Source organism: Eleutherodactylus coqui, chromosome 10, assembly GCF_035609145.1.
Source record: "Eleutherodactylus coqui strain aEleCoq1 chromosome 10, aEleCoq1.hap1, whole genome shotgun sequence".
NCBI lineage: Eukaryota > Metazoa > Chordata > Amphibia > Anura > Eleutherodactylidae > Eleutherodactylus > Eleutherodactylus coqui.
In genome coordinates this window covers 83,741,665-83,813,753 of record NC_089846.1, presented here as the reverse complement: position 1 = coordinate 83,813,753, position 72,089 = coordinate 83,741,665, and positions in this window count along the sequence as shown.

Here is a 72,089-nt window from a genome sequence, read left to right as displayed (position 1 = left end):
ACCTTCCCCCTTGGGTGACATACATTATTGCCCCTCCATCGAAGACGGGCTACAATCCTATAAGCTACGTCCTGCCCGGGTGTCGGTAGGGACCATATGGTCTCCCTTTTTGCTCTCGGAAGGCACCTTAGCAGTGTCTCTCTATCCAGAGAGATAGGTCCACCTCTCTTCCTCCAACTGTAATTGAACTTTCCCCCTTCCGCAAAGCCCCAGGAGGCGGCATTGCAAATCGCCATCCCTAGAGCCCCGAGACAAGAAGGACCTTCTCCCTCCAGCGGCGATACTGGCTTAACTCCTACCAGATATTGTTGCCGCTGGAGGGGCAACTAGAACCTGTGACTCCTCTTGCTTTACTACATTAGTATCCCCTGATGATCCACCCATACTTATATCCACTTGTGTGGCATCACTGTTGCTAGATATACCCGAGGCGCCCAAAGGCTCAGCAATCACAGAGGCACAACCAGCAACCCCAGCTTTCTCTCTATCATTTACTCCTTTAGCTGGATCTGGACTTTTGGTCTTGGCCTTTTCAAAAGTAACTAGTAGCACCTCATCAGTTTTGTTTTTCTTCTTATTCTTGTTTTTCCCCTTTTTTTTTCTGGCCTCCGTATCACTAGAAGCCTGGGACCCTACTTGGCCAGCAGCCCCCTCCGCATCACGGGCCCCGCTTGCAACGTTGCTTGTGGCACTGCCACTTTCCTTGCCATCACCTTGGTTATCTCCAGCTGTACTGGCCCCTCCTGCGCCCTTCTTCCTGACCTTTCTGTCTCCATTACCAACTAACACAAGGACAGGGGATGTGACCAGCTCAGCCTTTTTCTTTCCAACGCCACACTCCTGGCCCACATCAGAGCTCGAGTCAGCAGGGTTCTTGGGGTCAGAATCAGCACACTCAGGGACCGATACAAGCACCAGCCTGCACCTTCTCCAGTTTCTTTTTGTGCCTTTTGCCGACCACAGAGTCCTTTTCTGGCAAATCATTGCCAAATAGTAAACCTCCCATATCAGGAGAGGCTTCCAGCTGTGGGGTCTTCTGCACCTGCAGCACTTTTAGTTTCCTTTTCTCTTCTACCTCAGATTTCTCTGATCTAGGTGGCCGCTCTTTCTCCTCAGGCTGGAGACTTCTGAGACTTGTGGTGCTACTCAGGGTCAGTGATTGCTCACCAGAGCACACAGGCTGCTCCTCCAAACTCTCCTGCACATCCTCATACTCCTTGTCTGAGCTCTCACCATCACTTGATGATTCCGTTTACGTGTGGTCACTGCACCCTGCCGATATATTTGCAAACCGATCATCATTGATGAGTTTCTCTTTAAAGGGGCCGCTTTCCTCCAAGATTTTCTCTCTTACTTCCTGCCACATGTTAATGCAGTCTTTGCAGTCTCTTATTGCCCTCCTGGCTACAGCTTTTTCCTCCTTGGACTTTTTTTGGCCTCATCATTCTAGCAAATTGTAGCTTTCCCTTCTACAGGACAATCATCTTCCCTGCAGTCTCATAATCATGCATATGCTTTGCCAACCAGGATGCTAGGTCTATTACAGATTCCTCCTCCCATCTATCACTCTATTTGGACAGTTTTGTCGCTGCCTGTGGCTCACCTTGTATCCTGCTGGCCTGACTGCGGGTCACAACCTCGCCTCCCATGACTTCCATTGTGGCTGGCTGCCAAACCGAGTCGCATCACTGTAGCCATGGCCAGAATGTGGTCTCCTCACCATGTTGCTTGTAGCTCCTGGCCTCCTCTTTGCTGCTGCCGTCACCGCTGACTTGTCTGGCACCTGTAGCAAAGTTGTTGCTGCAGCCATAATCACTGTCCGTCCTCCCTCTCTCTGACCGAGATCAGAGGGAGGAGGTGCGGGACTCCATTACAAACACATACCCAGGAGCTTGCACTCTTCCTGGGATCCCAGCAAGATTTCCACCTGGGACTCGTGACCACACCCTGGATCTTGCAGAGCTCTCCAAGACACAACCTACTCCAGAGCTGCACCACTATTCTGCTGGTGGAGTCACTTTGTACACACATTACTTATCCTGTACTGATCCTGAGTTACATCTTGTATTATCCTCCAGAGCTGCACTCACTATTCTGCTGCTGGAGTCACTGTGTATATACATTACTTATCTCGTACTGCTCCTGAGTTACATCCTGTATTATACTCCAGAGCTGTACTCACTATTCTGCTGGTAGAGTCACTGTGTACATACATTATTCATCCTGTACTGATCCTGAGTGACATCCTGTATTATACTCCAGAGCTGTACTCACTATTTTGCTGCTGCAGTCACTGTGTACATACATGACTGAGGGCGCATTCAGACGACCGAATATCGGCCGCGTATTCACGTCGGCCGATATACGGAGTCACTCTCTGCAGGGGGAGGAGGCTGGAAGAGCCGGGAGCAGTGCTCGGAGCTCCCGCCCCCTCTCTGCCTCCACTCCCTCTGCACTATTTTCAATGAGGGGAGGCAGGACGGGGGTGGAGCTAATTCCCAGAACTTAGCCCGGCTCCACCTTCACTCATTGCAAATAGTGCAGAGGGGCGGAGAGGGGGTGGAGAGGAGGCAGAGAGGGGGCGGAAGCTCAGTGCACTGCTCCCGGCTCTTCCAGCCTCCTCCCTCTGCAGAGAGAGAATCCGTATATCGGCAGGCGTGAATACCCGGCCGATATACGGTCGTCTGAATGCGCCCTTATCCTGTACTTGCCTGAGCTACATCCTGCATGCAGAGATTTCAGCAACAGAATAGTGAGTACAGCTTTGCAGTATAAGACAGCATGCAAGTCAGGGTTGGTACAATATGGCTGCCTGCAGACGGCCGGGTCGGATCCCGCTGTGAGAATTCTTGCAGCGGGATGCGGACCCGTCCCCCTGCAGAGGCCTGCAGCTCACCCGCTCCCGGGGTCCTCTGTTTCTGCTATGTGCTGGCTGACGGCCAGCCGGCGCATGTGAAGAGCGGAGCCGGCCTGGCACTACTGACATTACTGTGGGGGTCTCTGCGAGAACATGCCACGATCTGTTTTCCACGTGTGTTCTCACGCAGACAAATCACGTCTTTGTGCATAGGATTGCGGTTTGCAATGCAATCCTATGCAGGCGGGCACGGGAAGAAATTCTGTGGGAAATCCCGCTGCTGAATTTCCGCCCGTGTGCAAAGGGCCTGTATGGAGGTATTCAGAAAGTGAATTTATGTAAAATACAGTATTTCATTATGTAAACTGCAACTTTGTGCTCAATAGATGGCCTAACTATGCACTTTATATAAAATCTACACTTGTAAGGGAAATAAACTGTAGTTTTTCACATCTGTTACGGTTTCTGCATATCAGTTCACTTTTCTTTGACAATTAAATCTTAGAAACTAGTTGCAAAAAAATTATGTTACAAGATTTTTCTAACATTTGCAACATCACAATCTGGAAAAAAAATCATAATAACATCAGAATAATCTTTCAATAATGTAGAGCATTTAACCATCTGTGATTTAATTTCTTATCACCCCAAAGAACGATGAAAGGAATGGCAGCTTTGGTTAAATTGAATAGATTTGAGCTAATTTAACAGATCTTTCTCTATAAACTGTTATCAATTATTTTTAATGATTCTTATTACATCAGTTTATTATGTGAGTGGATGAAATTGTTGATAGCTATTATCCATTTGCTTCCATTTCACATATTTATTCCCATGAGCTCAGCTGGGTTTTTTTTTTTTTTTTTTTACTGTTTGTCATTTAGAAGGAAATGCTTTAAAAAAAGGTAAAAAAAAAACAGCACAGATCTCAATTCCTCTTATGTAAGATTAGAAAAAAACATTCCGATTAATCTTTGTACCTTGAAAAATTCAATTTGTTTCAGTTTAAGGAATTAACATTTATCCTGGACTGTATTCATGTCTGTCGCTTTTTGATGAATTTTTCTTTGCTGTTTTTCAGCAGATTTTTGTGTTAATAGTGTTTTAGTAAGTTTTTATTCTAAAAACAAAATATAACACAATTTCTAATAAAGTATTTACTTGAACTATTGCCTTTTCGGGAATTTGATCCGAGTCCCTTACTGTGGCGTGCATACTACTGGGTCCTGCCCTATCTGGGAAACTGGTGAGTGCCGCTGGTGCTACTGCATATACAATCTAATAAAGTATCTAGTGCAAAATACAATTCAGTTATAGCAGTCTAAGGCCTCCTTCCCACGAGCGTGACGGGCTCCGCAGCGTAATATTCCGCTGCGAAGCCCGTCACGGCGCCCCCCAGAGCCCCTATACTTACCTGCGGGAGATAGCGTGACATCGCTTCCCCGCCCACCGCCGCGCGTCACCGCCCGTCACCGCCCGTCACCGCCCACCGCCCTCGCGTCACCAGCCGTGTCACGTGCACGGCCGGCCGTGTCACGTGACGCGGCCGGACCGCGTCATTTGGCGTCATATGACGCTCGGCGGTGGGCGGGAAAGCGTTTTTTCACGCTATCTCCCGCTGGTTACAGCGGGAGATAGCGTGAATGGACGGCTTCCATTGACTGCAATGGAAGCCGTCAGTGCGTACAGCCCGTCCTCACCCGCAGAAAATAGAGCATGCTGCGGGTGAGGACGGGAGAAATCGCGGTGCGTAATTCCGCGGTGGAATTACGCATCGTGAGCATTGTGCTATTAGGTTCAATAGAACCTAATAGCTGCGGGCAACGCAGCGGATTTTCGCCGCGAATTACGCGGCGGAAATCCGTTCGTGGGAAGGAGGCCTAAAAGTCATATAACAGATATCTTGCAGTTTCCAATTTGTGTCATGAAATAACAAAATTAAACCATTAGTACAAATGTATGAAAAAGAAAAAAAAACAGGCATAGAATCCTAGAATGGTAGGGTTGGAAAGGACCTCCAGGATCATCGGGTCCAACCCCCTGCTCAGTGCAGGATTCACTAAATCACCCCAGACAGATGTCTGTCTGGCCTTTTTTTTAACCCTTCCATTGAAGGAGATCTCACCACCTCCCATGGCAACCTGTTCCACTTATTGATCACCCTCCCTGTCAGATAGTTGTTTCTAATATCTAATCCGTGTCTCCTACTTTTCAGTTTCATCCCATTGCTTATGGTCTTCCCTTATGCAAATGAGAATAAGGCTGATCCCTCTGCACTGTGACAGGCCTTCAGATATTTGTAGACAGCTAATAAATCTCTCAGTCTTTTTTTTTGCAAGCTAAACATTCCCAGATCCTTTAACCGTTCCTCATGGGACATGGTTTGGAGACTACTCATATTCTTGGTAACTCTTCTCCGAACTTGCTCCAGTTGTTGTTGAAGTTCTCTTTTAAATTGGGGTGCCCAGAACCAGACACAGAATTCAAGATGAAGTCTGACTAAGGAAGAGTAGAGGGGGATAATTACCTCATGTGATCTAGACTCTATGCTTTTCTTAATACTTCCTAGAATTGTGTTTGCCATTTTTGCTATGCATCACACTGTTGCCTCATGTTCAGTCTCTAATCTATTAGTATATCCAACTCTTTTTCACATGTGCCATTGCTTTGCCCAATTCCTCCCATTCTATATGTGCTTCTTTCATTTTTCTTGCCCAGATGTAGGACTTTGCATTTCTCCTTGATAAATACCATTCTGTTAGTCGCCGCCCACTGTTCAAGCTTTTCTAGATCTTTTTGAAAACTCTCTTTCTTCTCTAGTGTTAGCTATCCCTCCTAGCTTTGTGTCGTCGGCAAATTTGATCATTTTTCCATCAATTCCCTCCTCTAGAACATTTATAAAAATGTTGAACAACACTGGGCCTAGGACAGAGCCTTGTGGTACACCACTTGATGCATTCTTCTATTTGGATGTGCAGCCATTCATAACCACTCTTTGAGTACGATCACTCAGCTGGTGGTGAATCCCCCTATCAGTTGCCTTATCAATCCCATATTTGGTCATTTTTTCTTTTTTTTTTTAAATCAATTTTATTCAGGTTTTATCTTTTATCAAGTTACATCTTTGTGTAAAACCCTGCAATAGTGTACCTTCACACTTAAGAAACATCAATCCGAACATTAGTAGAACAATGTCAGAAACAAGGGGGAGGGGGGTCAAATAGGTACAAGGGGGGAGGGGGGTCGAGGGGGTAGGAAAGAGGGGGTTATATGGGTATCCTTTTATATCTGAATGGATGCCATCGAAGAGAGACGAGGAGAGGGACTCGCCGTCCAAGGGGGATGGGAGACCTCCGCTCACTGGGTCCAAACGCCAGAGTCGCTTAAGGCTTTCCATGGGTACCAGGTCTGCAGGAATTTGTCTACGTGTTTTTGGACCAGCTATGAAGTTCCTCTAAATTGTAGAGGAGGTCTGTCCTGTCTTTCCATTGTTTAAGTGTAGGCGGTGTAGTTTGTTGCCAGAGGAGGGGGGATCAAAGCTTTAGCTATGTCTATTAGAGATGCTAATAGTTTGTTCTTCAGCGGGTGGAAGGACTTGGAGGGTCTCCATAAGAAAACTATGTCAGGAGGGAGAATGAAGGCAGGGGAGATTCTTTGTAGGATCTTTTCTACACCTCTCCAGAAGGGAGTCAGGGTCGGACACGTCCACCATATATGAAGGTAGGAGCCTATATCACTCAGACTCAGACTCAGTTGTGGAAAGTGTGATGCCCAACTCTTTCTCCCACGAGGAGAGAAATGCTGGTTTGTAATCAATGAGCGGGGTGATTACGTTTTTGCGAAGAGAAGCGATTTTCCTTAGACAGGGTTTGTTCTCAAGGAAAGTTTGTTCAAAGGGCGATGCGGTCTGGTTGCTTGGTGTGAGGTGAGAAACTCCTCGACAGTGTTTTTAATTTGGGCTTTGTGTAGGAAGGAGAGGTTTTTGGCAAAGCCCAATGTCTGGACGATGGATTCTGGGGGGAGGTGTGCTAGGGATTGTAGGTTTGAGATTGTCATAGATCCGGACCTCCTCCAAATCGAGGTAGAGCATGGATCAAAAGGGTGTCTCAGTAATCTACCTATAGAACGCAGAGGGAGGATAGGAGAGGGGTCTGGCGCCAGGTTGGATCTCAGTTTGTCCCACACTTCACATGGGCCTCTGAGGAGGGGATTGAAATTCTGATTTCTGAGGCGAGTCCTCGATGGAAGCCACAGGTCCTCAATCAAAGACTCTCCGTCACTTCTCTCAGCAAGGATCCGGGGCAATCCGTCTTTGGAAGGCTGGACTAGACGTATCCAGTACCCCAGCTGAGAGGCCTGGTAGAAGTCGTAGAGATTAGGTAGGTCAATCCCACCCTCCGGACCCCTCCTTATCAGCAGGCTGTGGGCAAGTCTTGGTCTCCTCCGTCTCCACACGAATCCCGAGAAGGCAGAGCGGAGACATTTAAAAAAGCTTTTTGGTAAATAAATGGGAAGCATTTGTATCTTATAGATTATGATTGGTAAGATGTATGATTTGATGATGTTTTTTCTGCCAAACCAGGAGGCGAAGGGAACATCATAAGACCTCGGTAGGTTTTTAACTTGACCTATAAGAGGAGCAAAGTTGGCACTGTAAAGGTCTTCCGCCTTCTTTGTAAGCTTTATACCCAAGTAGTCGAGTGAGGTGTTTGACCAGGAAAACGGCGAGTTTGCCCTGAGCGAGTCATAGCGGGCCGAGAGGATGGAGATATTTAGAATTATTGATTGTGAGAAGTTGATCTTAAAATTGGAGACCAATCCAAACTCCTCAAGTTGCTCCGTAAGTCTCGGTAACCCCTCCTCTGGATTTGTGATTAGGAACACAATATCATCTGCATAAGCTGCTGAGGATAGAGAGTTGTTCCCAACGTTTAAACCACTTATGGCTGGGTCTTGTCTGATTTTTAGTAGGAGAGGTTCGGGGGCTAATATAAAGAGGGCTGGTGAAAGAGGACAGCCTTGGCGTGTGCCATTTCTTATGTCGAAGGGAGGGGAGAGAACCTCGTTTATCTTGAGCCGCACGTACGGCTGTGTATAGAGGGAGAAAATAGCTGTAATAAACTCTCTTGGGAAATTAAAATGGCGCAATACTCCCTCCATATAGCTCCAATCTACCCTATCAAAGGCCTTTTCGGCATCTGTGCCTACTTGGGCCAAGGGTATTTTATGTGATTGGGCGTATCGGGCGGCGTGCAAAAGTCTGAGGCAGTTGTCTCTCCCCTCCCTTCCCCTAGAGAAGCCCGCCTGTTCCTCTCCGATCAGGACTGGCATAAAGGTACCCAGCCTCTCTGCGAGAAGCTTGGCCCAGAGCTTCATATCCAAGTTGATCAGGGATATCGGGCGATAGCTGCCACACAGTTCTGGATCCTTGTTCACCTTATGGATAAGGGTAATGTGGGCTTCTAGGGACTGTTTTGGGAGGGGTGCTCCCTTCAACAGATCATTAAAGAGATCAGTGAGTCTGGGTATCAGGGTGGTTTGGAAGGTCTTATAGTAGTGTATGGTTAAACCATCTGGGCCCGGACTTTTATTTGGGGGGCATGATGCTATCAGTTTCTGAATTTCAGGTTGGGTAACCGGAGAGGTCAGAGAGGATGTTTCGGAGGAGCTTAACTTGGGGAGATTTATCTGATGCAGAAACTGGTCTATCAATAGGGTGGAGTCTCTTTGTCCACAAGAGTTGGAGTTAGCTTTTAAGTTATAAAGATTGGAATAAAAGGTCTGAAACTCTTTTGCTATATCAGATGAAGCAGATACCGAGTAGCCTTTTTCAGTTTTTATCGACTTGATAAAATTTTTTGTCTTAGTCTTTTTGATAATAGAAGACATATATTTGCTTCCTCTGTTCCGTTGTGCAAAGATTATATGTTTTAGATGGAGCTGTTTTTTATTAAATCTAGAATCTAGACAGCGTCTCAGGTCTGTCCTGAGGGCCGCTAGGTTTTCAAGATTCAGTTTGGTTTGAGAGAGGTTGGTCATCTGTTCCAATTTGGCTATCTCTATCAACATCTCATCTATCTCTTTTTGGAGACGTTTTTTAATACGTGTCCCAAGAGCAATCAGCTGGCCACGAATGTGGGCTTTGTGAGCCTTCCAGGTTATTGGGATCAAGGTGTTGCCGTTGCTGTTTAAGTGGAAATATTCCTCAAGTGATTTATTTAGGAGATCTCTGTCTTCTAATGATTCAAGTATGGAGGCATTCAATCTCCATCTCCATTCCCTCGAAGCCTGGTGGGGGGAGCGAAGGACTAAATGTATCGGGGCATGGTCCAAGATTGTTGTTGTGTCTATTTCTGCCTTCTCGAGGGTCGCGAGGAGAGCGGAGGAGACAAAGAGGTAGTCCAACCTCTGAAACGAGGAGTGGACCAATGAGTAGTAAGAGAAATCCTTCGTCGAGGGATGAAGAAGACGCCAAGCGTCGACTACTCCCAGGTCGAATAGGCATTTCCCTAGTTTCCTTAGCATGGTCTGACAGGCACCTTCATGAACCCCTCAGACTGGTTATGGGGTATATAGATGACTATATCTTAAGGCAACAGCTATAAGGTATTACTCTAGTTCTTGGAATAAGTTTTGAAGAAACAAGAAACGTGGAACACGGAACATCCCGAGAGTTTAGACTCTCAAGCGCGAAGACCTCCTGGAGTGGGCGAGGGCTTGGAATGGAATGAAGTGCGTCCTGACGAGGATGCGAGACTCACAATAGGGGTCCCTAAAAGTCTCCGCCTCGTGATGCAGAAGGTTTTAGGCGTCAATCACACCTTCTGGCCCGAAACAGCGATGGAAGCCCTCCTCCCATGTCCATAGAGACCTCAACACGGGGGAAGGGGGGGGGGGGTCCAGCATACAAAGGCTCATTCACCATAATTTGTCAAGGAAAGTCCTCTCTTGGCTTTTTCTTTTTCCCTCTGGGGGATTTAGTGCCTCCGGTGGATTGCCATCTCTCCGGTGTCTCCAGCAGTTGGAAGTGGGGGAGGTCTGGGAGTGGTTGCCAGCAGGGGAGATTGATAGGTTCGACCTCTAATAACTGCCAGACTTTTTCCAGGTCTTCCTGCGAGCGGACATTGACTCTCTTGCTCTTATATGAAAAGCCTAGTCCGAACGGGAAAAGCCAGGCATATTTTATTTCTCTCTCTTTGAGAACCTCCAAGAGGGGGCATAAGAGGTGGCGTTTAGCCAGTGTAGAAGGCGCTAAGTCCTGAAATATTAGAAGTGATGTATCCGCATAGGGCAGGGACCTGCGGGCTCGGGCCGCTTTTAGCAGAGCGAGGGTATAGGGGAAGGCGAGGAGCTTGCATATTATGTCCCTCGGAGGCTCCGAATCGCCTGGCAGAGATCTCAGAGCCCTGTGGATTCTCTCAATCGAGATGGAGGCTGCTCTCTCAGCACCTAAGAGAGACTCAAAAATTTCTTTGGCAACTTTGGGTAAAGAGTCTCCTGCAAAGGATTCAGGGAGGCCGCTGATACGCAAGTTATTGCGCCTATTCCGGTTTTCGAGGTCTTCCTGTATCAAAAGAGCTCTGTTTAAATGCACCTGCTGTTCTTTCAGTGCTTGCTCTAATTGTTGGGCATGAGAGGTAACAGCAGAGGAGGAGGATCTCAGATCTTCTAATCTGTGTCCCATCTGCTTAAACTCCTCTTTAATCTCTGCAAGGTCTTTGCTGATGGGGCGCAGGGCTTGAGAAATTAGGTTCCTCATGAATCCTTTTGAGATGGATTCACAATCTTCCCCGTCTGAAGAAGCTCCTTCTTCCTCCCCCTTACTGTGAGATGTGATGAGCTCCCGCGCCATCTTGGAAGGAGGCCGCAGTGAGTGAGCGCTCTTCTCCCTGAAGAAGCGCTGCATATCGGGCTGCACTTTTGCCGGTCTGGGGGTCCCCTGGTGCTCCGCGCTCCTGTCCCTTGTAGTTTTCCCCATATTTGTAGCTGGTAGCTGCTGTAAAGAGGCTTGAGCGGTGCCGCTTAGACGGAGCGCTTCCCTCACACGTCCATCTCGCTCAGCGTCCAGGCCACGCCCCCGTGATTTGGTCATTTTTTCAACAAAGCTGGTATGAGATGCTTTGTCAAATGCTTTATGACTTGTTTGTTACAAACCCATGCTAGCTCTGTCTAATTACTCCATTCTTATCCTAGTACTTACATACATGCTGTTTAATAATTTGTTCAAAGATCTTTCCTGGTATAGAAGTCAGGCTCACAGGCCAATAGTTTCCTGGATCCACCTTCTACCCTTTTTTGAAGATAGGGACAAAATTTGCCCTTCTCCAATCTTCTGGGACTTCTCTTGTTCTCCAGGAATTTTCAAAGAATATGACGAGTGGTTCAGCAATTACCTCCACTGCTTTCTTTAGTATTCTAGGATGTAATTCATCTGGACCTGGAGACTTGAATTCATTTAAGTTAGCTAAGTGTTCCCTCGCCATCTCTCCACTTACAGATAGCCTGCATTCTTGTATTCTATCTATCTATCTATCTCATATCTATCTAATGACATTCAGCTGATAGCTGCCCCTGAGCCAATCAGAGGCAGCACTCACTCACCCATTCATGAATTCATGAATGGGTGTGAGTGAGATCTGCCTCTGATTGGTCAGGCTGTGACCAATCAGAGGCAGCTCATTCAGCAGGTGGGGATTTTAAATCCCCGGCTGCTGAATACTACTCACAGCTGTTCAGAGCAGTTCAGGAGGACTGCCGCCGGCCGCGCTGAACTCCGTCTGCCGGGACCAGGTGAGTATATATATATTTTTTTTTTTTACACATTTCTGGATGAATTGCAGGGAAGGGCTTATATATTTAAGCCCTTCCCGACAATTCATCACGTGATCGCCGGCAGCCCATTGCTTTCAATTGAGCCGGCTGTATTGCCGGCTCCATTGAATTCAATGGGCTAACATCGTTCTGCCGGGACAAGGTGAGTATATATTTTTTTTATTTTTACACATTTCTGGATGAATTGCAGGGAAGTGCTTATATATTTAAGCCCTTCCCGACAATTCATCCCGCGATCGCCGGCAGCCCATTGCTTTCAATGGAGCCGGCTGTATTGCCCGCTCCATTGAATTCAATGGTCAGTGCTCGTTTAATCGAGACGAGTACCTCGTGGTGCTCGTCTCGATTAACGAGCTTCTCGAGCACCCTAATACTCGAACGAGCATCAAGCTCGGACGAGTATGCTCGCTCATCTCTAATAATGACCTATTCTGATAAATGAACCTCGTTTGTACGCGTTATGGGCACTCCATAAGACATGAGGATTTATATTAGAAGAGACATTAAGGGCAAAGTATTCCTTTAACCCTTTTTCCGAATTAATCCTATAACTTTCCTGTGACATTAAAAAAAATTTTAAAAAAAAGTTTTGGTATGGTGTTAGCCAGTAGAGTAAAGTGTGATTGTTCTCAGTGAGAGACACCAAGTAATCTTGTAGATATGATACCTTTTAATAGCTAACAAAAATTCATGATGTTACAGCAAGCTTTCAGGTCTTCTATCAATCCTTCATCAGGCTGGAATGGCCATATAAGACCCGAAAGCTTGCTGTAACGTCATAAATTTTTGTTAGCCATTAAAAGGTATCATATCTACAAGATTACTTGGTTTCTCTTGCTGGGAACAATCACATTAAAAAAATCATTGCTACACCAAATATATGTCGGTATTTGATTATGTTGTTCTGTTAAAATTAAGGAGATCGCAGCATGGTCAGACCAGGTGATTGTCTCAACCTTATTCTCTTGTTCAAGCGGCAATGTATTTCCATCAACTATAAAAATATCAATTTGTGAAAATCACCACAAATAGGCAATTTGCCTTCTTTGCATTTAAATAATATATGTAGAATTTTATAGATGAAGCATCTTTGCTTTTTGTTGGAGACATAAATTGAGGCAAAGTGTATATTGAATTAGTTATAGAGCAGACTATTATAAAGTATCTGCCCTATGGGTCAGTTTTTTCCTGGATAAGTTGAAAGGCTATTTTATTTTTCAATGCAATAAAGCTCCTCTTAATTCGGAGGTGAAGTGAGATTGAAATATTAAGGGGTAGCTAGAATGTTTGACATGGAAAGCATCCTTTAATATTAAATGTGTATCTTGGGTGCAAAAAACATCTGGAGGTGAACTCTTTACATTATTCCACATAAAAAAGCTTATTTGAGGCTTTTGAGCCCTTTAACAATACAATCCTAATGACTATAATAAACAGTGGGTGTAGAAGCACATGTATGAACGCTCTTTACTTTATAGTTGTCCAGAGATAGCCTTCCAAGAGTGCCCTTTTCATGTTGGTCAGACCATTGAGCATACCTCGTATAAAATGAGAAGAGAAAGAGAGAAAAAATAGAGAAACATAGCAATAAACTGTACTTCAGATAACTGTGAAAAAGAAGAAGAATGTAGCTCTTCCATAGCTGATCAATCTGTTCTTAAAAGTTCTTGGCTGAACCCAAATTTCTATGGTCTTTTAATAATACACCTCATTAATGCTGATTTATCAGTTAGTTATGAGATTATTTGTGAGGCTTCACTTCTTGCCTCAGTAGTCAGTTGTTGAGGGAGTCGTTTAGGATATTTTGTAAAAAAAAGGAAACACTCAGGTTCCATTGTCGTAGCTAGCTGATCCCTTCTTCTAGCAATTTTACCACAAAGGTAACGTTGCTGTGGGTGATTAGGAGACGCACCGGAAATCCCCATTTATATATGATCTTGTTCTCTCTGAGTGTTCATGTAGTAAGAAGCAGTTGTTGCCTCTGCTCCAAAGGGATTGCTGATAAATCTGTGAATAGAGATAACATTTCATATGGCACTGGTAATGAGCTCAAATTCCTAGCTGTTGCCAATAATCTTTCCTTTATGCAAAAGAAATGGATACGTGCTAGAACATCTCTTGGCATGTGGTCTGCTAGATGCTTAGGATGAGGAGGTCTCTGTGATCTGTCTATTATAAAGTCCTTCGAAGGACAGTCCAGTAGTAGGGTTTTCATCAAATTCTGTACGTATTGCATCAGTTCTGATGCAAAAAGAAAAAACGTTTGGTACTGTGTTAGTCAGTAGAGCAAGGTGTGATTGTTCTCAGCAGGAGGAATCAATTAATCCTGTAGATATGAAAATCACAGAGGTGAGAGAAAAAATGTACAAAGACATAACTCACAGAAAAAGAAGCCAATAATGCACCATCTGATAGGCTGCAGGGCAGACTCAATCACCATTAGACCCTGGTAGAATGCAGAGAGCCAGATTGCAATACGAGCAAGCTAAATGTTCAATGCTGTACCCTCTTTATTTTCCTCATCACTCTCTCCATATAGTTTAGTTGCTCCGAATTAGGAGAATATATATTTGCTAGAGTCAAGAGAAAACCTTCTATTTTGCAAATCAAAATCAGGTATCTGCCATCTTTATCTACCACTTCCTCCACTAGTTGGAAATTCACCGAATCCTTTACAGCAATCAGTACGCCTGCTTTCGTCTTAGTATCATTGGCCAAGAAGATCTTAGAATATTTAGAGTGAGATAATGTGGGAGCTTTGTTTTGTGCGAAGTGAGTCTCTTGGATGCAAAGAATGTCCACTTTGGAGGAGAGAGCCTCTTCCACAATGCTGATCTCTTAAATGGTGAGTTAATTCCCTTTGCGTTAAGGGATACCAGATTTAGCTCCATCTGGACTTCAAAAACGCTGTTTGTGTTATCGACTTATAGGTCATGATTTTACCTCTCAAGCTAACCTGGTTTCCTGGATCGAGTAGCTCGGTATGCGCAAACATTTTTTGAAAATGGATCCCATTATGTAACAGAAGGGGTGAAAGGGAATAACTTCCCATAGGAGAAAAAAAACTGTCAGTTAACAATTTTTGTGAAACAAACGGGGCTAGATGTAAAGAATAAGGACCTTTCCAGATTGTGGAACGAGTGATGATCCAATGAAGAAAGGTAATGGTCTGAGTTTTAAACAGTTCAGCCTGCGTTGGGTGGAACTCCTTAACTTGGCTCAAGAACTGCACATGAGTATGTGGGCATTCAATTGCAAAGAAGAAAGATAGAAGGCCTCTAATGGTGGGGCAGAGTCTTCCTACTTGATCTTGGTGCCTATTTCTGTGACCAGTCTCTAATTACATAAGAAGGAGCATTTTCAGTAGGCTTGGGAAGGTTCCATTTTTCAAGCAAGGAAATGCTTGAGGTCCTACCCTTTCTCCATGGATACAGAAAGTTGAATTAGTTGATGCCTTTAGATGTTGAAATGTGAATTCTAGAGGGTATACTTTCTATTCATTCTGTCATAAGACCTTCTCTAGAATCGACATGTTTCTGGTGGACTTTCCAATTCTAGGGAGAGTACGAGACGCAAAGATCAGAGTGACAACGTGGTCTGACCACGCCCTGATCACGCTTAAACTGAAGATGGGTCCTCAGATTCCATCATATGGAAGCTGGAGAAGCAACACCTTTCTAATGAAACTACCTATATTTCAAAAAACAGTCCGCAAAGCTATAGAGGAATATTTTCATTTTAACGATTCCCCAGAGACTTGTCGATTCACATTGTGGAACGCCCACAAACTGGTGGTTAGAGGAATAATGATACAGGAGGGTTCCATATACAAAAGGGAAAGAAATAAACTACTGAAAAACACCGTGTCGGAATTAGTGGAACTTAAAAGGGAACTCCAAAATTTACCTACTACTCTTTTACATAACACAATCCTAGAAATTACACTTAAAGTACGCAAAATACTTATAAATAGAGATGAGCGAACGTACTCGTCCGAGCTTGATGCTCGTTCGAGTATTAGCGTGTTCGAGATGCTCGTTACTAGAGGCGGGCACCACGCGATGTTCGAGTTACTTTCACTTTCATCTCTGAGACATTAGCGCGCTTTTCTGGCCAATAGAAAGACATGGAAGGCATTACAACTTCCTCCTGTGATGTTCCAGCCCTGCAGTGAGTGGCTGGGGAGATCAGGTGTCACCCGAGTATTTAAATCTGCCCCGCCCGCGGCTCGCCACAGATGCATTCTGACATAGATCAGGGAAAGTGCTACTGATGCTGCTGCTGCTATAGGGAGAGCGTTAGGAGTTATCTTAGGCTTGAAGAACTCCAACGGTCCTTCTTAGGGCCACATCTGACCGTGTGCAGTACTGTTGAGGCTGCTTTTAGCAGTGTTGCACTTCTTTTTTTTTTTTTGTATATCGGGCGTGCAGAGCATTGCGTCCTGAGTCTGCAGTCATTGTACATAGTATAGGGCCAGTACTGGTGAGGCAGGGAAAGAGGAAAAGGTGAAAGAGATATACTGTCTATATAGGCAGTGGGCTTTTTCAAACAAATTTGGGGAAAAAACTATATTTGGGCTGCCTGTGACCATCCTCAGTGTACTGTGTGTCTGCTGGGGGTAGTAGTCCTAATTAATACGCAGCTAAGTGTTACAGCAGGCTTGCGCAAAACTGTTTCCTGGCTCTGCGTTGCCTGTTACATCACCGCCGTCATCCCATCCAGAGGGAAACAGTCTGCAGTAATTTTACATAGTATAGGGCCAGTACTTGGTGAGGCAGGGACAGTGGGAAAGGTGAAAGAGATATACTGTCTATATAGGCGGTGGGCTTTTTCCAACAAATTTGGGAAAAAAACTGTATTTGGGCTGCCTGTGACCGTCCTCACTGTACTGCGTGTCTGCTGGGGGTAGTAGTCCTAATTAATACACAGCTAAGTGTTACAGCAGGCTTGCGCAAAACTGTTTCCTGGCTCTGCGTTGCCCGTTACATCACCGCCGTCATCCCGTCCACAGGGAAACAGTATACATATATACGCTGCCTACAGTATCTGTCTGCTGTCTCAACTCAGCCTTTCAAAAAATAGAAGCAAAACACTTAAGGCCTACTAGTGGCGTTTGGCCACTTGACTGCTTCAGCGCTGTGAATTCCACTAACTGAGTCATACACACCTACGTCTCACTACAGGCGTGCGCTAAATTGTTTCCTGGCTCTGCGTTGCCCGTGACATCACCGCCGTCATCCCGTCCACAGGGAAACAGTATACATATATACGCTGCCTACAGTATCTGTCTGCTGTCTCAGCTCAGCCTTTCAAAAAATAGAAGCAAAATACTTAAGGCCTACTAGTGGCGTTTGGCCACTTGACTGCTTCAGCGCTGTAAATACCACTAGCTGAGTCATACGCACCTACGTCTCACTACAGGCTTGCGCAAAATTCTTTCCTTGCTGTGCGTTCCGTAAGCGAAGTCAGCCTCCAACCACAGGCCAATAAGCGGCACATTTAATTATAGCGTTCTGTTTCTGCACTACTGGTAATACACCATGCTGAGAGGTAGGGGTAGGCCTAGAGGACGTGGGCGAGGACGCGGAGGCCCAAGTCAGGGTGTGGGCACAGGCCGAGCTCCTGATCCAGGTGTATCGCAGCCGACTGCTGCGGGATTAGAAGAGAGGCACGTTTCTGGCGTCCCCACATTCATTTCACAATTAATGGGTCCACGCGGTAGACCTTTATTAGAAAATGAGCAGTGTGAGCAGGTCCTGTCGTGGATGGCAGAAAGTGCATCCAGCAATCTATCGACCTCTCAGAGTTCTACGCTGTCCACTGCTGCAACTCTGAATCCTCTGGCTGCTGCTCCTCCTTCCTCCCAGCCTCCTCACTCCATTACAATGACACATTCTGAGGAGCAGGCAGACTCTCAGGAACTGTTCTCGGGCCCCTGCCCAGAATGGGCAGCAATGGTTCCTATCCCACCGGAGGAGTTTGTCGTGACTGATGCCCAACCTTTGGAAAGTTCCCGGGGTCCGGGGGATGAGGCTGGGGACTTCCGGCAACTGTCTCAAGAGCTTTCAGTGGGTGAGGAGGACGACGACGATGAGACACAGTTGTCTATCACTCAGGTAGTAGTAATTGCAGTAAGTCCGAGGGAGGAGCGCACAGAGGATTCGGAGGAAGAGCAGCAGGACGATGAGGTGACTGACCCCACCTGGTTTGCTAAGCCTACTGAGGACAGGTCTTCAGAGGGAGAGGCAAGTGCAGCAGCAGGGCAGGTTGGAAGAGGCAGTGCGGTGGCCAGGGGTAGAGGCAGGGCCAGACCGAATAATCCACCAACTGTTTCCCAAAGCGCCCCCTCGCGCCATGCCACCCTGCAGAGGCCGAGGTGCTCAAAGGTCTGGCAGTTTTTCACTGAGAGTGCAGACGACCGACGAACAGTGGTGTGCAACATTTGTCGCGCCAAGATCAGCCGGTGAGCCACCACCACCAGCCTCACCACACCAGCATGCGCAGGCATATGATTGCCAAGCACCCCACAAGGTGGGACGAAGGCCGTTCACCGCCTCCGGTTTGCACCACTGCCTCTCCCCCTGTGCCCCAATCTGCCACTGAGATCCAACCCCCCTCTCAGGACACAGGCACTACCGTCTCCTGGCCTGCACCCATACCCTCACTTCTGCTGTGCTCGGCCCCATCCACCAATGTCTCTAAGCGCACCGTCCAGCCGTCGCTAGTGCAAGTGTTTGAGCGCAAGCGCAAGTACGCTGTCGCGCACCCGCACGCTCAAGCGGTAAACTTGCACATAGCCAAATTGATCAGCCTGGAGGTGCTGGAGAGGCTTTCAAAAACATGATGGCGGCGGCGGCCCCGCGTTATTCGTTTCCCAGTTGCCACTACTTTTCCCGATGTGCTGTCCCAGCCCTGCACGACCACGTCTCCCGCAACATTGTATGCGCCCTCACCAACGCGGTTACTGCCAAGGTCCACTTAACAACGGACACGTGGACAAGCACAGGCGGGCAGGGCCACTATATCTCCCTGACAGCAAATTGGGTGAATTTAGTGGAGGCTGGGACCGAGTCAGAGCCTGGGACCGCTCACGTCCTACCCACCCCCAGAATTGCGGGCCCCAGCTCGGTGCTGGTATCTGCGGCGGTGTATGCTTCCACCACTAAACCACCCTCCCCCTCCTCCTCCTCCTACGCAACCTCTGTCTCACAATCAAGATGTCTCAGTAGCAGCACGTCGCCAGCAGTCGGTGTCGCGCGGCGTGGCAGCACAGCGGTGGGCAAGCGGCAGCAGGCCGTGCTGAAACTACTCAGCTTAGGAGAGAAGAGGCACACGGCCCACAAACTGCTGCAGGGTCTGACAGATTAGACCGACAACTAGCTTTTGCCGCTGAGCCTCCAACCGGGCATGGTCGTGTGTGACAACGGCCGTAACCTGGTGGCGGCTCTGCAGCTCGGCAGCTTCACGCACATGCCATGCCTGGCCCATGTCTTTAATTTGGTGGTTCAGCGCTTTCTGAAAAGCTACCCATGCTTGTCAGACCTGCTCGGAAGGGTGCGCCGGCTCTGCGCACATTTCCGCAAGTCCAACACGGACGCTGCCACTCTGCACACCGTGCAACATCGGTTTAATCTGCCAGTGCACCGACTGCTGTGCGACGTGCCCACACGGTGGAACTCTACGCTCCACATGTTGGCCAGGCTCTATGAGCAGCGTAGAGCTATAGTGGAATACCAACTCCAACATGGGCGGCGTAGTGGGAGTCAGCCTCCTCAATTCTTTACAGAAGAGTGGGCCTGGTTGACAGACATCTGCCAGGTCCTTGGAAACTTTGAGGAGTCTACCCAGATGGTGAGCGGGGATGCTGCAATCATTAGCGTCACCATTCCTCTGCTATGCCTCTTGAGAAGTTCCCTGCAAAGCATAAAGGCAGACGCTTTGCGCTCGGAAACGGTGACGGGGGAAGACAGTATGTCGCTGGATAGTCAGAGCACCCTCCTGTCTATATCTCAGTGCATTGAGGAGGAGGAGGAGGGGGAGGAGCATGAGGAGGAGGAGGGGGAAGAGACAGCTTGGCCCACTGCTGAGGGTACCCATGCTGCTTGCCTGTCATCCTTTCAGCGTGTATGGCCTGAGGAGGAGGAGGAGGAGGATCCTGAAAGTGATCTTCCTAGTGAGCACAGTCATGTGTTGCGTACAGGTACCCTGGCACACATGGCTGACTTCATGTTAGGATGCCTTTCTCGTGACTCTCGCGTTACATGCATTCTGGCCACTACGGATTACTGGGTGTACACACTGCTTAACCCATGGTATAAGGAGAACCTTTCCACTCTCATACCCAAAGAGGAAAGGGGTTCGAGAGTGATGCTATACCACAGGACTCTGGCGGACAAACTGATGGTAAAATTCCCATCCGACAGCACTAGTGGTAGAAGACGCAGTTCCGAGGGCCAGGTAGCAGGGGAGGCGCGGAGATCAGGCAGCATGTACAGCACAGGCAGGGGAGCACTCTCCAAGGCCTTTGACAGCTTTCTGGCTCCCCAGCAAGACTGTGTCACCGCTCCCCAGTCAAGGCTGAGTCGGCGGGAGCACTGTAAAAGGATGGTGAGGGAGTACGTAGCCGATCGCACGACCATCCTCCGTCACACCTCTGCCCCCTACAACTACTGGCTGTCGAAGCTGGACACGTGGCCTGAACTCGCGCTGTATGCCCTGGAGGTGCTTGCTTGTCCTGCGGCTAGCGTCTTGTCAGAGAGGGTGTTTAGTGCGGCTGGGGGAATCATCACGGATAAGCGTACCTGCCTGTCAACCGACAGTGCGGACAGGCTTACAATCATAAAGATGAACAAAGCCTGGACTTCCCCAGACTTCTCTTCTCCACCAGCGGACAGCAGCGATACCTAAACAATACATAGGCTGCACCCGCGGATGGAAGCATCGTTCTCTATCACCATAAAAAACGGAGATCTTTTAGCTTCATCAATCTGTGTATTATATTCATCCTCCTCCTCCTGCTCCTCCTCCTGAAACCTCACGTAATCACGCCGAACGGGCAATTTTTCTGAGGCCCACAAGGCTCAATCATATAACTTTTGTAAACAATGTTTATACGTTTCAATTCTCAATTTAATAAAGCGTTGAAACCTGCACCTGAAAAATTTTTTGTTTTAACTGGGCCACCTACAGGCCTAGTTACAAATTAAGCCACATTAACCAAAGCGATTAATGGGTTTCACCTGCCCTCTTGGTTGCAAGTCCCAATATAATAGAGTAATTGCAGCACAACAGATAAATAGGAGAAATATACTCACTAGAGCTTAGCGGGCTAATGGGTGCCAAGCTGAGATTGGACGCAGACCTTACATCCAAAGATCAGGATACACAAATATGTCATCAGCAGCATCCAGGGTTATTTGAAAAGATGTATAGAATTCCTTGAGTTTTAAAACTTCACCTTTAATCCATTTCGCAAAAACGTACAGCAACGTTTCGACTGTGCGGTATACAGTCTTTGTCAAGCCAATGTATAAAAACATGGCTGCACATGCAGCCCTTAAATATCCCATCACCACAATTCTCACGCAATAAAAATTGTCAATAGTATCTAGAGTTTTGTTACCTGTGACTCAATAGGAGCCCTCCCGGACCGTGCAGCTGTATCCAATCCACATGTATCAATGCCTCATAATGCCGGTCATTTCATCATCAGTAAGCGTGTTCAGCTTACTCCGCCCCGTGGTTGTCTCTCCGTCAATCCAGGGGCGTTCCACACTCGTCAGCATCCCCGTGATGCTATCTTAGCGAACGGGTCGATGTGTGGACGCCCACAACGTCGCATGTGCGGCGTGCTGGCGTCACCACTGAGCACACCACGCTCATGTGCCCGCCCACCACTGATTTTATGTTTTGTATTTTTAAGGTTATCAAGACTAGAGTGACCGGGCAGCTGCATCGACCAGTCAAGACCTCATAAAAATATGCCGTGTCTACAAAATGGGCATAGAACCCAAGAATTTTTTCCATCAAATTTAACATTATTATCATAATCCCTGATATGTCTCTATCTTTGATATCCCCTCATCTTCTCTATCCAGAATATGGTTAAAAATTTTTCTCCTGAGAGAGAGACCTCTATCTCTAAAAGTTGCGGATTGAGCTCACTTTACACATATAAATAAAAATTTTTCTTAATAAAAAATTTTTTTCCTTAAAGTTTTTTGAATTATGATAAGCTTAAAAATTATCTTAATGTATTGATAAATAAAAATAAATTGAAATGTTTAACAAATATGGCATTATGAATAATTATTCCTCTCTTGTTGTATGATTGAGGCTCATGTCCTCCGATAAATACTATAGTATAGATAGAGTAGAAATTGAGAAGAGACAGGATAACAGCAGTGTAATGGTTAACTATGCATCTGCTGTCTTAGAGTTAAAAATATGATAGTTTATGTAAAGAATTATAACAATAATAACAACAACATGTAAACTATATTCTCTACCTACTCTAACAATTGGAAATATACAGCGTTAGGGATTAGAACATGTATATGTTGGTCACACAGGGTGAAATTGAACGTGTGGCTAGGATAAAATGAGTAGCAGGGATATAGGTTTGCCCATTGGGCTACTGTGTCTTGTAATATAACTGAGAGAGCTACTCTTGAGGCTAACGCGCCGATCAACATGGGATATAAATTCATCACAACGGAGATAGAGAGGACGGCACCATATTAGCATACACATCTAACGTCATCACGTTCATGCAGACGTATGCTAATGAACACCGGGAGCTTAGCGGTGACGCCGGCACGCCGCATGTGCGACGTGGTGGGCGGGCACATGAGCGTGGTGTGCTCAGTGGTGACGCCAGCACGCCGCACATGCGACGTTGTGGGTGTCCACACATCGACCCGTTCGCTAAGACAACATCACGGGGATGCTGACGAGTGTGGAACGCCCCTGGATTGACGGAGAGACAACCACGGGGCGGAGTAAGCCGAACACGCTTACTGATGATGAAATGACCGGCATTATGAGGCATTGATACATGTGGATTGGATGCAGCTGCACGGTCCGGGAGGGCTCCTATTGAGTCACAGGTAACAAAACTCTAGATACTATTGACAATTTTATTGGGTGAGAATTGTGGTGATGAGATATTTAAGGGCTGCATGTACAGCCATGTTTTTATACATTGGCTTGACAAAGACTGTATACCACACAGTCGAAACGTTGCTGTACTTTTATGCGAAATGGATTAAAGGTGAAGTTTTAAAACTCAAGGAATTCTATACATCTTTTCAAATAACCCTGGATGCTGCTGATGACATATTTGTGTGCCCTCTTGGTTGGGCATGGGCAATTTTTCTGAAGTACATTTGTACTGTTGGTACACCAATTTTTTTGGGCCCTCGCCTACATTGTAATCCTAGTAATTTTTAGCCCACCTGCATTAAAGCTGACGCTACCTCAGCTGTAATGGGCAATGCAATGGGATATATTTATGTACCGCCGGTGGCTTCCTGGGACCCACCCATGCTGTCGGTCCACACGGAATTGTAACTGCATGTGTCCACTTCTAAAGAACCCCAGTCTGACTGGGGCATGCAGTGTGGGCCGAAGACCACCTGCATTAAACCTGACGTTACCTCAGCTGTGCTGGGCACTGCAATGGGATATATTTATGTACCGCCGGTGGCTTCCTGGGACCCACCCATGCTGTTCGTCCACACGGAGTTGTAACTGCATGTGTACACTTCTAAAGAACCCCAGTCTGACTGGGGCATGCAGTGTGGGCCGAAGCCCACCTGCATTAAACCTGACGTTACCTCAGCTGTGCTGGGCACTCCAATGGGATACATTTATGTACAGCCGGTGGGTTCCAGGGAGCCAACCATGCTGTGGCTGCACACGGAATTCCCATTGCGGAGTTGTACCTGCCTGTGACTATTTATAAAAAACCCCGGTCTGACTGGGGCATGCAGACACCTTGACAGAATGAATAGTGTGTGGCACATGAATTCCCCATTGCTATGCCCACGTGTGCAGCTCCTGATGGAGGTGGCACAGGATTGGATTTCTCATTGCTTCTGTACAGCATTATGGGCTATCACCACGCCCCTTTTAAAGAGGGTCGCTGCCTGGCCATGCCAACCCTCTGCAGTGTGTGTCTGCGGTTCCTCCTCATGGCAGACGCACTTATAAATAGACATGAGGGTGGTGTGGCTATGAGGCAAGCGCGTGGCATGAGGGCAGCTGAAGGCTGCGCAGGGACACTTTGGTGTGCGCTGTGGACACTGGGTCGTGCGGGGGGGGTTGGGCAGCATGTAACCCAGGAGAAGTGGCAGCAGAGTGTCATGCAGGCAGTGATTGTGCTTTGTTGGAGGTAGTGTGGTGCTTAGCTAAGGTATGCCTTGCTAATGAGGGTTTTTCAGAAGTAAAAATTGTTGAGAGGGGGGGCCCACTCTTGCCGCTATTGTGGCTTAATAGTGGGACCTGGGAACTTGAGATGCAGCCCAACATGTAGCCCCTCGCCTGCCCTATCTGTTGCTGTGTCGTTCCCATCATTTTCTTGAATTGCCCAGATTTTCACAAATGAAAACCTTAGCGAGCATCGGCGATATACAAAAATGCTCGAATCGCTCATTGACTTCAATGGGGTTCGTTACTCGAAACGAACCCTCGAGCATCGCGAAAATTTTGTCCCGAGTAACGAGCACCCGAGCATTTTGGTGCTTGCTCATCTCTACTTATAAATGAACATGAGAAAAATCTAAAGTTCCTCAAAACTTCCTATTACATTAGCAACAACAAATGTACCCGCTTAATTGCTAATAGAGTTAAACAAAAGAGAGCCAAACCTAAGATCCCCTTCATATTAGACCCAATCACTGATAACAAAACATCAAGTCCGTGGAAATAGCAGAAATATTTAGAAAATGTTACAAATTCCTATATAATCTCAAAAGCGGACCTTCTCTTCCACAATCCACTGAAAAAGCAATAGAAAGATTTCTGTCAACCATTCAACTTCCAAAATTAAAGAAGCAGCATTTGGAAAAACTTAACTCCCCCATATCCACTCAAGAAATTGCAAGTTATTAATACATTAAAGGGGTTGTCCCGCGCCGAAACGTTTTTGTTTTTTTTTCAATACCCCCCCCCCCCCCCCCGTTCGGCGCGAGACAAACCTGATGCAGGGGTTTAAAAAAAAAAACGGATAGTACTTACCCGAATCCCCGCGCTCCGATGACTTCTTACTTACCTTGCGAAGATGGCCGCCGGGATCTTCACCCACGGTGGACCGCAGGTCTTCTCCCATGGTGCACCGTGGGCTCTGTGCGTTCCACTGCCGATTCCAGCCTCCTGATTGGCTGGAATCGGCACACGTGACGGGGCGGAGCTACGAGGAGCAGCTCTCCGGCACGATCGGCCCCATTCAGAAGGGAGAAGACCGGACTGCGCAAGCGCGTCTAATCGGGCGATTAGACGCTGAAATTAGACGGCTCCATGGAGACGAGGACGCTAGCAACGGAACAGGTAAGTGAATAACTTCTGTATGGCTCATAATTAATGCACAATGTACATTACAAAGTGCATTAATATGGCCATACAGAAGTGCTGAACCCCACTTGCTTTCGCGGGACAACCCCTTTAAGGAAAGACAAAGCCCCAGGTCCAGACGAGTTCACCAATGAATATTTTAAAATTTATAAAACCCAATTAGCAACCCATATGGAGAATCTATTCAACAAAGCTATGACAGAGGGTCACCTCCGGGAGGAAATGCTCCAGGCAAATATTGTAACAATACCCAAACCCAGTAAGGACACATCCTCCCATGCAAATTTTAGACCAATATTGGTATAAATAGCGACACAAAATTCTTTGCAAAAATATTAGCATCGCATCTCTTGGAGATAATCCCAGACCTTATCCATAATGACCAGACGGGATTTGTCAGGGGGAGACAGTTATCGGACGCAACTTGAAGATTGTTAGATGTGATAGAGGAGGTGGAGGCCTCAAATGGGACTTTTTCATATGTATGTGTATATATATGCTTCTTTAGATTTATTCCATTTAAGCCTGAGGATGGACCCTGAGTAGGTTTGAAAGCTCACTGTAACATCATGTTTTTTGTCTTTGCTATTAAAAGGTATCATAACTATAAGATTACTTGGTTTCTCTTACTGAGAACAATCACATTTAGTTCTGAGACAGACACTATTTCTGGGATCCCTCAGGATTTGACATTATTGTGGCGAGACCTGTCTACCACGTTGTTTTTAAGTTGATTCCTAGACCTCATGTGCATCAGTAAGATTATGTGAGGAAGTCAAACTCAGTCATTTTAGTTTCTATATTAGTGATTCTGTTCTCCCCCTCAATATAGCTGATTTGGGTGGTTGAATAAACCATGTGAAATTGGACGGTAACAAATGTTGCATTGTTTTCAGCATTGTTTTTATAGAGATGTTAGTGACAGATGTGTCGTTAACAGGAATGGCGTCAAAAGTGACTACCTCACCGGATGATGGTCAATAAATGGTGTGTCACTCACCTCTGTCTCAGTCGGTTGCTCCTGAAGATCCAGATTTTGTTCCTGTTTGGCTGGACTGGCAGATGGAAAGTGAGTTTTTCTCGCCATGTAGATGGGGAGTTGATAATGTTGCTGTGAGAATTCCCGCTGAGCAGTCGGAGAGTTTTCCTTTGCACTTGTGAACGAGTCGAGTTGGTGTGGCTCAGTTGGGAAGCTGTACTGACCACAGACTCAGAGTTGTTCCTTTTCCTCGTTCCTTCGTTGGTAGTTTGCTCAGGTGAACATTCTAAAGGTTCAGAGGCACGGGAGCTTCCCTGGGAGCTTCCAGCTGTGCCATCTTGGTCCTGCACGAGGACGGAAAAAATACAAAAGAGTGCTTCCCTCTCTACGGCATCCTCAGCTTCTGGGCAGCAAATAGTGACCAAATTGTAGTAATGAAACTGGTCACTATTGAGCCCTGTTGGGTCAAGGGCTCTGTAGTCAGCCAGTCACTTTCTCATGGTCAGCCAAGTCACACACCCTTTTGCAGCAACTTTTAATATATCAAAAATGTCTGTACAAACCTGAGAAAAATGTATTAAAAATAGAGATGAGCGAGCGTACTTGGTAAGGACAGATACTCGAGCGAGTATCGTCTTTACCGAGTACCTGCCTGCTCGCCCGCAAAGGTTTGGGTGCCGGCAGGGGTGAGCACTGTGTTGCGGGAGTGAGCAGGAGGGAGCAGGGGGGAGAGAGATCTCCCCCCGTTCCCCCCCCCGATCCCCGCCCCCGGCCGACACCCGAATCTTTGCGGGAGAGCAGGCAGGTACTTGGTAAGGACGATACTCGCTCGAGTATCTGTCCTTACCAAGTACACTCGCTCATCTCTAATTAAAAACAATATATGCAAATACAGCCTTACTATGTGTAATAAGTTTGATACTAATTAAATGGGGATTCTCATCTGAGAGTTTCATGACAAAAAGTCTGTTAGATAATGTCATGCAAATAGATAGTTTTGCACCTTCCTGCTACACACATGACAAAACCACACATACTGCACATACACTACAGAGGTACAGTATAGGCCTATACATTTTTGGTGACATTGTGGTATCATGGATCCATAATAAAATTGTAGGCAGAAGGTCTTATACTTTTGTTGGAGCCATTAGCAGTCTGTAGGCCCATGGACTCTAGTACGTTTTCTGACATAAACTTAACAGTATCTTGAAAATACTATCTGTAGCTACATCATGTACAATGAGAAAAAGAGAGAAGCAGTACTATTTGTACTTATGTCATTCATAGTGAGACAGGGAGACGGTACTATCTGCACCTAAATCATTTACAGGGAGACAAAGGGTGGCAGTACTATCTGTACCTACATTATTTATGGTTCAGACAGGGAGACAGTACTCTCTGTCCTTACATCATTCATAGAGAGACAGTACTATGTGGGCATTTATATGAAGAGACAAGGAGGCAGTACTGTCTGCCTACATCAGTTACAGGGAGAAACAGGGAGTCAGTACTATCTGTATCAACATTATTTATAGGGACAGATATGGGGAAGTACTATATGTACTTGTATCTTTTATAGGGAGAGAGAAAGAGGCAGTATTTTCTGTACCTACATTAATTACAAGGAGAGACAGTACTGTCTGTAGTTGCACCATTTACAGAAAGTGATATGGAGGCAGAACTATCTGAACTTACATAATTTACAAGGAGAGAAATGGAGCCAGTACTATCTGCACCTACATCATTTACAGGCAGAAAAGTCAGTACTACTTGTACCAACATCATTCACAGAAGTACAGGGAGGCAGTGCTATCTGGACTTACATAATTAATAGAAAGAGATAGAGAGGCAGTACTGTCTGTACCTACATCATTTATAGAGAGACACAGGGGCAGAGCTATCTGTACCTATGTCACATACAAGAAGAGATAGGGAGGCAGTACTATCTGTCCTCTCATCAATCATAGAGAGATAGGGAGATGGTATTATCTGGACATACTACCTTTATAGCAAGAGATAGGGAGGCAGTACTGTCTGTACCTACATAATTTACAGGGAGAAATGAAATCAGTACTGTCTATACATAAATCATTTATAGAGAGAGATAAGGAAGTCAGTGCCTACATTATTTATTGAAAGAGACAAGAAGGCAGTACTGTTAGTACGTAGATCATTGACGGGGAGAGAAAGGGAGGCATTACTACCTGTACCTGCAGCATTTACATGAAGAAAGACGGGGGCAGTACTATCTGCACCTACATCATTTACAAGGAGCGAAAGGAAGGCGGTACTATCTGTAAATACATCATCAGGAGAGACTATTTGTTCCTACATCATTTACAGAGAGACATGAAGACAGTACAATCTGGACTTACATCATTTGTAGAAAGCGATGGAGAGCTATCTATCTGTAATTAAATCATTTACAAAGAGACACAGTGGCAGTATTTTCTGCAGCTACATCATTTATAGGCAGATAAAAGGAGGCAGTATTATCTGTACCAACATCATTTACAGGTAGAGGCCATGAATAATTATTATCTCTACTACATAATTTACATGGAGACACAGGGAAATAGTACTGTGTGTACCCACTTCATATAGATGGAAAAGTACAGAGGCTGCACTATCTGTACCTACTGTAGAAGAGCAGTACACAGAATGGTCTGTAGGGGGCCATAGACAGACATTTTGTTACCAGAAACAAAAGAAAACTCCTGTGGGTGTGGCAGGACACAATATGAAAGCATCAGTTCCTGCCACTCTCAGGGAGAAGTTAACTGAAAGCCAGATTGAGAGGCTGTAGCAGCAGCCATCAGGCACTTGGAGCCTGAGGTCCGTGTGGACTAGTCTAGGCCTGTTGCAAAGGTCTGACAGAGGAGAACAACCTCTAGACGTCCCGGGTGATGGACAGTAATGGAGACCCTGTGGGTAGTGAACCCTGGGATCGTGTATGTACCAGAAGTGTTTGCTGTGATATGTGGAATAAAGCTGGTGGAAGCCAGAGTTTCAAGTCATTCGAGACTCCCAAGCCTTTCTGCATGTGGTGCCGACCATTCTGAATGAAAAATAGTGATCCTATAGGTGAGTAACCACCAGTTTGCCACATGACATATACAATTAGAGATGGGTTGGCAATGCTATCTATATGTACAACATTTTTATGGAGAGTCAGTTAAAATAAGTGGTTGCTTTCCCTGTCAAAGTGACCAGTAAATTACATAGAAAACCTAGCAGAGGTAATCATCCCCTTCCTTTTACTTGGATGGTTTCTCTATATCAACCCCCAGCAGTTATACATTTTGCAGTTTAATAACAGTAAACGTTTTCTTCCGTTGTTTTGGGTGTTTCTCTTCCCTTTGTTTCCCACTTAAGTACGGAGACATTTCTCTGACAGATTTTATTCCACTGCTCAGTAGACTAACGACAATTCTTTTCAAACTTGACAAAAACTGTCAATTCCCTCATTCGTCAATAAGGTATCTCATAGGCGTCTGGTCATGCTACGGTCTGTCTGGAATCTGAGCATAAAGCATCTTACACTGCATTTATCCTCTTGTTCTCATACCGATTTCAAAGACATCAGGTTGACTGAACACCTCAATCAAATTAAGCTTCGTCTTCATTGACTCAATACTTACAAGAACTCAGACAGAAGTAACAGCCACTCGGTGTCCTAAAAAAATTGCCCCCATGCTGACAACAAATCAACGTCAGACGCTCCATCTTGTCTTTTCTTCGTTAACAAATTCATCTTTTTTCCTATTAACATGAAGAGATTTATGAAAACCGGTGATCAAGGATATCAGACTGCTTGCTTCACTGCAAGATCATTAAAAAGTTGAAACTGGTTTCTACTCGTCTGCGATTTCGAACTTAATGCCTAATTTCAAATAGAGCAGAGATTCATTTATCATATTTACAGTAGTTGGCACAAGACACAATGGGGCGGAAATGTGTGCAAGGCATGAAGCACAAAACAGATGCCGCTGCTAATTACGACCACAACATTTTGTCATGCCCTCAAATTTTCAAAGCATCTGTACACCAAGATTGGTATTGACACTGTGCACAGCAGCTACTCTGAGGGAAGGATGACTTATCTGGGTGAACATGAAAAATCTGAAAGTCTTTGCAAAGCAATTTAGAAATGTGTTAAAGGGAAAACATGGCTCATTAAAAATATATTATGTAGAAAATTACTACCATCTTACTTTGGATAGAGCAGTACAGTAGTCAGGTCCGAGAAGTAGGTGGAAAAATTTCTGAGAATTTCCAACATCTTGCACTAGATAGATAAATATGAAACAGATAGATAAACAGTGAAACATTATTTAACTCAACTGTCAAGACTCAAATCCTCAAGTTTCTGTGTCCCAGGCGAAGACTCTTCTCAGTGAGCTATTCCTCTTGGTGATAACTTCTCTGCTGAAGTTTGTTCTCATTTCTTTGCTCCAGCTTCTGTTCCTGAGGAGGCTCCACCTAGTTTTTATTAATTAGTCTGGCTATTTAAACCTGTTCCAGGCATGCCTCCTTTGCATAATCATTAGGACTTTAACCTTTAGTCAAGCTCCTGTTCCTATCTGCTGCCATACTGTACCTGCTGCTCCTGGTATGACCTCTGCTTCCCACTGACTACATACCTGCCTGCTGCCTTACTGTACTTGCTACTCCATGTATGACCACTGGCTGCCTCTTACTACATACCTGACACTGTTCCTACTTAATTAGCCAGAACCTGAGGACTCCGATCCAGACCCTATGCAGAACCTATACTTGAACCTATGCAGGTTGTTATTCGTGGACCTCTATCCACAGTAGGAAAGGCTGCATCAAAGAAGAAAAAAACTGGAAAAAAAGACAATGAAGGGATCACTGCTTCTTTAAAGATTCTAATCTGATTATAATCACATATAGCCATAAAACGAAAGTCACTTACTTAGTGATACTAAGAAAACATAGAATACTCACCTGAGTATTTTTATATACCTTTAATCATGCATTGGGTTATTCATATTTTGTTAAAAAGACATTTATGATAATGAATTATCTATATTTTTATATATTAATACATTTGTATGGCTCTCCTGGTATTTTTAAATTTTTTAAACCATACACAAATTATTTAGACTAAACATTTTATATATAAATTAGATGCGGATATGATGAGTTTTACTATATATATATATATATATATATATATATATATATATGTGTGTGTGTATGTATCAAAGCATTGTTAATTTTATGAAAATATAGTTCTAATGTGAACTTATAAGATGATCCTCTTTGATTTAGTTTAATATGGTTCTTTTATGTTTTAATGAAGTGTTCTGTGTCTTGCAATATTATTGATAAAGTTTAACTTTTTTAAAATATAAATCACGCGCTTTTGCATGTCTGCTTGAGCTAGTGTAATCATGCCGCATGCATGCACTCTTGGTGGAACACATGGTGCGTTCCAATTACTGGAGGCATCAGCCTTACGTCAACAACTGCTTTCAGGTAACGTAAGTGTGCGACCCGACGGCTGGGTGGTCTGGTGTTCTACAGCGTGACAGCCCGGTCAGCATTTACTAATTACCTACATATTATATATTTGAGTTTTGGAAGTGTAGTTATATGCTTCAGAAAGGTGACTATGTGCGCCCAAACGCGTCACAGTTCTGTTTAGCCTTTGTATTCCAGTTACACTGGAAACTATTTTTGTTTGTTTGTTTGGTAATTTGGTTTCTTATCATGGGGACCCCTCCCCAAGTAAGTGACTTTCTTTTTACAGCTATATGTGATTATATTCAGATTAGAATCTTTAAGGGCACAGAATCTGAAAACCATGCTGCTGACATGCAGGGATCATGCGTATGAACAGGCTGTCTCTAGCTCCACAGAGCAGCCCATTCACTCATCCATGGTGTCGGCAGCCTGCTTCTTTGGCTCCCATAGGAGTAATTGGTAAGCACCCTGGACAGCGCACACCACAGAGCTGACAGGCGAGTCGGCACTTGCTGTCCGTTCTTCTTTGGAAGCATAGACTCTGCGCTTCTAAAACAGTCTGTGTGAGTGCTTTCATAGCAAATTATTGGTTGCTACTAAAGTTGAGCGAAAGTACTCTGCCGAGCTTGATGCTCATTTGAGTATTAGCATACTCGATGGTGCTTGCTAGTCGAGCGAGCATGACGCCGTGTTCGACCATGCCCCAGTTTTGGCCCCTCCACACTGTGACGTGTCAGTTTTGACCCCTCCCCACTGCGACACTGCGCACGTCAACAGTAGTTTGTGGCTGGCTTGGGGGAGAGAAAGTGAGAGAGAGAGAGAGAGAGAGAGAGAGAGAGAGAGAACAAAAAAAAAAGCTTGGCAATCAGCGGGTCCCATACAAAAATGTTTGAGTCTCCCATTGAAGTCAATGGAGTTCGTTACTCGAATAGAGCTCCCGAATTTTACAAAAAGCTCGACTCGAATAACGAGAACCCGAGCATTTGGGTACTTGCTCATCTCTAGTTGCTAAAGAAGCGTAGTTTACACGCTGCTTTTGCAGCATGTGAAATATGCTTGCCTGACTGAGCCCCAAAGAAGCGCTGACCCCTTTATTGCTTTATTTTCAGTTTTTACTTACTTGTGTTGTTGTAGTTTTTTGTTAGTTTACAAGTTACAATGTACTACCATGCTGGATTCTAGAGCAGAAGGAAATTTCATGGACCAAGTAGAGCCAAGTCCATCCCAGTCAATATGGAAGCAGTCAATTGTCCACTGTTGCCTTCAAGGCCAATGGTTCATGAGACCATTGAACTTGAAATCGTTATTGAACATGGTCACTGGGAAATGATTAGCCTCAATCTTGCCACCCCTAAATTTCTGACTCACACCCCCTTCACACCCACTGCAGGCCGGCCGCGCTGAACTCCGTCTGCCGGGACAAGGTGAGTATATATATTTTTTTTATTTTTACACATTTCTGGATGAATTGCAGGGAAGGGCTTTTTAAGGGCTATTTTAAGGGCTATTTAAGCCCTTCCCGACAATTCATCCTGCGCTCGCCCCCAGCGCATTGCTTTCAATGGAGCCGGCTGTATTGCCGGCTCCATTGAATTCAATGCGCTGGACAACTCCGGCCCATTTCTAATGAAACGCGGCTAGGAGCAGATTTTTCTGGCGATTTTTTGGCCCCGGTCACGCGATTTGCGGATGCGCATCCGTCATGCGATCTGCAAATTGCACGAAAAAATGCCCATGTGACTAAGGCCTAAATGTGACAAAATATGTCTCTTTCTCTATGTCACGTGCAAGAAATAAGACTCATCAATCCGCTCTGTTAGGTCTCCTTCAACCATTACCTGTTCCACCCAGGCCTTGGGGATCAATATCTATGGATTTTATTGTAGATCTGCCCACTTCTAAGGAAACGACAGCCATTCTTTTGGTAGGGGACTGACTCTCAGAGATGGCCTACTTCATCCCCTCTAGGAAGATTCCTTCAGCAGAATAGAAAACAGAAGCAATGGGTAAAGAAGTACTTACATTACATGGAATTCCAGGCAATATAGCGTCCAATAAAGGAGTTCAGTTCCCCTCCAGATGTTGAAAAGGTTTCTGTACAGCCTTAGGGATTTTAATCAACTTATCTTCTGCTTTCCATCCCCACTCCAATGGCCAGATGGAAAGAACTAACCAAACCCTGGAACAATATCTCACTGTTTTATTTCACCCCTCCAGGATGATTGGGTGGATAATTTGCCTTGGATTACGGCGAACCTACCAGCTAAGTAATCAGTGAAGAAGGGCCTTGGTAAGAGAAAGATGACCAAGAACTCAATGATTACTCTGCCTGTGCTGCAAAGATCCTTTGTACAGATGGGAGAAACTTCCAGAAGGTTAACCATCACTGCAGCCTCAAACAATCTGGCCTTTATGGCAGAGAAGCAAGAAAGAAGTTTTTCCTCAGTAAAAGACACATGAAAGCCCACCTGGAGTTTACCAAAAAGGATCTAAAGGACTTTCAGCCTATGAGAAACAAGCTTATCTGGTCTGAAAAAACGAAGATTGAACTTTTTGGTGTAAATTCTAAGTGTTACAATTAGAGGGAACCAGGCACTGTTCACCACTTGCCCAATACATCCCTACAGGGAAGCATGGTGGTGGCGGCATCATGCTGGGGGAGTGTTTTTCAGTTGCTGGGATTTAGAGACAAGTCAGGATTGGTGAAAGTTGAATAAAGCAAAGTGATCCAGAGTGCAAGTGACCTCAGATTGGGCAGAAGGGTCACCTTACAACAAGACAATGACCCTAAGCACACAGCCAAGACAACACAGGAGTGACTTAGGGACAACTCTGTAAATGTCCTTGAGTGGCCTAACCAAAGCCGTGATTTAAACATAATCAAACATCTCTGGAGAGAGACCTGAAAATGTCTGTCCGCAGACGGCCCCCACCCAACCTGATAGAGCTTGAGTGGATCTGCAGAGAAGAATAGCAGAAAATTTCCAAATCCAATTGTACAAACCTTGTGGCATCATCCCCAAGAAGACTGCAGACTGCAATTCCTGCGAAAGGTGCTTCAACTACGTACTGAGCACAGGAGGGTATGAATACTTGTGTCAATTGAGAATGTTATTTTTTAAACAATTTACAAAGATTTCTAACATTTTTGTTGTAGTGTATACGTTATAAAATTATAACAACCCTACCCCCCCCCCCCCCCAAAAAAAAAAAAACCTTTGGGAAAAGGGGGCTTTTTTTCTTTTTCAATCCACTTAGAAAAATGTAAGTCTTTTAGTATATTGTATGTACATTAAATGGTACAAAAAAAACTAATTCGACTATGTCAAATGAAAAATGAAAGAGTTATGATTTTTTGAAAGTGAGGAGAAAAAAAATTGAGAAAGAAAAAAATGACTATGTCCTTGAGGGATTAAGGTTCTGATGCAATTGTGGGGTATACTGATTTTTGCCAATGAAGGAAACAGCGAATCTATTAATTTTTTTCTGTTTCATAAATTTTACATTTTTTTCCAGTTTCTTTTCATTACTTTTCTCTTTTTGACCTGTTTGGAGATAAAACATAGAGTTATATATATATCTATTGATAGCATATTTTCGTCTCTATAGGTATGGTATGTTCACTTCTATTTTGCGCTTCACATAGCTGGGGATTAACCTTGAACATTATGTCACACTGTGGAAGGTCAAGAGAGGCCACTTTTGTAAAAGGAGGAAGAAAAATGGACCACACGGAACAGGAGATTATAGAAAAGAAATTACAGTTCTGTACAAAGCGGTCATCGAAAAGTCAGCAGTTAAAAGTCCATAAAAAGACAAACCTGAGAAAAGTGTTTCTTGAGAATTCAAAAAAAAAAATCTTCTGCTAAATTAGGTTCTTTTTACAAGGGGCGGATGGGAATCTGAAGGCCATAAAGTGACATTTCCACTTGGATTAAATCATTGGTGGTTTAATTTCTACAACAACAATCCCATTGTTTTATCTGTTAGACATCGGCGTACTGTCGGCTCAAGTTAGACTTTGTAGAATATTTAAAAGGAAAGAAAATATTAACATAGGGATGCATTGTAGCATCACCCAATACATAAGTGGGTGCATACACTATGGACTACCCTTATACATCCATAGAATGAAGGCATAACAACGCTCTATAGAACAGACAAATTCTTCATTGACAGACAGACTGTGATGTGACTTGAAAAATCTGAAAATGTAAAAGACTTAAGCCCCTCCCACTACTCATCACTTTAAAAAATCCAAATTATTATTTTTTCTGGTGACATCAAGGCTTGCTGTTTGTAGAACAAGTTGTAATTTCAGTGATACCATTGAAATGACCATATAATGAATTGGAATAATGGGGCAAAATTGGAAGAAAAAAAACTGAATTGCACTATATATATATATATATAATTTTTTTTTTTTTTTTTTTTTTGAGGGGGTGCTGTTTTTCCGGCATTCATGGTACAGTAAAATAACATCTTAGCTCTGTGCTGTGTATCAGTGCAATTATGGCAATATCAAATTTTTATTGTATTTTTTTTACTTATGAAGTACAGCTTAAAAAATACTTTTTAAGGCCTTAGTCAGACGGGCGTTTTTTTTGCGCGATTTGCGCATGCGTCCGGCGACTTTTTAAAACCATTGCTTTGCAATGGTATCGGACACATGAGCGCTTTTTATGCGCTCGTCCGATAAATTATAGAACAGAAATCGCAGATCGCACCTATCTGCGATCTGCGATTCCTGTTCTCTTCTCTATATGCGCTCAATGGGGCCGGCAGCAGCGCCGACCCCATTGAGAACAAATAGAAGACAAATCATTCTTCTCTGCCACAGCTGTAACAGCTGTGGCAGAGAAGAACGATGTTTGCCCATTGAATTCAATGGAGCCGGCAATACAGCCGCTTCCATTAAAAGCAATGGGCTGCCGGCGAGCGCAGGATGAATTGTCGGGAAGGGCTTAAATATATAAGCCCTTCCCTGCAATTCATCCAGAAATGTGTAAAAATAAAAAATATATATATACTCACCTTGTCCCGGCAGACGGAGTTCAGAGCGGCCGGCCTGCAGTGGGTGTGAAGGGGGTGTGAGTCAGAGTTGCCCCTGATTGGCTCAGCGCTGAGCCAATCAGAGGCAAGTCTGACTCACACCCCCTTCACACTCACTGCAGGCCGGCCGCTCTGAACTCAGTCTGCCGGGACAAGGTGAGTATATAGATTTTTTTTATTTTTACACTTTTCTGGATGAATTGCAGGGAAGGACTTATATATTTAAGCCCTTCCCGACAATTCATCCTGCGCTCGCCCGCAGCGCATTGCTTTCAATAGAGCCGGCTGTATTGCCGGCTCCATTGAATTCAATGCGCTGGACAGCTCCAGCCCGTTTCTAATGAAACGCGGCTAGGAGCAGATTTTTCGGGCGATTTTTTTGGCCCCTGGTCACGCGATTTGCGGATGCGCATCCGTCATGCGATTGCAAATCGCGCGAAAAAACGCCCGTGTGACTAAGGCCTAAGAAGTTAATTTTCTCTTGCCATCTTTTGATCTCTACAACTTTTTAAGGTTTCTATTGATGCAGCTATGTGAGGGCTCTTTTTTGTGGGGGGGCTGTAGTTTTTATTGGTACTATTTTGAGTTGCATAGGACTATGTAATCCCTTTTTATTTAATTTTTTTCTTGGAGACATGTTGACCAATAAAGGGCAATTAAGACATCACATTTTTATTTTGGACAGCATTCACCATGCATGATTAATAATGTGATATATTAATGAATTGAACTTTTATGGGTGCAGCAATATCAATTATAATTTTTATATTTTTATATTTTGAAGTGACAACTGAAAGAAAGTGTTTTTTTTTATTTTAACATTTTTTAATTTTTATGTAATTATTAGAGATGAGCGAATGTACTCGTCCGAGCTTGATGCTCGTTCGAGTATTAGCGTGTTCGAGATGCTCGTTATTCATAACGAGTACCACGCGATGTTCGGGTTACTTTCACTTTCATCTCTGAGACGTTAGAGCGCTTTTCTGGCCAATAGAAAGACAGGGAAGGCATTACAACTTCCCCCTGCGACGTGCAAGCCCTATACCACCCCCCTGCAGTGAGTGGCTGGCGAGATCAGGTGTCACCCGAGTATAAAAATCGGCCCTTCCCGCGGCTCGGCACAGATTTATTCTGACATACTCTAGGGAAAGTGGTGTCTTGGTGGAGCTGCTATAGGGAGAGTGTTAGGAGTATTTTAGGCTTCAAGAACCCCAACGGTCCTTCTTAGGGCCACATCTAACCGTGTGCAGTACTGTGGAGGCTGCTTTTTGCAGTGTTGCACATTTTTATTTTTTGGTATATCGGCCGTGCAGAGCATTGCGCCCTGCAGTAATTAGATATAGTGCAGGGCCAGTAGTGGTGAGGCAGCGACAGAAGACATATATTGTAAGGCAGGGACAGAACACATATATTGTGAGGCAGGGACAGAAGACATATTGATTGAATATAGGCAGTGGGTCTTTGCAAAAACATTTTGGGAAAAAAATCTATTTGGGCTGCCTGTGACTGTCCTCAGTGTTCTGGGTCTCTGCTGGGTGTAGTAGTCCTCCTAATTCATATGCAGCCAGCTAAGTGTTATAGCAGGCTTGCGCAAAATTATTTCCTGGCTCTGTCTGGGCTGTTAAATCACCGCTGTATTGCAGTCCACAGTGCAACACTCTGCAGTTCTTTGACATACTCCAGGGCCAGAAGTGGTGACGCAGAGAGAGAAGAGATATATTGATTGAATATAGGCAGTGGGCCTTTGCAAAAACATTTGGGGAAAAAAATCTATTTGGGCTGCCTGTGACTGTCCTCAGTGTTCTGGGTCTGTGCTGGGTGTAGTAGTCCTCCTCATTCATACGCAGCCAGCTAAGTGTTACAGCAGGCTTGCGCAAAATTATTTCCTGGCTCTGTCTGGGCTGTTAAATCACCGCTGTATTGTAGTCCACAGTGCAACACTCTGCAGTTCTTTGACATATCCAGGGACATAAGTGGTGACGCAGAGAGAGAAGAGATATATTGATTGAATATAGGCAGTGGGCCTTTGCAAAAACAATTGGGGAAAAAAATCTATTTGGGCTGCCTGTGATTGTCCTCAGTGTTCTGGGTCTGTGCTGGGTGTAGTAGTCCTCCTCATTAATACGCAGCCAGCTAAGTGTTACAGCAGGCTTGCGCAAAATTATTTCCTGGCTCTGTCTGGGCTGTTAAATCACCGCTGTATTGCAGTCCACAGTGCAACACTCTGCAGTTCTTTGACATACTCCAGGGCCAGAAGTGGTGACGCAGAGAGAGAAGAGATATATTGATTGAATATAGGCAGTGGGCCTTTGCAAAAGCATTTGGGGAAAAAAATCTATTTGAGCTGCCTGTGACTGTCCTCAGTGTTCTGGGTCTCTGCTGGGTGTAGTAGTCCTCCAAATTATTTCCTGGTGTTCCGTAAGCAAAGTCAGCCTCCAACCACAGGCCAATAAGCGGCACATTTAATTACAGCGTTCTGTTTCTGCACTACTGGTAATACACCATGCTGAGGGGTAGGGGTAGGCCTAGAGGACGTGGACGTGGGCGAGGACGCGAAGGCCCAAGTCAGGGTGTGGGCACAGGCCGAGCCAGTGCGGTGGCCAGGGGTAGAGGCAGGGCCAGACTGAATAATCCACCAACTGTTTCCCAAAGCTCCCCCTCGCGCCATGCCACCCTGCAGAGGTCAAGGTGCTCAACAGTGTGGCAGTTTTTCACAGAGACGCCTGACGACCGACGAACAGTGGTGTGCAACCTTTGTCGCGCCAAGATCAGCTGGGGGGCCACCACCACCAGCATGCGCAGGCATATGATGGCCAAGCACCCCACAAGGTGGGACGAAGGCCGTTCACCGCCTCCGGTTTGCACCACTGCCTCTTCCCCTGTGCCCCAACCTGCCACTGAGATCCAACCCCCCTCTGAGGACACAGGCACGAGTGCCTACCGGCCTGCACCCACACCCTCACCTCCGCTGTCCTCGGCCCCATCCAGCAATGTCTCTCAGCGCAGCGTCCAGATGTTGCTAGCGCCACTCTTTGAGCGCGAGCGCAAGTACGCCGCCACGCACCCGCATGCTCAAGCGTTAAACGTGCACATTGCCAAATTGATCAGCCTGGAGATGCTGCCGTATAGGCTTGTGGAAACGGAGGCTTTCAAAAGCATAATGGCGGCGGCGGCCCCGCGCTACTCGGTTCCCAGTCGCCACTACTTTTCCCGATGTGCCGTCCCAGCCCTGCACGACCACGTCTCCCGCAACATTGTACGCGCCCTCACCAACGCGGTTACTGTCAAGGTCCACTTAACAACGGACACGTGGACAAGCACAGGCGGGCAGGGCCACTATATCTCCCTGACGGCACATTGGGTGAATTTAGTGGAGGCTGGAACAGAGTCAGAGCCTGGGACCGCTCACGTCCTACCCACCCCCCGAATTGCGTGCCCCAGCTCGGTGGTGGTATCTGCGGCGGTGTATGCTTCCTCCACTAAACCACCCTCCTCCTCCTCCAACGCAACCTCTGTCTCGCAATCAAGATGTGTCAGCAGCAGCACGTCGCCAGCAGTCGGTGTCGCGCGGCGTGGCAGCACAGCGGTGGGCAAGCGTCAGCAGGCCGTGCTGAAACTACTCAGCTTAGGAGAGAAGAAGCACACGGCCCACGAACTGCTGCAGGGTCTGACAGAGCAGACCGACCGCTGGCTTGCGCTGCTGAGCCTCCAACCGGGCATGGTCGTGTGTGACAACGGCCGTAACCTGGTGGCGGCTCTGCAGCTCGGCAGCCTCACGCACGTGCCATGCCTGGCCCATGTCTTTAATTTGGTGGTTCAGCGCTTTCTGAAAAGCTACCCACACTTGACATACCTGCTCAGAAAGGTGCGCCGGGTCAGCGCACATTTCCGCAACTCCAAGACGGACGCTGCCACCCTGCGCACCCTGCAACATCGGTTTCATCTGCCAGTGCACCAATTGCTGTGCGACGTGCCCACACAGTGGAACTCTACGCTCCACATGTTGGCCAGACTCTATGAGCAGCGTAGAACTATTGTGGAATACCAACTCCAACATGGGCGGCGTAGTGGGAGTCAGCCTCCTCAATTCTTTTCAGAAGAGTGGGCCTGGTTGGCAGCCATCTGCCAGGTCCTTGGAAACTTTGAGGAGTCTACCCAGATGCTGAGCGGGGATGCTGCAATCATTAGCATCACCATTCCTCTGCTATGCCTCTTGAGAAGTTCCCTGCAAAGCATAAAGGCAGACGCTTTGCACTCGGAAACGGAGGCGGGGGAAGACAGTATGTCGCTGGATAGTCAGAGCACCCTCATGTCTATATCTCAGCGCGTTGAGGAGGAGGAGGATGGGGAGGAGCATGAGGAGGAGGGGGAAGAGACAGCTTGGCCCACTGCTGAGGGTACACATGCTGCTTGCCTGTCATCCTTTCAGCGTGTATGGCCAGAGGAGGAGGAGGAGGAGGAGGAGGATCCTGAAAGTGATCTTCCAAGTGAGGACAGCCATGTGTTGCGTACAGGTACCCTGGCACACATGGCTGACTTCATGTTAGGATGCCTTTCTCGTGACCCTCGCGTTACACGCATTCTGGCCACTACGGATTACTGGGTGTACACACTGCTCGACCCACGGTATAAGGAGAACCTTCCACTCTCATTCCCGAAGAGGAAAGGGGTTCGAGAATGATGCTATACCACAGGGCGCTGGTGGACAAACTGATGGTAAACTTCCCATCCGACAGCGCTAGTGGCCGAAGGCGCAGTTCCGAGGGCCAGGTAGCAGGGGAGGCGCAGAGATCAGGCAGCATGTGCAGCGCAGGCAGGGAAACATTCTCCAAGGCCTTTACCAGCTTTATGGCTTACCAGCAAGACTGTGTCACCGCTCCCCAGTCAAGGCGGAGTTGGCGGGAGCACTGTAAAAGGATGGTGAGGGAGTACGTAGCCGATCGCACGACCGTCCTCAGTGAGGCCTCTGCCCCCTACAACTACTGGGTGTCGAAGCTGGACACGTGGCCTGAACTCGCGCTGTATGCCCTGGAGGTGCTTGCTTGTCCTGCGGCTAGCGTTTTGTCAGAGAGTGTGTTTAGTATGGCTGGGGGAATCATCACGGATAAGCGTACCCACCTGTCAACCGACAGTGCCGACAGGCTTACACTCATCAAGATGAACAAAGCCTGGATTTCCCCAGACTTCTCTTCTTCACCAGCGGACAGCAGCGATACCTAAGCAATACGTAGGCTGCACCCACGGATGGAAGCATCGTTCTCTATCACCATCAAAAACGGGGACCTTTTAGCTTCATCAATCTGTGTATAATATTCCTCCTCCTCCTGCTCCTCCTCCTGAAACCTCACATAATCACGCCGAACGGGCAATTTTTCTTAGGCCCACAAGGCTCAGTCATATAATTTTTTTAAACAATTTTTATACGTTTCAATGCTCTTTAAAGCGTTGAAACTTTCACCTCAACCAATTTTTATTTTAACTGGGCTGCCTCCAGGCCTAGTTACCACTTAAGCCACATTAACCAAAGCGATTAATGGATTTCACCTGCCCTCTTGGTTGGGCATGGGCAATTTTTCTGAGGTACATTAGTACTGTTGGTACACCAATTTTTGGGGGCCCTCGCCTACAGTGTAATCAAATGAATTTTTAGCCCACCTGCATTACAGCTGACGTTACATCAGCTGTGTTGGGCACTGCAATGGGATATATTTATGTACCGCCGGTGGCTTCCTGGCACCCACCCATGCTGTGGGTTCACACGGAGTTGTAACTGCATGTGTCCACTTCTAAAGAACCCCAGTCTGACTGGGGCATGCAGTGTGGGCCGAAGCCCACCTGCATTAAGCACGACATTACCTCAGCTGTGATGGGCAATGCAATGGGATATATTTATGTACCGCCGGTGGGTTCCAGGGAGCCACCCATGCCGTGGTTCCACAGGGAGTTGTAACTGCATGTGTCCACTTCTAAAGAACCCCAGTCTGACTGGGGCATGCAGTGTGGGCCGAAGCCCACCTGCATTTAATCGGACGTTGCCTCAGCTATGATGGGCACTGCAATGGGATACGTTTATGTACAGCCGGTGGGTTCCAGGGAGCCACCCATGCTGTGGGTGCACACGGAATTCCCATTGCGGAGTTGTACCTGCCTGTGACTATTTATAAAAAAACACGGTCTGACTGGGGCATGCAGACACCTTGACAGAATTAATAGTGTGTGGCACATAGGTTCCCCATTGCTATGCCCACGTGTGCAGCTCCAGATGGAGGTGGCACAGGATTGGATTTCTCATTGCTTCTGTACAGCATTGTGGGCTATCGCCTCGCCCCTTTTAAAGAGGGTCGCTGCCTAGCCGTGCCACCCCTCTGCAGTGTGTGCCTGCTTTTCCTCTGGCAGACGCACTTATAAATAGACATGAGGGTGGCGTGGCATGAGTGTAGCTGAAGGCTGCGCAGGGACACTTTGGTGTGCGCTGTGGACACTGCGTCGTGCGGGGGGGGGGGGGGGGTTGGGCAGCATGTAACCCAGGAGAAGTGGCAGCGGAGTGTCATGCAGGCAGTGATTGTGCTTTGTTGGAGGTAGTGTGGTGCTTAGCTAAGGTATGCATTGCTAATGAGGGCTTTTCAGAAGTAAAAGTTTTTTTGGGGGGGGGCACTCTTGCCGCTATTGTGGCTTAATAGTGGGACCTGGGAACTTGAGATGCAGCCCAACATGTAGCCCCTCGCCTGCCCTATCCGTTGCTGTGTCCTTCCCATCACTTTCTTGAATTGCCCAGATTTTCACAAATGAAAACCTTAGCGAGCATCGGCGATATACAAAAATGCTCGGGTCGCCCATTGACTTCAATGGGGTTCGTTACTCGGAACGAACCCTCGAGCATCGCGAAAAGTTCGTCCCGAGTAACGAGCACCCAAGCATTTTGGTGCTTGCTCATCTCTAGTAATTATTAAAAACATCTTAATTATTTTTATTTTTTAGTCCCTATATAGGACACAAACTTGTGATCATGTAGCAAAAGGAGAGATGCCAACAGCACAATTTTCAAGCTGCATCCAGCTGGACGGGCATATGCAGAGCCACCTAAAGGGTCTGATCCAACCAAGACCTTAACCGCAATCTCAATATAAAAACTGGAAATGGCAGCATCCAATATTCCTCTCCAATGATCAAATACGACGTTTTGACTCTGAAGAGTCTTTTTCAAGTATAAAGTTAAAACCAAATATGCAACACTTAACCCTTTCCAATCCAATTTGTATTCTGGTTTTTCTAGGGCGCTTACTCTTTTTCTGCTGTTATACAATGGCGCTATATGCTGGCTAAAGCCAGTACTGCATGAGGTGACACGTTAGATAGGCTCCGACAGCAGAGAGGCTGGCAATATACAGTAAGAGAACCCCAACGGACGTCTTCCAACATTGGAGCTGTACAGCCTTAAATCATAATGACTTTAGACATCAGGCAGTGGATTGGAAAGGGTTAAATAGAGACATGGCATGATCCATAAACTAATCACAATGAGGACAGCACTCATAAAATACCTCCCCCCAAAAAACAGACATATTACTCCCACCTGTGCCTGGTGTCATCGTGTTGACTCACTCCTGCATACATGTGTGAGCGCGTCCAGCGTCGGCTGGTGCGCATGAGTCATATCCCATAATTCTGTCTACTTTGGCAGATTCTCGTGGTACTTGTTATGTGTCCTACCATTGATCTCTCGTGGGACTAGAGTGAAGACAGCGTCACCATAGAAACCTAGGTACGCCACTAGAACACTCTTGCACATGCGCAGTTAATTCAGTCAGCGCAGGTGTTCCAACTATGGTCCAAAGCAATTTAATGCATTTAATATTCATTTCTCTCACTGCAGATCTCGTCTATAAGGACCCCCAGTGCTGTCTATCACACATAAGTCTATCACCTACCGAGTCTCACATAAAATGACTCTATATCACTGTTTGGGGCTATTGCTGATATATTTATGTTAAGGGACCATCTGTTGTTCTCCTATATTGTCCTATAATGTCCAAAATGAATTGTTCAGCCCATTTATTTTCTGTTTTATATCAAAATATTTATTAGTTTTTGTGAGTTTTATGATAACTTCTCGGTGTATTATCTGTGTGTGATTTCTGACTTTTGTGATTTTTACCTGTTTTATCTCTTCTTGTATACATCGATTCCGCACAAGAATAAAGCATGCTGCAATTTTATTTCTGCAAGTAGAAATCATAATTGCTGTCCATCCACACGGGTGATGATTGCGGATTCCGACATCCAAATCTGGTCATGTAAGATCGGCCTTAAATCATGGTTTAAAGGGTGAAGACCCACAGTTTGAAATGTTGCTATCCAGAGTAGCTGGAGCCAAGTTTGATTGTGGATACTCCGTTGCTGGACAGGCAAAGTCTCCCTTTATAGTAATTTGACAGAAGGAGAGGGAGGAGGTGAGTGATTGTCAATGGTGGATCCAGTGCTATCTGCTTCCTGATTTGTATTAGATGTGTTACCTTCCATTTTAATCTTGCCCTCCCATGTTAATAAGATGTATCAATGTACAAAGCCCTAGCTGAAAGCAGAGAATGTCAAACTATTGTAAAACCTTAGTGGTCAATATGACAATTGGACTATTTCTTTAACCAGTTCCTGACTGTCTGAAGACTATAAATGTCCAAGTGGTCCATGCCTTGTAAGGAAGGGGAATTAAGGTTCTGGTCAGAAAATGGTCAAAGTAGACAAATACGTAAAGTTGAAGTAAAGTTTTTCATCAAGTTAGACTTTTGAAAAATTATTTTTTTTTCAAAATCATTATTATTTTTAAACCTAAAATTAAGGTGTGATTTCAGTTGAACTTAAAAATCCCAATTCTCCTTATGTCACTCTTAGAATAGCTGAGATATAGAGAGCTGTTTTATGGCTACACTGTTATAGCCACAGTAACGCATTTGTATAGTATGAGGTTCCCAGCAAATAGCTCCTTATATCTCAGCATCCTGGATAAGTGTAGCATATTCATAGAGCTGTTGTAATACTCAAGTGGGCCCAGTGCACGGGTATCAAGCCCCCTCTGACTGTTGCCCTGACCCCTTTATTGTTGGGCTGCCTTCCTACACCTCCAAAATTTGGGGCAAAAAAACCCCACTCATATTCACCTAACCCAGGTCCAATAGACTGCTGGCTTTCTTGTGTTCTTTACTCACTTCTGGGACCAGCAGTCATGTGCCCTTCACATAACCACTGCAACCAATCACTGGCCTCAATGGGTGTTGACACTAGTGATTTGCTGCAGCGGTCAAGTGCTTCAATGAACACAGGACAGCTAGACCTAGAAATGAGTGGAAGCTCAAGAGACCGAGACATGTAACAGTTGAGTATAGATTTTTTTTTATTTTCAACCTCCTCAAAACTTTTCAACTGTATTTGTATCCTAAGGATATAGGTACAATTGAAATTGGTGCCACGGCCAGAAGGCCTGGCGTTACAGATGTAGAAGCCCCATCCTTGTGAGATGGTGTGCATTCTTTCTGGCATAAAACTGTAATGAAGAGAATTCTATATGAAATGTTAGTTTGAGGTGACTGGTAAATCATCATGATATGGTGGGTCTGAAACATATTTTTGCATGGGGTTTAAAAGCTAAAACCTATATCTGGGAATAGGTGGAACCCCATTGGGGGGGGGGTCTTAGTTGAATGAATTCATTCTACTTTAAGAAACGTACAATATGTTCTTATACTTGATCCTACATCGTGGTGGCATTATCTAAATCACTAATCCTATTTGACTTGCGGGACTCGTGGGTGATTCGATTTGTGTCGTATGTGTAGTGGGAAAACTATTAGAATCCTCATAGCATCAAGAATATGGGAAATGATGGAAAGTGCTGCTTATAAGACAGGTTTGGATTACTTTAGGAAATGTCAGTTCCCATCTGATTAGCAGAAGGCTAAAGGTTAAATCAAGCATATTTACAATATCCATTATAAAAGCCGTAAAAATAGAGCAAACCTCAGTCACCAGCGCTCAGCGCTCGTAATTCAGAGTTTACACAGAGCTTATACAAATATTTCCAGAAGTTTAGGTTTCTATTCAGTTTATTGTTATACATAACATTTTACTTGGGCTTTTATTTCTGTACAAAAGATATTATTATTAACTTTTTTATCATTAGTCCCAATTTTAAAATAGTATAGTCTGTTGGGCGCCATTAGTATTGGTCATGTGACAGATCCGGCACCATGTCCGGCTTTCCTCCATAAAAAGAATAACAAAACAGATATGTAATTTGGATTTTCAGATTAAGAAAGTTTTTATTTTGTTCTCCCCGTAGAATCAATTTACAAGTGCCACAAGTCAAAAATGTAAAAAACCTTTTGAATATCTGACAACTATGTTGAGATTTGAACACTCAAATTTGAGGCTCAGCAGTTGAAAACCTGAGGCTGCACTAGTGAAAGATTCTGACCACAATTATGCCTCAGCTTCTGATATCTATCAGGTCCTGTGTTGTCATAAAGATATTGGGGGAATTTTTCATTGGAATTTTTTATGCCTTTTTTCTGGAAACCCTTTTTTCCTTTCTTCAGTATAAGATGTAACATATTTATCAAATGTCACATGATGTAATAAATGTATCCTATTTTTAAGTCGGTCTGGAGATGTGGAGTCACTTTGTTCACTAACCAGCTACTGGAGTGAGATTTCTACAACTTTTTAAATAGTTGCAATTATTAAAAGTTTAAAACCCTCCCTCCACTCAAACCCCACCCTCTTTTTGAGACACTTTTAAAAAGTGGAGTGAGAGGTGGAACATATATTATTTTTGTCACAAATCAATTGTAAATTTATGCTAATTAATTTGTGTAATAGAACTGTTGCCGCACCAGTAATATATTTGTCTCTGTATGTAAATACAAAACACTATCTACTTCAATATCTATATCCTATCTGTTTGAATAGTGACAATGCTGTGTTATAAAAGCAACCTCTCTAGTTTTTGGTCAAAATTCCATCCGGTGACAAGAATGGGAGAGTGTATATACTATATTACCTGCAGTTGTTTGTCTGTGCTGTCCATTCGATTCGCCAGTTTCGGACTGTATTTTTGGCTGACCAAGATGGCCTCATCAATTTTCTAATTACCTAATGCACACTGGGCACTGCTCTCTTATTGGCCAATGCTGATCATGGGAACAGTTCTAGCTAATCAGAAGGCAGGTACATTGCATTGGTGTTACGTCCGTGCAGGCCGTGGGAAGAATGACCTACATGAACACAACCTAAATAGAAGGATAGAAAGGAAGAAAAGGCAGTTGGGATGTGCGTACACGCTGGACACCAGTAACAACATAAAACGAACATGCAAACAGACACTCAAGATAGTAACTAAAAGTTAAACACATAGACAGATGGAATTGCTAATAAGTAGGTACGAGGTATTGGTTTGAAATTTTGCCATGATACAAGCCCACGTCAAAGGTCCTTGTTATCTTGTGAATCCCTACTCTAACAAGACAACTAAAACCAGAAAAAGAGGACCCTGCCTATAAGCGGGGCGATCGTTCCAATAGGGACGGCCCCACACTGGAACCTAGGGGCCTGGCTCCCCCTAGATGGTAACACGCAGGAACGCAAGGCAAGGAAAAAAACAACATACACTGATTGACAGTTCAGACCTCATGTCTTAACACCTACAAATATAAACTGAATAGGTCACTGGTCACACCAACAAACAGACAAGGGAATCCCACCAAGAACGTCATGCATGCAGCTTACACCAAAGCAAAACATGCATAACTGCAAGCACCAGAGTTCTGGGAGGGAAAGGGCAAAATGACCTTGTCTAGTCCTGAGACACAATTTTGTCCCTAAATCGGAGTGTTGCTTTAATATATGTGACAATGGTATTTGGTAATTTGGATTCACATGAAATCTCCATTATAACACTGCACCTAAAATCGGAAGGAAGCATGTTGTCATCAGAATCTCTTAGTAGTGCAGCTCTAGGCTTTGGCCTGCAACTTCAATCAATCATATCTAAGCCTAGAAGTGAGAAATTAGAAAAATTATTTCAATTTTTCTTTTATTGTTCACTCAATGCTTGTTCTTGTCTTCTCCCACTGGGTCTCTTTTCATATGTTTAATACACAACAGACTATTGACAAAATGTCCATTTTTCCTGCTAAGGTTTTCTCCGCTTGTTTCGGAACGCCGGACTTGCTATGATTAAAGCAAATATTTGTTCATAACTATTATCTTTTGAAATATACATTGCCATTTCTCCTCATCCATTATCAGAGAATAATTACTTCCAGCAGCTGGATCCTTCTTTATAGATTAAAGCTGAACACAAGCCAAAATAGAAATACATTGTACGGCTTTATAGACTGAATGGAAGGCACGGCGATAAATTCAAGGCATAATGCTCCGAAAGAGAATAAATTAGAGAAGTGTCTTTATTTAATGGTGTCCTGATCCAGCCGATGAATGGAGCCGCAACTGGTAAGAAATGGAAATGGGTGAATATTGTAATAATATTGTTGTATTGTCTATTCTCACACTTAAATACAATAATATTTACAATATATATGTGAGCACCACTGTATATCACTGGCGTAGGTAAAGGCCATGCGGTTGCCTCGCTTCGCCATATAGGGAGCCCGGTACTATGAATAAAGTATTATAGTTGGGGGCCCTGTTACAGGTTTTGCATTGGGGCCCAGGATCTACAAGTTATGCCTCTGCTGTATATATACCTGTTGTTCTGTACCTTTTATATCTGGAGGAGATGACCATTTTTTGTTATTTGGATTTTTCTTTTCTCCCCACCCTCAAAATAATCCTAACTTTTATTTTTTGGTCAACCTACCTGCCTGAGGGTGGGTTCACACGAGCGTTTTTTTGTGCGTACTTAGGCCTAAGTCACATAGGCATTTTTAAGTCACAGCTGTGGCAGAGGAGAATGATGTTCACCGATTGAATTCAATGGAGCCGGCAATACAGCCGGCTCCATTGAAAGCAATGGGCTGCCGGCAAGCGCTGGATGAATTTTCGGGGAAGGGCTTAAAATATAAGCCCTTCCCTGAAAACCATCCTGAAAATGTGTAAAAAAAAAAGTATACTCACCTTTTTCCTGCAGCTGGAGTTCAGCCGCGTCCGGCCGGCAGTTCTCCTGAACTGCTCTCTGTAGTATTCAGCAGGCGGGGATTTAAAATCCCCACCTGCTGAATGGGCTGCTTCTGATTGGTCACAGCCCTCACCAATCAGAGGCAGCTCTCACTCACCCATTCATGAATTAATGAATGGGTGAGTGAGTGCCGCCTCTGATTGGCTGAGCGCAGGGACCAATCAGAGGCAGCTCTCAGCTGTCATTCAATAGCTGAAAGCTGCCTCTTATTGGTCCCTGTGCTCAGCCAATCAGAGGCAGCACTCACTCACCCATTCATGAATACATGAATGGGTGAGTGAGAGCTGCCTCTGATTGGTGAGGGCTGTGACCAATCAGAGGCAGCCCATTCAGCAGGCAGGGATTTTAAATCCCCTCCTGCTGAATACTACAGAGAGCAGTTCAGGAGGACTGCCGGGCTTATATTTTAAGCCCTTCCATGAAAATTCATCCAGAGCTTGCCGGCAGCCCATTGCTTTCAATGGAGCTGGCTGTATTGCCGGCTCCATTGACTTCAATGGGAGAACATTGTTCTTCTCTGCCACAGTTGTGGCACAGCTGTGGCAGAGGAGAACAATCTTAGTATATGTTCTGAATGGGGTTGGCGCTGCTGCCGCCGACCCCATTGAGCGCATATACAAGCACCGATTTGCGCAGAACGCAGTTACATGCATTCTGAGAATCGGTGTGTCCTAAAATTATTGGCACATCCTCATCAAAAACGGACATGTGACCAATCCCATTGCTTTGCATTGGGTCTATAAATCTGCAGATCGCAAGCGCGTCTGCAAATCGGACCTAAAAACGTCCGTGTGACTGAGGCCTTAGGTGCGAACATACGTGCACACCTAGGTACGAGCAAAAACACGCATTAACACAGCTTTGTGCTTGCTGTCAATGGAGCCACGGCTGCTGCCGGCGGCTCCATTGAAAACAATGATCTGTCCACACTCCTGCATTCTTTTTCAGGGAAGGGCTTTACATATAAGCCTTTCCCTAAAAAAAAAGATTTTAGTGTAAAAAAAAAATAAATATATATATATATATATAATTTACCTGTCCACCACTGTGACAGATAAAGCAGAGGAATTCTTCAATTCTCTACCACAGCTGTCACATATGTCAGCTGCGGTAGAGAATTCTGCTGCCGGCAATTGATTTCAGGTAAGGGCTTTAAATATCAGCCAATCACAAGCAGCTTTTACCTGTCATTCATTCGGGGAGAGCACCTCAGCAAATCACATTGAGCTCCTTCAGCAGGCAGGGATTTTAAATCTGCGCCTGCTGATAGATCAGCACCACAGTGCAGGGGACAGCAGGAGAAGATGCGGCTGTGCCCCGTCAGCTGAAGCAACGTGAGTATCTATTTTCTTTGTTTTTTAAACCAATTTTACTTGATTTTCAGGGAACAGCTTATATCTAAAGCCCTTCCCTGAAACCAGTTGCCGGCAGCAGAATCCTCTACTGCATTTGACATGTGTGACAGCTGCTGTAGAGAATTAAAGAATTCCTCTACTGCGTCTGTCACAAATGTGGCAGATGCAGCAGCAGCAGCGAATTCTTTTAACTGGTGGGGATGAAGGAAACATTTGCCGTGGCTCTATTGAAGAGAATGCATGCTTTTTTCTTTTTTTTTTTTTTTATACAATAACTTTTTTTTTTTTCAGGGAAAGCTCTTCCCTGAAAAAGAATGCAGGGGTGGCGACAGAGCATTGTTTTCAATGGAGCCGCTGGCAGCAGCTGCGGCTCAGTTGAAAACAATGCGTGCATTCCAAATGGTGCACGCATGTCCTATGTTTGCAGGCACATGCCTGTAAAGCACAGATATATGCACACACCATAGGGAATGCATTGTTGCAAATACAAGCGTGTTTTTGTGGGTGCGTACACACGCACAAAACACGCTCGTGTAAAGCCACAGTAAGGCCTTGTTTGTGGGATGAGTTGTATTTTTAAATGGTTCTATTTCATGGACTATACAATAAATTGAAAAAGCTTTTACAACTTTCTAAGTGGAGTAAAAAGAAAAAAATAATCCCAATTGCGCCATTTTAAGGAGCTTTGTGTTTATGGCATACACATTCAGCAAACAAGATATAATAACTTTATTGTGTGCTGCAGTATGATTATGATGATAACAAATTTATGTAGTTTATTTTGTTGTGCTACTTTTAAAGATGAAAAAATAATTTAAAAAAATATACAGATTTTCTGTCGCCATCTTCTGACTGCCATAACTTTTTTATTCTTCCCTTGGTGCAGCTGTGTGAAGGCTTATTATTTTTACTTTTTTGCAAGGCGTTCATGCGTACTAAATCATGTATGCAAGATTGGTGGCGCACAAAAGTCACAAATTATGATGTACCCTATAGTTTGCAACTTTCACCCTTTTTACACCAACCTCCACTACTTTTCTAAATGTGAATGGAGCTAGGTAAAAAAAAGTGGGCGTGGCCTAGCTGGTCCATCAGATTCAATGTAATTTATGCCATAAATGGTGACTATTATAGCTGAAATCTTTAAAAGCTCGTAGCAGATGTAGATTTCAGTATGGTGTATGATAGTTCCACAATATATGATGAATGTTTCATGCGCCTCTTAATATGTTTGTTGCACTTATTCAGGTGAAAAGATTACTTACACAGGTGTATAAAATACCAGTTTAAGTTATTATGCACCATGGTTTTCTAGATTTTGCGGAAGAAAGGAAGGCAGGAAAGAAGAGAGGGAAAGAGGAAGGCAGGGAAAGGAGGGAAGAGAAGGAAGGGAAGGAAGGAAGGGAGGAAGAAAGGAAGTAAGGAAGGGAGGAAGGAAGAAAGGAAGGAAGGAAGGGAGGAAGAAAGGAAGGAAGAAAGGAAGAAAGAAGGGAGGAAGGAAGGAAGGAAATGGCTTTATCATCCTGCTGTATATGTCTTGGGCACTGTGTGCCAATTCTACCTTAAAAAGAGATTCTAAATGAAACAGTATCACAGATTGTAATGCAGAATACATGACTCATTTTGTTCCAAAAGAGCATATTAATGTAGCAAAGGTATAGCAAAGTTTCGGCTTTGGGAAAGGGATTCTATTACCAGCTTCATAATGCTCAAATCACTGTCAGCATTAACGTAGAACTGGTAGGCCTATAGCCCCATATATATTTTATTCTGAAACGCCACAGCATTTCAGAATTAACAAACATTGAAGTCTGACTTGTACTACGCAGAACAACAGCTTCCTCCCTATACATAAAAGGGAATTCCTTTAAAATCCTTCATTTTGGCAGATATAGAGGTGTAAGATATATACCATGGCAATTCCTAGTTCTAGGAACTGCCTCAGCACGCAACAAACAGTACAACTCTATATTAGCCTAATGAAGGACTATAAGTAACTAAATAAATAATTTATTCTGCATTAAACCGACCCTTTGGTTTTGAGAGAAAATTCTGTCCCTGGATTGAAGTAGATAGAATGTAATACTTACTGCTGTTCTTCTCTGCAATGCCCCTCTGATCTACTGTTTCAGAATCCTGTTTTCAGCTATGAAATAGATAGATAGATAGATAGATAGATAGATAGATAGATAGATAGATAGATAGATATGAGATAGATAGATAGATAGATAGATAGATATGAGATAGATAGATAGATATGAGATAGATAGATAGATAGATAGATAGATAGATAGATAGATAGATAGATATGAGATAGATAGATAGATAGATAGATAGATAGATAGATAGATAGATAGATAGATAGATATGAGATAGATAGATAGATATGAGATAGATAGATAGATAGATAGATAGATAGATAGATATGAGATAGATGGATAGATAGATATGAGATAGATAGATAGATAAATAGATAGATAGATAGATATGAGATAGATAGATAGATATGAGATAGATAGATAGATATGAGATAGATAGATAGATAGATAGATATGAGATAGATGGATAGATAGATATGAGATAGGACAGATAGAAAGTTAGATATGAGATAGATAGATAGATATGAGATAGATAGATAGATATGAGATAGATAGATAGATAGATATGAGATAGATATATAGATAGATAGATAGATAGATAGATAGATAGATAGATAGATATGAGATAGATAGATAGATAGATAGATAGATAGATAGATAGATAGATATGAGATAGATGGATAGATAGATATGAGATAGATAGATAGATAGATAGATATGAGATAGATGGATAGATAGATAGATAGATAGATAGATAGATAGATAGATAGATAGATATGAGATAGATAGATAATTATTACTCAGCTGCCTGAAGATAGACACTACTGTAATTCCTTAGGAGTAAAAATGACAGACATATTGTAGACATTTTATCATCTTTAGAGTTTATTTTCAACTTTCCTCTTTTGAGTCTTAAATGTTTTTTCTTTAACAACATAAAAACTACCAACAATGTAGATTATTTACCAAATGTCAGTGAGTTAGTGGGTTCTTGGGCACAGTCCATACATAAAACATACATTGTATCTGTACAAAATTGTAAACAATGACTTTTACACTTTGCTTCCAATAAAACGAGCCTCCGGGTCAATATAGTAAATGACTAGCAAGAAAATCAATGTTTTTCATTTATTGCTTGATAAACAATTACAGGCATAAAAGGAGTCAGATATGTATCGGGTGGAGGCAACTCACTCCCTCTATCAGTTTGAGGAAGAAGAAATGGGTGGAATATTCTTTAATGGAGGATGGTATAGATCACAAAGATACTAGGAAAGGAAGTTCTGTGGCCTCTACTGTTTTTATATCGTGTTTCTCTAGGTGCAGCACCTTGTTGTGCTCACAGGTACTAGGCTGGTCCTAAGAATGACTCTGATTATGGAGAGGGCACATGCCAGGGACTCCACCACCTCAAGGTACTTGTAGACCTCCACCACTCACTCTACCTGCTAGGCTGAATCTATCTATCTATCTATCTATCTATCTATCTATCTATCTATCTATCTATCTATCTATCTCATAGCTATCTATCTATCTATCGATCTATCGCTCTATCTATCATCGATTATGAATATGGGTAAATTATATACTGCTTATTAGTGTTGAGTTTTGAGTATTAATTTAGTTGCCCTTCTTTGAACCCCCTTCAGCACTGTAACATCTGTCCTGAGCACCGGTGTCCAGAACTGTGCGCAGTATTCCATGTGAGGCCTGACGAGTGCCTTATATAGTGGAAGAATAATGTTCTCATCCCTCGCCCCTATACCTCTTTTAATGCACCCCAAGACTTTATTTGGCTTTGCAGCAGCTGATTGGTAATTGTACAGTAACACAACCCTACACATTTCTAGCATTACCACTTTTACTCATGACATTCTAATTATGGAATCTAGAACATTAAAAGTAATCTCTACCAATCAGGAACCATGGAAGCAATCACATGATATAATGACTGCATTAACTTCCACCATAAACAAACAATGCTGCAAGAGACACATTTGGAAAAGACTAGAGATGAGCGAGCGTACTCGGAAAAGCACTACTCGCTAGAGTAATGTGCTTTATCCGAGTATCGCTGTGCTCGGGTCTGAAGATTCGGGTGCCGCTGCGGCTGACAGGTGAGTCGCAGCGGGGAGCAGGGGAGAGCGGGCGGGAGAGAGGGAGAGAAAGATCTCCCCTCCGTTCCTCCCTGCTCTCCCCTACAGCTCCCCGCTCCGTGCCGGCACCCGAATCTACAGACCCGAGCACAGCGATACTCGGATAAAGCAAATTACTCGAGCGAGTAGTGCTTTTCCGAGTACGCTCGCTCATCTCTAGAAAAGACATGTCTCCCTCCCTAATGAGCCAATGAACAAATTTAATTGTGCAGTGTAAATGCACAAAAATCGCTCCCTTCTCATTCACAGTTTTAAACTTACTTTTTAGTTAGTTGAAAAACCATCACTGAATCGCAGGCTTGTTGAAGATGAAGCGCTGAGAGAGAAGCCAAAGAGAAGCCCGCAATCCAGCAGTGAAGTCTTCCAGTGTAACTGTTCTGCACGAGTGCTAATGACCTTAGTAGTGATGTCAGCACTTGTGCAGTCATTTATCTGACTGTCGGCCCTTTTTAGGACCCTTTCTATGCCATAATGCCTCAACAAGGTTAAATCCCGATTATGCACTTTTATACCCAGCAGTACTTTTATATTATACTTTTAGGTACTGTTATACTTTTATACCCAGCAGTATTACAGCAGAGAAGGTAAACACATTTCTATAATGATCATGTGGCGTACCTTCCGTTAACTGGGGTTGAATAGCCAAAGAACAAAAAAGGTGCCACTGATTACCCTGCATAATCACCAACAATGGCTTGCATGTGCCCCTGAAAGCCATCAATGACCATGGAAACATGGCAGAAGGTCATCTGTTCTGATAAGTCTGATCTCCTGCTGAACCACATGGATGTCCAGGTCCACATTTGGCATAAACCGCATGAAGCTGTATCTTATAGCTGCACCATTGGGGTGCAACAGACCATGGTTTGTCATTGTTTGGGGAGTGTTTTCCTGCCATGGCCTTGGACTGTTGGTTACCATATGACAAATCCTTGAATGGTGAATGCTATAGGGACCTGTTAGCTGACCATCTGAAGCTATATCTTCAGGAAGTCTTCTCCAACCTCAGTACTATTTTTCAACAGGACATTGCTCTGTGTCATCAAGTTTAAATCACTAGGGAGTGGTTGGAGGAACATAACAATTAATTCTCTGCCCTGACTTGGTCCCCATTGATCATGTTTGGGATATGCTGGAAACAGCTGTGAGATCTGCTTGCACTTATCCACGAAATGTGCACCAACTGATGGAGCTGCTACAGTAGGCATGGGGCAAGTTGAGTTATGCAGCACCTTGTGGAATCTGTTTCCCCGGTGTCTGAAAGACATGTTTGCCCAAAAAGCTGGGCCAACCTGTTATTGAGTAAATGTTCTATGCAGTGATTGTATAATAATCCATTGAAAGTACTGCTCTCTTCACATAGAGAAGAAAGATTTTATTGGAATCCTAAGACTCCGGGGGCCCAAGGGTGACTGTGTCATCTCCACCCATTATAGAAATTAGGAGGGATTCCTACTTTAGTATTGACCCTGGTATCTTCAAATCTTGTACAAGACAAGCAGATTACATGGGCAAGATCCAACTCTTTACACTTTTACCTCTATCAGCTGTGGAGAGAGCGAATCTGGAGGCATCAGGGGCACAAACTTTATTATTAAATTAAATTGTGCCCCTGGGACAGATCTTGTGTGATGACTGAAAGTAAGATAACCTCCAGTCTAGGATTGAAACACTACTCCTCTGTGGCAGTCAATAAGAACATCAGACGGGGAATTGAGAGCCTTACTAGACGACATGTGAGCCTGTTTTACAGCTATTTGCTGGCGGATGAACACAGTGCGACCTTTCCACTCCAACTTGCTGTGGAGAACAGCAGGGATGATACACACCACGGTTCAGATCAGAAATAGCACACATCAGTGAGAAGGGCCAGGGAGCGCTCTGGGGTTGCACGGGTAAAGAAAATCTCCTGATTACCTGGGTTAGTCATAAAGACAAGGATCATAAATCTATAAATCTTCTTCTGTCCATGAAGAGGGGCGCCGATCCACAGCCGGTTATACCATTATTTTTAATCCAAGGAATTCAGCCGTAATGGCTTTACAAGTTACATAAAGAAGAGCAAAGATAACGCATATAATGTTCTGCAGTTTTTTTCATATTAACACCATTAAATTGAGTGTCTATCATGTCTATCATTCCTGCGCTGTCAGTATGGTGTTTTATGGAAGGTCTGCGGAGTGTCAGTGATAACGGGAGGATAAAAGACAGTACAGCACCATTATACAGTATGTATTGTATTATCTGAGTTCTCTGAGCAAGAGAAAATTAAAAAGCGTTTGCCCCTAAAATCCATGCAAATAGAGATAGAAAAAGTACCTCCATTATCACCTATAGGAAGGTGACTTTCCTATAACTCAATGTCTGACCTTTTGACAGACCTTGTAACATAATTAAGGAGAGTTGTAAGCCAAACCAATGTCTTCTGCAGAAGGAAAAGACCCATCTACAGACCAACAGTTTGGGTTTTGCCTCACATCAGTGCAGAGCAGGGTACTGGTTGGCTGGGTGAGAGACCTTAAACATGGGTCTGGGGGGGACAAAGTTTCCCAGCTTATTTGTCGAGTGTAGTGTTGAGCAAACCAAAATAGTTGAGCACTGTTTCAGGTTGAATTTTGTTAAAAGGTTGGTTCAGCGCAAATTGAACCTCAGGCGGTTTGTTTTGGCCGAACCCACTAAAATTCCTCCCCCTTCTTCTTCTTTTTCTCCTTCCTTATCTTCTTCTCCCCCTTCCCTTCCTCCTCCTCCTTCTTATCCTCCTCTTCCCCCTCCTTCTTTGGCCTTTTCCCTCCTTTTTCTTCCTCTCTAGAAGAAGGAGGAGGGAGAAGCATGATAGCTCAGTGGTTAGCATTCTTGCCTTGCAGCACTGGCGTACTAGAGTCAAATCTGACCAAGGATAACTTTTGCAAGGAGTTTGTATAAATATTTCCAGAAACCTACACAAGCATCCATGCAGATGTTGTCCTTGGTCAGATTTGGCCACAGTGCCACAAGACAACAGTGCTAACCATTGAGCCACATTTATAGAGGAGGGATTTTATGGCTCTTACACAGTTTTATTCAACAGATTTAGGGGCATTGATAAAGTTATGTGTTGGTTCAAACTAATTCAGACCAAACCAAACTTTTTGTCAAAGTTTGGCAAACTGGCCGAACTGAACCTTTCAAAAGTTCATTCAACATTAGTCAGGTGATTAGCGGCACCTTCACGCAGCCTGATAACTAGGCGGTATGCACACAGGCAGGTCGGATGCCGCATTCGTAATCCTGCAGTGGAATCGGTCACTGCCCGCAGCTAAAGCCCCTGCTTAACTGGCCTGGTCTTCACTGCAGATCTGTACGGAAGCGTCAGTTGGCATGCTGCCGCAAGTGTGCAGTAGGTTTTAATTTTTTTCTAAACACCTGCAGACAGGCCATGGATCAGATGGCTTCCATTGACTGCAATGGAAGCCTTCCGCATGGGAACCGCAAAGAAATAGAGCATGCTGGGATTTTTCATCTGTGAGCAGAAACTGCAATTGGTTTCCTCTCGTGTGCTCGAAGAATCTTTTTTGCATTACATGCTATGGAGGGTTATTGCTGCGGAATCCTGAGGTGGATGCCGACTCCAGATTCTGCAGCAAAAATCCGCCCGTGTGCATTGGCCTTAGGCAAAGGAACATTACTTCAAACATTCTTGTCTGATCATCAGGACAAGAAGGCCTTAAATGGGTTATACCAAAATGGAATGTTATCACTTATCCAGGGTCCTGTGTCTCCCTCTTCTTGTCACTTCAGGCTCACTACACCCATCCACAGTGACGTGAAGACTAAATGGAGCAGCAGTTGCACATGCATGGCTCCTCTCCATTAATTTCAATGGGGCTGATGGCAATAGCCAAGTACAAGCCCTCAACTACCTCTGGCAGTCCCATTAAAGATGAATGTAGCAGAACTGCGCATGAATGACCGCCACTCCATTCAACCTCCTTCTCACTATGGTGGATACAATGAGCCTACTGTGAGGAGAAGAGGGGATCACAGGACCACTGTTCTTGGGATTGATGGGGGTCTCATTAGTGAGACTCCCATCAATCAGACATTTATCACCTAGGCATTGAAAGTCAATTTTTGTACAAGCCCTTGTACATCTATATATCACAATTTAGTTTATTTTCTAAAGGACAAAAAATAGACGTTTAACCGTTCTGTATGTTTACATTTCATGCTGGAAAAAAATGGTAAATCTATTAAAAAAAGAGAGAGAAAAAACACCCCTAGTGTAAAAAAGGAATGGTCTTAATTCAGCAAAAAGCTGTTTTTCCTCATTAACTCTCCATTTGTAGGAGTATCGGGCTCAGCAGTAGATTGTGAATACGCTTACGAAATTGTACATACTGAGAAGAACGGTTGTGTTCCTCAAATCAATTTTTCATAAGTTGAATCTCAAAGAGAAAGGATATGAAACCCAAAAGGAAACATAAAAAAGGGAACAGTGTGTACTGATGTGAGGAGTAGGAGGCATTGACTGGAGACAAAAAACAAGACAAGATGCACTATGGTAAGAAATGTAATAGAAACATCAAGTATGAAATAAAAAAATTCTGATATGGAAATGGAAATGTTAAAAATATCAGAGATTTCTTTTATTATATTTCAGTGAAAAGAACTCTCAGATGTAATTATATTGGGTTTTTGTTCTTCTGCAGGGCAGACTGATTCAGAATCAGTCATATAATGTCATGTGTTATGCACCGTTTTCAGCTGAAGATTAATTAGACTATAGGCGCATGTACATTCATTGGTTAGCTAGTTTTGTGCTATGAAATCATGTACACTATACATACCTTCTACGTATCATGTGCTTTTTTTTGTATTCATACAATGTTACAATGCTGCCATCGTATCATCTGAGAAAGGAAATCTTGTTTCAGAATAGCAGTTAGAATCATGGTTTCTATGGAAAAAAAATTGCATGGAGACAGGGAGATGGTACTATCGATACCTACATCATTTGCAGAGAGAGAAGGATGTAGTAGCATCTGTACCTACATCAGTTACAGTGAAACACAGGAAGGCACTACTATCTGTACCTACACCATTTACAGGGAGAGATATCGAGGCAGTACTGTCTGTGCCTATATCATTTACAGAGAGAGACAGGGAGGTAGTACTATCTGTACCTACATCATTTACAGTGAGAGTCAGGAAGACAGTACTATTTGTACCTACAACATTTACATGGAGAAACAGGAAGGCAGTACTATCTGTACTTACATAATGTACAGTGAGAGACAGGGAGGCAGTACTATCTGTACCTACATCATTTACAGGGAGAGTCAGGAAGACAGTACTATCTGTACCTGCATCATTTACATGGAGAGACAGGGAGGCACCAATGTCTGTACCTACATCATTTACAAACAGAGACAGAGAGGCAGCACTATCTGTACCTACATCACTTACAAGGAGAGACTAGGAGGCAGTACTATCTGTACCTACATCATTTACAAGGAGAGACAGGAAGGCAGTACTATCTGTACCTAGATCACTTACAGAAACAGACAGGGAGGCAGTACTGTACAGGTATTATTTACAGGGAGAGACAGAAGGCAGTAATATATGTACCTACAACGTTTACAGAGAGACTCAGGCAGACAGTACTATATCAGTATACCATAGGTTTACACAGCAAGCTTATTTAAATGCAGGTCTGTTCACTTCTCATAAGTTGTGGAGCTTTTACTTCACCTGATAAAGTCAAGTCTATTTTATAGCCACTCAAAATTGGAACTACCGGAAAAACTTTATCAAATTACTGTTCAATTTTCAGTAAAAGTTTCTTCAACGAGTCAGCATGTCAAAGTGATCATCCTGAACATCTTACCACTCCCGTAGTATCTCACTTCAGAAAATCTCCTAGAAAGGTGGGATGGGTATTTGGATAAAGTTTTTATTACTTTTCACCTTCACAGTGTGACTTGAGAAGATCCTCTGATGTTTCAAAAAGCAAACTTCCAGTTTGTTAGTCTACCTGTCTGCAAAATATATCAAGTGTTATCAGCATGGGGGATATAGAAATACAAAATGCTTATATATAGGACAAGAAGACGAGGGAGGAAATGAGAGTTTGTACAGGTTGGATAAACAAACAGAATATATAGATGCTACAATGTATCCCAATATAAAAGCTCCTTAAAGACTGAAACAGGGTAAAGTGCAACGTGATCACCTGCATCAACAATGATATATAAAATAGAGGCATTACTGCTATATGTTACATGGCCGCTTTATTAGAGACCCCATCTAGTAGCTTGTTAGATCTCCTTTTGCTTTCAGAACCACAGCAATTCATTATAGTGTCCAACCATAGGTATTAGACGACTTAGGATGTGCTAAAAAAACCTTCCCCACACTATTACTCCAGCCGCATGAGGCAACGGAAATCTGGATCCATCTGGCTGTAAGATGTTTTTTTACTGCTTAGCGATATATTTTTTTTTACTCTTTTGCCCACTAGAGTGCTGGAACTGGTCATCTGCTGTTATAGCCCACCTGTGCTAAGGAACTGCGAGTTGTGCATTAGGAAATAATGTTTGGAGCACCAGCGTTGTATTCGGCTTCTCCTGACTGTGCAGCGCCTTTTCATCAGAATGATTCTAAACATCCCTTTTTCTACCCCTTTTAGCAAAGAGTCTTTTGATGGATGTTTTTTCTCGATCATTCTCTGCACCATTACTAGAAAGAAAACCACATGGGTGGCAGTAAAACACTGACCCCAACTAGTCTAGCACCGATGACCCGGCCTTGTTGAAAGTCACTCAGATCACTGAATTTTCCATCTAATGTGGATTCACACTGAAACTGATCCACAGAAAACTGATTTTTTTGCTGCATTCTGGGATAATGGCTTTAATTTCAAGCTCCCAATGTGAAGGGGTTGCAGTTTTTAATAAAGTGACCACTCAGCTTCTCATCCATTCTTCTGGTATTCCACCAGCCAGAACATATTGATGCCTTCTTCAATGATCAAGGGGAGACTTCTGCTTGCGTAAAAACTTTTCAGAGCCAAAAAGTGGTAAGTGGATGGTGGAATCATCATAGATGACCATTAGTCATAGATAATTATGGAACTGCAAAAATATTGTTCTGGATGGGAACGGGAGTGTATGTCCAAGTTCTTGGGAATTAGATAATAGCTAGCACTACTGAGATATACACAGCATAGTTCATAGGTGATTGACTATTAGAGATGAGGAAATATTAGAGTTTTCTCTCATCTGAATTTTGCCAACAGGTGCTTTTACTATTTTAAAACTAAATTTCTGGGAAAGAAGACAATAGGAACTAAATAACTGATAACACACTCTGGGGGTAGGGGGTGAGTAATGGCTATTTTATTTTTGTATGCTATTCCTCACCTTGGGACAAGATTTTATGAAGGTTGGAAAACCCCTTTAAATGATTGTGGTTGTATAGCAAATTGCAACTTTCAACTGTGACTCAACAATCATAAGAAATCCATCAGGTTTCGATTTCTCGTGATTGCTGGGTCATGGTTGTGGCAACTTGTGAGTTTCAATTCAACTTCACTTTCCTTAGGATGAGATGTAGCTGTGCAAGGTGTGTCATGATTAAGGTCACTGTACAGCTATAGCCTATGAATTTCTCTCTTCTTTTTTTGAGTTTAATGTGGCTCATGACTAATATTGAGCAACCCGAAGCAGTAGAGCCCTGTTTTGGGGTGAACTTTGCTAAAAGTTTGGCTCGGCACAAATCCAAACTGAGTTTTTAGCTAAATTCTGCTCAAAAAGTTTCTACTGCTTTGGTATATAGTATACTGCTTTGGTTCACTCAAAAACTAGACCTGAACCTAGTTTTAGGGGTTTTGGTGAATTTCAGGATCAGTTCAAAGTTAGGGCTCCCACCCACTGGCGTTTTTTTCTTCACTGCGCTGCGAGAGTAAGTGAAAACTCTCGCAGAGCAGTGCAAGAAAATCACTGGGATATCGCTGCGACATCGCCAGTCATTTCAACGGGGCCAGCGGCAGCAGCGCTAGCCCCATTGAAAAGATATGGAGAATGCCGCGGACTTTTGCCAGAGCTGTGACGTGGCAGAAGTCCGCGGCATGCTATCCCATTGCTTTCAATGGGATCAGCACTGCTGCCGATCCCATTGCAAGCAGTGGTTTCTGACAAGCCCTGCAGAATGATTATCAGAGAAGGGCTATAAATATAAGCCCTTCCCTGCTAATCATCAAAAAGTGGTTAAAAAAATAATTAAAAAGTTACTCACCTCTCCTGCTGTCAGCCACGTCCTCCGGCTGGCTCCCCGGCACTGCTACTGAGCTCTTTCAGCAGAGGGGAATTTAAAAATCCCTGCCTCCTGAAAGGGCTGTGCGGATTGGCTGAGGGCTCAGCCAATAGCAGCTAGTGCTTAGCTATTGGCTAAGCGCTCAGCCAATGGCAGATAGCTCTGAGCTATTCATTCATGAATAGCAATATCTTAGCTAAGAATGAATGAATAGCTAAGAGCTATCTGTCATTGGCTGAGAGCTCAGCGAACAGCTATGCAGTAGCTGCTATTGGCTGAGCCCTCAGCCAATCTGCACAGCCCTTTCAGTAGGCAGGGATTTTTAAATCCCCGTCTGCTGAAAGTGCTGGACAGCAGTGCCGGCGAGCCAGCAGGAGGACGCGGCTGACAGCAGGAGAGGTGAGTAACTTTTTTATTATTTTTTTAACCACTTTTTTATGATTATCAGGGAAGAGCTTATATTTCAAGCCCTTCTCCGATAATCATTCTGCGGGGCTGGTCAGAAACCACTGCTTTCAATGGGATCGGCAGCAGTGCCGATCCCATTGAAAGCAATGGGATAGCATGCCGCGGACGTCTGCCACAGCTGTGACAGCTGTCACAGCTGTGGCAGAAGTCCGCGGCATTCTCCATATCTTTTCAAAGGGGCTAGCGCTGCTGCCGCTGGCCCCATTGAAAAGACTGGCGATGTCGCAGCAATATCCCAGTGATTTTTGGGTATCTGCCGGCGTTTTTCTCACACTGCAATGCGAGACTTTAACTTTAGAATCGCATCGCAGTGGAGAAAAAAACGCCAGTGGGTGGGAGCCCTAATTCGGACCAAACTAAACTTTTTACAAATTTTTGCAACTTTTCAAAAGTTCACTCATCACTACTCCTAACCATCACTGAAAGTTGAATGTAGCTCACAGAGTACAAAAGGTTGTGAACCTCTAATCTATAAAAAAAAGTACAGTGAATAGGATGAGATGAATGCACAAGAAAAGCTGAAAGATACTTTGTGAATTATTTGTATCTAAAGCAACTAGAACAATTTCATTCATCGGTATTATCGGCTTTCTGAATGGATATATCTTTATGATTATAATAGAGATGTGATGAGTAAATTCGACAGATAAAAGCACATCACTGAATACAGGAAAAAACCCTCTGTATGTACTTGAGGAATTGTGGATTCAAGATTATTAGCTATAATCTTAATTTCAACAGTTTTATTGTATTTGCTACAGTAGTAAAAAAAAACTGCAATAACTATGATCATCAGATAAAGTCTGTGAGCTATATAATGGGTGAACACGTTTATAAAGGCAAATACAGAGTCTCCAGTAACTGCTGTAGCTTCTGACATATGCCATGCATAGAATAGCACAGTCCTTGACATTATTCCATACAACTGAAAGTAATATATACTAATGTGTAGTGACCCAGTACATCATCCTGGTCCACTCCATAAAGCTCATACATGTATGTCCTGTGTAAATGAACTGTGCAAAATTTGTCTTGTCATATCTGGTATGTGTGTTGCACAGCTGCATCAATTCAGAGGTTAATACTTGTAAAATGCAAAACCTGCATGTAAATGTATCAAGTTTGTCATGTCATGTGGTATGATAAGAGGTTATAAATGTGAGTGATTGAGAGCAGGAAGGAGTCCATGTCTTCAAGAGTGTTGCTGTTCCAGAGGTCCAGGTACATGGGGGTACCTTCAGTCCCCATGTACTGAAGCGTGGAAGAGGAGGAGAGATTTCCCGTACCAAATGTGATTGGATGTTGATGGAATGAGCCCCAAGAGAGAGAGAGACCATTTTGTGAGTAACAACTTTCCTTTAAGGCCAGTGCAGAGGTACTTTCTATACTGTTAATTTTCCTACATGGCCGTCTGAAGTCTGGATCACCGCATAGAGGTACAACCTTTAGTTGTCACACCCACGCATCTCCAAGACTGGATGGCGGTACTGCAAGCCAATAATCTTGGTTCACACATGTGCGTCTTTGAGCCTCTGAGAGCCGTCAGGAGGTACTAAGTTCTGAAGTCTATTCATTTACCTGCACTGTAAAGTCTACAATTGAACTGCCTTGTATTGTTATCCTTTATTCAAGTAAAGTTTATGCTGGGCTCTAACCATTCCTAGAGACCCATGGTACTCAAGAACTGTCTGTGGCTGAATTAGTTATCCACCGAGGGTCATACCGGTGTGAGTGTTGGAACAGTGGCGTTACGCATGACAAATGTTTCCCTGTTCTCCCATTTATTGGGCTGCAGTGTTAATTTGGCCTTGGCTGTGTGTGTACCTCTGGGATGGAGCAGGGTAAGTGCCCCCGTGACAAGCCAGCACTATACCCTCCCAACTCCCCACGTATGTCAGGTGTCCAGGGTCTCCTTATGGGATGCTACAAATGTATGAGCAGGAAGATGTTGAAAGAACATTCTTTTATCATCTGTCAAGTCAATAAGGCCTTATAGATACACTATCCTACCAAACGTATGTGGACCCCCTATCAGTAAAATGGATTGCGTCTTAATAGTATGTCACATGTCCTAAACCATGTTACATAAGATGCAGACCCATGGCGGTGTCAGTCATAGTTAATGAACTGCATACTATTGGATCGAGTTATGCTGCTGTACACAAATAATATATCACAAAACACAATAGATCAGCCCATCCACAATAATGTGGGGAGCATTGTCATTGGACAGTTTAGGAATGTTCCATGGAGTGATGAATCATGCTGTTCAATCTTTACATCATATGGATACTCCCTTGGTGTGGAGAATCCTGGGAAACTCCTTTTACCTGAGTGTGTTAAGTAAGGTGGAGGTTCCATTATAGTCTGGGGATGTTTTACATAGCATGGTCTCAGTCCGTTGGTTGTAGTGACAATAACCATGAACACAAAGGTGTACCTTGATCTTCTAGACAATAATGTGCTGCTGACAATGTGACAATACTCTGGGAATGGTCGGCCATACTTCCAACAACACAAAACACCTGGTCACACATCGACCTGAACCTACTAAATATCACTGGGACAAATTGGAATGTGGGGTCAGGAAATATGAAGAGCATCCATCTCCTGTGACAGAACTAGCCAAACGCTTGAAGGTTGAATGAAGAGAGAAATACCAGCTAAAGTGTGCCAGGGTTTAGTAGAATGTATGCTACAGAGAGTATCCGATGACATTAGAGCCAAAGGTGGCTCCACTGAGTATTAAATATGGAAATACTACTTTTCATTCAGGTGTCCAGTTACTTTTACGTACGATAATGTATGTTAAAGTATAACTTTTCCTATAAACACTTTTTGTACAAAAAAAAATAAGCCCCTTGAAGAAGTTGTCGTTTTCCTGCAAAACTCGTCCTGCAGCTCCATCTAAGGTAGATATGTAAATGATGAGAGTTGTGGGGATTAGATGAACGGTCTTGTCACCTGAGCCTCTAGAAGTGGTTTCCCCCTTGGCCTATAAAGGGCCCTCGGAGGCCCCTCGTGTGTAGTGATCTCTTCTTCCACTTGTGTAGAGCTTGTTGACCACTTGATGCCTCTACGACGCAGGGAAGAGATTTCACCCCGTTACCAGAGTCTGAGAGGGGGTGCATTATTGGGATGGGAGAAGCTGGATTGTCGTATCGACAAATTGTCCCCCACCGGGGCCGTTCTGACCAGAATGTTAGGAGGTGTTGGGACCAGTGGATGTGTGAGGGCACACAAGGCAACTGGGCTCAGGATGTCCTCGACAGACCTCCTATAGAGAGGATCATCTGATTGTTAGATGAGCACAAATGGCTCTAACTGTTTCATTGTCCATCTTCCACAGACAGGGGGCGCCATCATTACACCCCTGTGACTGTCGGAACCATTTCCAGGCACTTGGCTGAAGGATATTTGGTCTCATGGCCTGCATTACATGTACAGCCTCTGACACCCACTGTCACCTCCATTTGCAGTGGTGTCATGAACAATGAAACTGCGCTGCTACAGAGTGGAAGCGGGTTGTTTTCAACAACAATTCCAAATTTAGTTTGGGCTATGATGATGGTCGTATTCATGTCTGTAGACCTCGGGGGAATGGTTCAATCCTCTCCTTGCTGTGGAGTGGCATACTACCCCCTGCTGGTGTAATGGTTGGAGGGGCCATCATATATGACAGTCGATCACCCCTAGTAGTGGTACAAGGGAAAATGACAGATCAGCGATATTTTCAAAACATTCTGCCGCCACATGTGTTCCTCTCATGACGGCTCCCAAGAGGCATTTTCCAGAAGGATAATGCTCAGTTGCGCACACAAGGGGGTCACGGAAAGCTCCCACAACATTGTCACACTTCTGTGGCTGGCCGTCACCAGATTTATCACGAATAGAACATGTATGGGACCATCTGGAACGCAAACTTTAACAGCCTACAGGTTTGTACAATATAGAGGCTCAATTACACAAATGGGGAGCAATATGTCCCAGGATACCTGAATGCCTCTATGCCCCCATATCACACCATGTATCCAAGCTAGAGGCAGTACAACAGGGTACTAGAGCCTCCATGCTCATCTGTATCACATCTTATACCAAAGCTAGAAGCGATATAATAGGGTACAAGAGCCTCCATGCCCCCGTATCACATCTTGTATTCAAGCTAGAGGTGGTACAACAGGTTACTAGAGCTTCCATGCTCCCTGTATCACATTTAGTATCCAAGCTAGAGGCACTACAACAGGGTAATAGAGCCTCCATGCCTACATCTTGTATCCAAGCTAGAGGTGGTTTAACAGGGTACTAGAGCCTCCATGCCTGCCTGTGTTACATCCTGTATCCAAGCCTAGAGGCGGTACAACAGGGTACTAGAGCCTCCATGACCGCCGTATCACATCTTGCATCCAAGCCAGAGGCAGCCCAACAGGGTACTAGAGCCTCCTACGAGGGGTCGGTTCTCCACAGTAAATGCTGCTTTTGCCTTGATATTGTAATTACTTACTTATATCTATGTTACAATCACACAGAGAAAGTTTCATTCCTTCCGACAACTCCTTCTAACTGCTTGATTTTTTTTCGACAATGAGTGTATAATTTTCTTTGCTGTCAATATAATGCACCGGTCTTAGACTAAGAAAAACATCAATATGTTATGGCAAACGCAAATTATATTTATTCTCTGAAATGAGGACGAGAGCATTAACAGTGGAGGAAGCAGCATGGGCTCACTTTGAACTTCCTTATCCAATGAAAATGACAACCCTGCCATGCCTTGTATTGTTCTGCATCTCATGTCACTGAATAATAAGTGCTCACTCTGTTGAGCCCATTGCAAGGCGAACAGCAGGCGCCAAACAACAGGGACTCGTTAAGCATTTTCTAATGCACCAATGTTTACTGCCACACGGTTCAAGTCTAACACGTATGGTTTCCAGTTCTCAATTAATTAAGTCAAAATTTTAATAAAGCTGTCATTAAACAGGGATAGAAAGCAGAAAGTCATAAAGACGACACGCTGATAGACGCCATACAGAGGTTTGGTTTACTATAATAAACTCTTCATTTCCATACGTTGACTGGAAGCGCATTGAGCGCTATGTCAAAATGCTTGACATTTACATCTAGGACATTTATGAATTATAAGCACTGGGAGTCACATGAACAGATGGCTTGATGCAAACAGTTTGCAAGAGTTGTTCGTTCTTGTGCTTCCATATCATATAATTGATCTGCTGATTTGATGAAATTCTGCAACAGGTTTTTCATCTAACTGTAGACAAACATTGATGAACAATACAAATGGAGGTAATGACAGGTATTGATTGACTGCTTATATGCGACCCGCACATTAAAGGGGTTATCCCACTTCTGAATGTGTTGCTGCATGAAGTAGACAGCGCCATAAACTGTGCAGTGGTCGTGCTTGGTACTGCGGGTTGAGTCTCATTTATTTCAATAGGGCTCAGCCTACAGTACCAATCCGGGTCACTGCACAATGTATAGAGCCGTATGCTTCCTTTTAGGGTGTAGCTAGAAGAGATGTGATGCCTGGGAAGGTCAGGGCTTGTTCTGTAACATAAGAAGACACAAACAGGGTTATAGCTATAGGGGCAGCAGTGGTGGAACAACTACAATATAGGCAGATCAGGTGGTTACTACGGGGTCTGGGATGCGAGCGGGGGTGAGTACTCGTGATTCATGGCTACAACTCCAACCCCAGTGTTTCAATGATTATTCCCCACTGTCCTTTTGAGTACTGTACTTAGTTCAGCTAGATGGCCTTGCTGAACCAGGTTGGCTCTACTTCCCAAACCCTGGGCTGTGCTGCTGGGTGGATACATGGGTCTGTCCCCTCGTTTGACTTCTGAAGTCCATGGCAAGTTGGCAAGTCAGAAGTCATTGTGCTTTTTACAATGTATGTCAGAGGAGGAGGTTAATCCTGGGAATTTGCAGAAATCTAAGACAGTCAAATGTTTTGCCCTTCCATAGTTGTCTCGCTTGCAATTTGCAACCGACCAACATCCAGACTTGGAGAGAGTTTCTGTGTCAGGCAGATGGAGGGCAGGATAATCTGTGGAGGAGAGACAGAGTGTTATAGACCCTCACAGAGGGCCATTCTTGTTATGGTGTCAAGAGAGGACAATAAGCTAGCTTGTATGGGTCATCATGGATGGTGCTGCAGTCTATTCATCATATGTAATAGCTAAATCAGATTTGTTTGGGAGGGGTAGACATTCTAGTTCTTGCCGTCAGCTCCATGATTTGTATTGTGTAGAGGTAGCAGTTTTAGCTAAACCTTCTACCTGAGGAAGCCCAGGGTTCCCTTTACCAGACAAGAAGACTTCAATATTATAAATGGCACATAGTAAGTAGAGAGCCCAGTTGAACAGATATTGTGATTGTTACCTTGATCACCATGGAGCCCTATGCAAATAGCATAGAACTCCATGGCACACTACTCTATTATTATATCACAACAGTGGTCAAGGTAGCATTCTATACATTTTTAGATTTTGCATTGGGGTCCATCATAGGAATCCCAGTCCATGCCATTCTGGTTCCAGAAGAAGCTGCAGTGGTCACATGCAGGGTACTGTATACATGATCACTCAGCCAGTCACTGGCTTCAGCGGTGATACTGATCTTTGAAGCCAGTGATTGGCTGGACAATGGACAGCATGAGGCAATGGGCCTGAGCTGGTAAGCATGTGTGACCATTGGCAATGGACACATTAATTGGAACGTTTGATAGAGCAGCAAAAGAACACCAGGGGGCACTATAACTGCAATGTAATAGCAATATCTAGATGCCAGAACATTAAAAAAAAAAGTATTATAGTTTTAAAACATTGTTGCATTTTGATGTACTCTAATAGAGTCAAATAATATTTGTGAGACAATATCCACACTTGACATGACTTTTTAGAATAAGCTATCATGTATGTACACATGAAGAGTAACACTATATTTGGTCATTATATTACTTATATTCTGCATCTATCACCAGTGTTCCCTGCTGCAGGCTATATATCTAATTCCCAGTCTTCGCTGAGGTGGTGGGTGTAAACTGCTGCTATGATGTTTTCTCTACACTACACATGGAATAAATTGTGCTCTATAACTCTGTAACAAACCCAGAAAATAACAGCAGTATGGAAGGATAGTAGCGAAGTACTCAGCAGTGTAGATGTGATATCAGGTGCTGTAAATCACTTACCAGGTAGCTGCTACAATGCCTGTGTGTGTCTTTTCTTCTGTATTCCTCTTTTTCCCCTCTCCTCTCAATACACTTCCCAGAGCAGTGTTAGTCATCTCCCTTCTTCTCTTCTTGCTCTCTTTTTAGCTATGTAACTAGAGATGGGTATCACATGACAACAAGCCAAGGGCAAAAGACTGGGAGGAGAGAAATGGAAACCTCCAGTCGCACTTTAGAATGATTTTTCAGCACAAAAACATCATTTTAGGTAAATAAAGTGAACTGTATATTTGCTAGTTATCCCATTTGCTATTACTTAAGCACAAGCTGTTTGAAAAGTCAGTGGCCCTTTAAAAGAGTATTCTCATCTATGGAATCATTCTTAAATGTGTTCAAAATTGCAGAACAATGCACTCGTCTTTAAGATATTTAATTCCAAAATGCTCAATTTTCCAAATATTGCAGATATTGATTCCTTTGTCCTTTATTTGTTTACTGCGCATTAGTAGGAAAACAGGCAACCTCTTCTATGGAAAGAAATAGCAGA